At 47.0% G+C, this 72,089-nt stretch overlaps 1 long non-coding RNA gene across 1 annotated transcript; it reads right to left on the minus strand.

Annotated features, from left to right (window-relative positions):
• Positions 1–3,936: 3,936 nt before the first annotated feature.
• Positions 3,937–50,882, minus strand: LOC139186212 (uncharacterized). Its single transcript, XR_011569759.1, has 5 exons — positions 48,936–50,882; positions 46,534–46,627; positions 7,421–7,492; positions 6,628–6,772; positions 3,937–4,937 (listed from the first exon to the last, which is right to left on the minus strand). It is a non-coding gene; the product is annotated as an uncharacterized lncRNA (long non-coding RNA).
• Positions 50,883–72,089: the final 21,207 nt, after the last annotated feature.

A 72,089-nucleotide genomic window follows, 5' to 3' on the forward strand; every position in this document is an offset into this window, starting at 1 on the left:
TGGCTGAAATCCCCGAGGTGACCCATCACCCCAGGGCCCAGCAGGGTGAGGTGTTGCCACCGTGGGGCCAGGTTATTACACCCACATAACAGGAAGCAGGCAATGGTCCCAGTCACAGTGGGAGCTCAGACCAACTCACTGCGAAGGGCCAGACACCCAGGACTATGTCCCCAGTGAAGAGATGGACAAGGACCCTTCCACAAGGATACAAATTCTTGTCTGTCTCATCCTGGGCTATGGAAGGCAAACAACAGCAACCACCGAAGACTATAAATCCCAGACAACAAAACATGGGTGTGTGAGGTTTTAAAATGGCCCACCAACATACTCTAGGAATCCTGTAAACAACAGGACCACCTTCAGTAATTCTCACAAAAACAGGCATAAAATTATTCTGGGAAAGGCCCACCAACCTCAGACCCAACAGGATCTCAACAGCTAAAGTTCTGCTAAAGATGATCTCACAGCCCTAAAATACAAAACACGTGAAGAAAGAATCGCGGCAATAGGAGTCGAAACAAAGAGCACACAGACAAGTGGAACGCCTAGAACAGCAGGTAACAGGACACTTTACAGAGACCATCACACGGGGATACTTAAACAAACAAGATGTCCAAGAATGTCTTATAACCTTATAAAGAATGTGCAGTACTTACAGGAGCCAACGAAAACTTCCACAAGTAAAAACAATGATTAGAATACAAAATTCAATAGGTCCAGTTGAAGATTACCCACAGGTTAATGAAAAAGTATTAAGTTAGAAGGTTTGAGGAAATTATCAATAATGAATCATACAGAGATATAAAGATGGAATTTATGAAAAAGAATGAAATAAATAGATCCAATTTATATTAGAAGCTTAAAGAACTTCTTGAACTTAAAGAACTAGCAATCATTCCCTAACGTGTTATTCTCTATTCCAAGTACTTCTTTTGTCTGTATTTTCAGCAAGATCTAAACATAAGTTCCAGAAAGAACTTGAACATGAGTTATAGTCCTAAATGTGAGACACAAAAAACTTGACAAATGCATAAGAGCTTATCTTTATGATACTGCAGCATGGAAAACTTACTTAAAACAAAAAAATCATAAAAAGATGAACACATTTGATGGTATTAAAATTAAAACCTCTGGGAGACTTCCCTGGCCATCCAGTGTTAAGACTCTGCACTTCCAAAGCAGGGGGGCATGGGTTTGATCCTTGGTCGGAAACTAAGGTACCACACGGGGTATGGTGTGGCCAAAGATAAATTTTAAAAGAAATAAAAACCAATTTAAAAATAAAAGTAAATTAAATTAAAACTTCTTCATGACAAAAGATACTACAATCAAAGTGAAGAGCTAATCCACAAGAGAGAGATATTTACAATTCAAACCATGTAACTCACAAAAGATTTTTTATCCAGGATATATAAGAATACAACCAATCAATATGAAATTAACTCAGCAATAAGCAAATTATATAAAATCAGAATTTCAGAGATGATGAAAGCCCAATAAATGCCGCAGAAGTAAATATTTCAAGCCCTCTCTAGTAATCTAGGAAGCCTGGTGTGCTGCAGTCCATGGGGTCACAAAGAGTCAGACATGACCAAGCAACTGAACTGAACTGAACTACTAATCGGGGAATGCATGCTACAGGAAAGAGAATACCTACCTCTGCCTGATTGACAAAACTTAGTGGGTCTCACCCCACACAGTGCTGCAGGGACAGGAAGACAGGCTGGCTCCCAGGCCTTCTGCCAGAGTGCCACTGGTTCAAATTCTTAGCGATTTGGCTGGGTCAGCATTAAAGATGACCATGTACTTCCCAGTGCAATTTCCCTCTGGTTACCAACCCTCACCACACTCATACTCAAATCCTATCAGAAAACCACAGGAACGCTCTGCAATGTGGACAGCAATAGCAAAACCATCTGTCCATTGGAAGGAAATGGATAAAAGTTGCTGATTAATATTAGGGAATATTATAGAGCACTTAAAATAAATGGATTATGTTTATATATATCTATCTCAAAAAATATCACATAAAGTGAAAATAAGTAGCCAAATCATATAGTATCAATTAAGCACATTTTAAAGCATATCAATAACATATTTATGTGGATATAAACTTAGGGGAAAGTCCCAAAAGATGTATAGAAAGTAATCAATGCCAGGATGTCTCTGGTGATTTCAGGATGGTTTTCCTCTGTGAAAGGCAAGAGGAAGAAGGATGAGAAAGAAAGTGGCTTTAAATAAATCTTTATATCTTATTTATTTTTAGTGAGAAATTATAAGTTAACAACTCTTTTATCTTGGTGGTGCCTTCCCAGGTGACTCAGTGAATAAAGTATCTGCCTACAATGCAGGAGAGACAAGAGACATGAGTTTGATCCCTGGGTCGGGAAGATCCCCTGGAGGGCATGGCAACCCACTCCAGTATTCTTGCCTGGAGAATCCCATGGACAGAGGAGCCTGGAGGGCTACAGTCCATGGGATTACAAAGAGTTGGACAGGACTGAAGCAACTAAATTCACACATGGGCCATCTATTAAAATATTTACATTTCATGATTGAAATGCTTTATCATTCAAAATGATTTTAAAACCTAAATGATTACAGATAAAAGGAATAAGGAACTCAGCTCCATGTAGAAACCCATGCTAAGGAGAGGAGCTGGTCCTCCAAAGATAAAAAGTGGGCAAGCGCCAGTCAGATGAAATAATCACTGACTTTATGTATAATGCTCCTCTTATTTGTCTCACATCTGACCTTAAAGCAACTCTGAAGCATTTAACAACAAATGACCCTCTTATAACTGACCTGTCAAAGAATTATAAAAGAACCAGACTATGAATGATGATGTTGTGACAGAGGACCCAGGCTGAAGGAGGTTCAGGCACTGTTATGAGCCCAGGACTTGGGATAGGCTGCTAGGATCTGAACATGGGCTCCAACACTAACTAGCTGTCACCCACACAAGACAACTGCCTCAGTGACCCTCAGCTCTATCGCCTGCTGAATAGGGATTGTGCTGGTCTTACCACAGGGCAGTAATAAGGCTTAAATGACAGAATTATGTAAAGTGTTTCCTTAGTACCTTGGAAGAAGCCTAGTAAGTACTCAATAAATCTTAACTATTGTAACTATTATTTTTGTTACAGAAGTTGAGCATATAGCTTCTAAGTTACAAACTTAACTCTCAGTTTTCCGTCAGTTAGGCTAAGCAAAAAAGTAAGTCAACCAGTAACATATATTCCATAACTTCAGATGGATGGATGGGAGGATGGATGGGTGGATAGATGAAGGATAGATGGATAGATGATGGATGGATGGAAAGATGAATGGATGGATGGACAGATGGATGGATGGGAGGATGGATGGACAGATGGATGAATGAATGGGTGGATGGATGGATGGACAGATGGATGGATGGATGGACAGATGGGTGGATGGATGGACAGATGGATGGATGGGAGGATGGATGGATAGATGGATGGATGGATGGACAGATGGATAGACAGATAGATGAACAAATGGATGGATGGGAGGAAAGTAATATCTTACTAGTGTGAAGGTTTTAATATATTTTCCAGTCTGAATTCTAAAAGGGTTTTGCATGGTTCTCCACAAAATGTACGCGAATCAATAAAGAAGGTATCCAATTCAATACAGAGAAACTCCAACTTCCTATCCCACTGAACTTGGCCCTGATCAACGCTCCAAAGCCCTGATGCACTGAGAGAGTCTCTGAGGTGCACACACTGATCAGCCACGACAGACATTTTACTGGAGGTTCTGGAAGGCGGGGTAGCTGAGTACGAGCATGAACAGGTGGACTAAAGCTTCTCTCCTTGTCCCTAGTGTGTTTCCATCACTAGAAAATGGTTTTCAGTGAGTAGCAAAATTGCAAGAGAATAAAACTTAAAAGATCACTGCCTTTCCAGCCTCCTCCCCAGAAAGTATCAAATCTTGGAATTTTATTCTTCCAAAGTTTTTCCATTGGCTTCATCACTCTAGCATTACATACAAGAAAAAATTCCTTTGAACAGGTGCCCTATTTAAGAAGACATTTATAGCTGCCATAAAAAAATACAGGAAATTTATTATTCCTCCTCCTTTTTTCATTTTTTTTCCCAAAAAGTTAGAACAGTAAATTGGGTCTGAATCACAAGACTTGCTGTATTTACTGTCCCTAAATCTTCACATGTACAGAAAACAAAGTTCATATTTCTTTTCCTTCCTTCATTCCCCCAGCAATTCTGACATACTTTCCCGGGGTTAACTCCAATTCTGAATTTGTAACGAGTCCTTGAAATGGCCAAAAATAATAATGAAATGCTCTCTTCAGGAAGCCCTGTGCTCAGTTTCACACGTATAAGTTACTGCTGCTGGCCGTAGAAGACTGAGTAATCAGGTGTTATCTTTACACTGAAAAGCACTGTACTCAAGACCTTAAAAGCCATCATTACGGGGACGGCCTCGTGAACTTGACAGTTACTTTCTTCATAATTACCTCTATCTCATAAAATCACAAGGACTTGATGACATTATTATATTTAAGGCTCTATTTGTGCTATGGTAGGGAGTTTTAAAAATTCCCAGATGTTCTACAAGCCATAGAAAAGGATGGGGAAAAGCAAACGTACTTGACTCATCTTGTTATTAAAGCAAACTTCTGTCTCCCCTTGGGCACGGCCATACACCAACCCTGTGGGAAGTGGACACTCGGAGAAGACCTGACTGGTGTTGAAGAGTGAGTCCCAAACTGCCTCCAGGCCACACGTCTGCAACATGCAGTGTGGTATCCCCATGGTCTGATTCCCAGTCATTTCTTCTTGTGTTTGGACTTGGCGACGGAGGCTGCAACCCAGAGAACAAGCAAACTTCCTTTCTTCTCAGAAGACGGCTTGGAAAGGGCCAGAGTCAAGACACTGTTTTAAGAGGTGAATTATCTGTGGAAGAAAGAGGGGCGGTGGTGGGTTTGGGGTTTCTGCATTGAGAATTCCACAGCACACTCAGGCGATTCCTCCCCACTGTCCTCCTCCCAGGAAGCCCAGCATGTCAGAACAGAGCCTGGGTCTCGTCTAGAAGAGCTCAAAGGCAGCCGGCCCACAGACAAATAATCCGAAATAAATATTACAAACGAGAGGGTGAGACATGACACCTTGGCTAAGCCTGGGCCAGGGAGAAAGGCCGAGAGGCTATGTGAGTGAGGCGCGCACCAGCTGGGAAGCAGGGCTCGGGCGGAGGGCCTGACCCCAGGCTCAGAGCAGGCAGGCAGGGCAAGGATGTGCTCTGTTTTGTAACCTTATTTTATGGCTATCTGCTGGTGGGCCGCTTCGCCTGGTTCTGGTCTATTTCAACATCCATTTATGCTCTGCAGCCAGTTCCTAATAAACACATTCTTTCGTCTACCTTGCCAAGCAGGAGTCCTCAGACCTGGACCCACCCCCGTAACTGGAGAAGGTCTCTTCTCTTGGCTGGGGGAGCGAGCGCCCCTCCCCACCGAGAGCTCCCTCCCCCTCCCAGGGCAGACCCGGACCCCAGCAACTTGGAGAACTTCGCCCAGTGGAATGCACGGGATGTGATCTAGTGCTGAAAGAATCCACCTTGACTCTCAGAGCCGAAAATGAAATCAACTAATGTTACTGGCAATTCCTATTCAATATTTTGTTCCTGATCTAAATCACAAAATAACTTAAGACACAGAAGAAAAGAATACTGCTCAGAGAGGACAGTTCACAAAGAACAGCTAACTCCAACAAACGATGCCACTCAAACATCATGGTGCCTCCTTGATGGAGCTTGGGGGGCCATCTGGTATGAGGCAGTGGCCCCAGTGTCAGAGCAGGGAACCTACACAGGTGACCGACAAGCTCTACGAAATGAAGTGGCTGGGGCTTCAAGTCTAGGAGATTGCTTATGGACTTGCCTCGGCCAGGAATAGAAGTTCTGACATCTAGGGTGAATAGGTGGTTTAACAAATGATATCATCTAGTATCTTTCCTCCATAAACAGGATTTTTGTGAAAATCATTGTTCCAGAAAAGAGGTACCTAAGAGGTTGTTAGGTTTAATGGGCACTGGACATACCAGGCTCTCGCCAAGAGACAAACACACTGAAAGAAGGACAAGGATGTAGTGGCAGAGACAGAGAAACAGATGTCAGAAACAGCCATAAAAACAAAGGAGTTACGGGAACACAGTTCAGAAAATGAAGGCCGCCTCCCCACGTATCACGGGCCCTGCCCTCCCTGGCCAGCGCTGATCTGCAAGGCCACACTATGACCACGCCGGAGCATAACAAAGGGGACTGGAGAAGACTTCACACCGTTATGAGTGGGCACAGATGTCATTCCCCTCTACTGGCTGAGCTAATGAACTACACCACTCACTCTCACGTAATTGCATGAAAAAAACAAGTCTGAGACCAAAAAACAGGAAAAGAAGCAGCAAGAATAGAAAAATGCAGTTCATTTCTGGGAATTCAATGTTACTTTCTGTTACCAAGTTCTCTTAACCTAACTGGTTTCAAAAGGAGAACAAAATAAAAATGAAGCCATGGAGGCATGGTTCATGCCCCTACCCACCACCTGGCTCACTCCCCAAGTTCCTTTCCATTTACCATTTTAGTTCTTCCTACCTCCATAGTTGATGTGTTTGGTTTCAGTTGAGCCGCAAGATACCTTTGAATTTTTTTCTTCCACATCACATTTACAGCAAAACATGGGTTCCTTACAATTTAATCCAGAAATCAGATGACTTCCAAGTACCATGTTTTCAAGGACCTGTATTGAAAACAAAGTGTTTTGTCCTGAAAGGTGGGTACACCAGCTAGAGAGTCTGTGGCACCAACACGCCCACACTGAAATCACGGCTCCAAGATGGCGATCCCAAATGGCTCAGAACTGACCGCTCCACCGAGGTCTCACCAAGGGCACGAGTCAACTCAACAGGGCAAGATGCTAACCCTCCCTCACAGCAGTTACAGTGAATCCGTTTTCTCTTCAGTGCTCATTTTCTCCATAGCATTAGAGCCATGTTATGTGTGTGTGTGTGTGTGTGTGTGTGTGCATGCGCTAAGTCACTTCAGTCGTGTCTGACTCTTTGTGACCCCATGGACTGTAGCCCACCAGGCTGCTCTGTCCATGGGATTCTCCAAACAAGAATACTGGAGTGGGTTGCCATGCTCTCTTCCAGGGGATATTCCTGACTTAGGGATCAAACTCACATCTCAGTCTCCTGCATTGGCAGGCCACTACTACCACCTGAGAAGTCCATGTGATTTATATTCTCAATCATTTTTTTTTAATTCCTTGATTTTATTTTACACAGCGATTTACTAGAACGTAATATAAACTCAGAAAAGTAATGAGAAGGTAGAGTAGAATACTGTAATTGTAAAGAAAGTGGCTGAAAGAGGGAACCATACAGACCTGGACCACTTTATGCGTCTCCACAACGACACAGAGCTGCTCGTATCTGAGATGGTATCAGAGCGCTTCATTCTAGTAAAGAAAGCAAGACATGGTTGACACTTTAGTCTGAGTCCCTCTTTGGGAGCAGAGGGATCACCACACAAAAACTACACACAATTAATACTTAAGTAAGATAAAAAATATTAGTATAGGAGGCAAATCTGTGATTGAAGACACTAAGACAAAGTCAACTGACATGTCTAAATGTGTGATGTGTCCCAGTACCACTAACAATCAGATGAGTGCAATGTTCTCAAGGCTCCCTGGCTCCACAGGCACACGAGGTGATCATGTCTACCCAGATCTCTCTGAGGCCAAAGGCGAGCAAAGGACAGCTCTTTGAACTTCTGGTGGACTCAGAAACAAGGTGACATGTGGACAAGCCATCAGTCGCCTCAGAATCTCAAAGAGTAGAGCAAGACTTTGAAGCAGTTGAACACATAATGATTCGTTATGATGAAAAAACGTGGGCCCCTTTATCACTCACTGGTGGAGAAATTGTACAAATTTCTCAAATCCCTTTCACAAAGACCTGCAGCCCGTGACAGATCCACTGCAGAAAAGTTAGGCACTCCCTGTGGGACAAACTCGTTGGTTCTTTACGATCTGCCCAGATTCTAGCTTTGAGGCACATGGACACTTGAATCTGCAACAATTCACCAGCTACACCCGTGAAATCCAGATCTGGGCACACAACACACTTCCATGTTCACAGCACACATCCTGTCAGCCAGCATCAGGCATCAAGTCTTAAAATCCCTACCAGGAACGGTAAAAATATTTAAACCTCATTTACATGGGATCACTCAGTCATACAGTCATTCAACAAACAGTCACAGAATATTTTGTCCCCTAGAAACTATAGAAGGGACAAAGATGAATCCGACACAGACCTTGTCTCTAAAGAGCTGGCATTAAATGCAGAATAAACCACAAGGCAGAAAGTCACAAAGCCTCTGGAGAGGACCCCGGAGAGGCAATGGGGTCTCAGGGGAGAAGGGCCTCCTGCTGCCGGGCATTGTGTCAGCCGGCATTATACAAAGGCCACCTCCTCTAACTCTAAACCTCACAGTGGGACAGTTTTTCTCATCTGACAGCCAAGGACACTGACTAAGTTGTGTGATGCGGCCAAGGTCACCAGGCAGGGAGAAGAAAGGGCCAACCCTGAACCTTGGCCACCGCCGTGGTGACAGCCCGTGGCCCCATCCACCCAGGCCGCTCCCATGGCCACCTCTCCCCAAAGCCCTGCTCAGCTCCAGACCCATACACCCACCTAGATATTTGGATAAAATCTGTAGCCTCTAGGCAGCCTGTCAGTTTTATTTGCTTTTTTTTTTCAGTTACAGAAATCATCAAAGATTGGATTCGTAGTTGCTGCTCTCAGAGTTAGCAACAAACAGACTAAACAAACACCACATTTGATCAAACTCAATGTGTTCAAAAAACTCTTTCCTTCTCTTATACAAGCTTCACCATTCATTACTAAAGATGGACAAGGTGAAGAAATTCACATATTCAGGTCCAGTCTGGTCAGGGTTATTTATTACACGTATACACCATGATCTGCACAGGAAAAGTAACTTCAGGAGATAAACATGGTAGACTAGGATTTAATCCAAATAGTTAAACCAGTGACAGCAGAAACCAGGGGCCTTTCTTCAGTCAATGCAACAGAAAATGAAAGAGAGAGGGGTCTGGAACACGAAAATCAAGGTTTGAAGGTCGCTCTACTGAGGCAGAAAGACAAGGAATTCTGTAAGCAGTTTCACAGACAGACTAGATAATATTCTTCAGAAATAATGCAAGTACTTGGAGTGTTTAAGACAACAGGTATTTAGAGAATGGTGCGATTGGTACACCCATAAAGCACAGTGATAAAGAACTGATGGAGACCAAAAGATCATGCATCTGGTCCCACCACTTCATGACAAATAGATGGGGAAACAATGGAAACAGTGAGAGACTTTATATTCTTGGGCTCCAAAATCACTGCAGATGAGGACTGCAAACATGAAATTAAAAGACACTTGCTCCTCAGAGAAAAGCTATGACAAACCTAGACAGCATAAGAGACATTACTTTGTCAACAAAGGTCGATATAGTCAAAGCTATGGTTTTTCTAGTAGCCATGTAGGGATGTAAGAGCTGGACCATAAAGGCTGAGATACAAAGAATTGATTTTTTCAAATTGTGGTGTTGGGAAAGACTCTTGAGAGTCCCTTGGACTGCAAGGAGATCAAACCAGTCAGTCCTAAAGGAAATCAACCCTGAATATTCATGGGAAGGACTCATGCTGAAGAAGAAGCTCCAATACTCTGGCCACCTGATTCAAAGAGCCAACTCACTGAAAAAGACCCTGATGCTGGGAAAGATCAAGGGCAGGAGGAGAAGGGGGCGACAAAGGATGAGATAGTTGGATGGCATCACTGACTTAGTGGACATGAGTTTGAGCAAGGAGATGGTGAAAGACAGGGAAGCCTTGTGTGCTGTAGTCCATGGGGTCATAAAGAGTTGGACATGACTGAGCGACTGAACAACAGTTATGTGCTCAGAAGACCATCGAGGAAGAGAATTGTGGATATTTTCACACAAATACAAAATGTTAAAAATCCATTTTTGTTGAATAGTTTAAAACTTGTTTCCAAAATCCTGAAGTAAAACTCTTCTGGTGACAGGCTCCTCTGTCCATGGGACTCTCCAGGCAAGAATACTAGAGTGGGTTGCCATGCCCTTCTCCAGGAGATCCTCCCAACCCAGGTCTGCATTGCAGGAATTGACCTGGGGATGCATTGCAGGCAGATTCTTTACCATCTGAGCCACCTGGGAAGCCAGTCTTCTGGTACCAAATACACCAATTCAGGCAAAGCCAAAGTATTTGGGAAGCATTTTTGAGGAGGGTTTCTGTTTTCCTTTTCCTGGCCAAAGGTAGGGTTGGATTGCGGTGGGGGATGGGAGTTTGGGTTTTATGTTATATTGTTTTTTTAATCTTTACATCTACAAAACAAAGGGACAGACAGCTAGTAAACCTCTGAAATGATACATTATTCCCTGCTGGTAAACCTCGGGATAGCTGGATAACTATATGGAGGCTGGGCACACACATCCTGACTTCCCGCATCCGAACACCCTCAGGAGGAGGACCTGTGGACAGACAGCACGGCCCAGGCTTCTTCCCACTCTGGCATCACGACTGATCTCTCCTCACAGTGTACATACTTTAACAGGAACTTTCTTTCAGAGACAAGCAGCCATGCAACAACCTTCCAGACGTTCCACAGAAGCAAGAGATCCATAGAATAGACACACAGTCCCACGGACAGAAAGTCCTAAACTGGTAGGCTGCTTTCCTATCATGTATCCTACTAGATATTATATTATACTTTTTGCCTTAATTCCTTTTCATCAATAGTTTGACAAAGTTATTCATTTATGCAACAACTCGCATGTTCAAACACATGTATTTGTTTCAACACAAGGCGGAGCCCAAAGTCCCACCACCCTCTCCCTTCTATGGGCAGGACGCTGGTTTGTGTAACAACCCCCCCCACCTCCGCCCACCTTCTCCACTGGCCCTGCTGCAGCGACAAGGGGCCCCTGCAGGTATGTGTTCCCACCCACCAGAGCTCCTGGAAGGTTGGGAGCAAGACCCACACAGCACCCAACACCTCCCGGGCCCTTCATGAGGGTTTAGGATGAGGACCTGCCCTGATGCGAGTCCCCAGGGGTCCCAACCAGTCAGAGGAGAATGGAGACCGCGGGGTTGGTGGGAGGAGGGGCTGGCGCTCAGAGGAGAATATGGAAGGATGAGGGCTCTGGAGAAATCCCAAGCAGAAGCAGTGTTGTTGTCACTGCGAAGGCCCAGGTTCAAAGTTTCAGCATCACGGAAACACACCCCTGCGCCAGGAGGACACCACTGAGAGCTGCTGGCAAAACCCAAGGCCAGAGAAAGTCACCACACCCTCAAGACAGGCATCTTCAGAGAGGCACTGTCCCAGCTGAGTGGACAGCAGGCTGCATTCACAAGAAATCACAAGAAATCAACCAGCAAACAGGAGCTGGGAGATATCTGTGTTCCATAAACTGCATGGTTAGTTGACAAAACTGTGGACACCGCCTTCCCCATAAAGGGCACAGGTAAAACATCTAAACAGCATCTAAATTAACACAATACAGATAAAAAGGAGGAAATAATCATTAGCATCCAAAACAAAGCCATCTCGCTGTCTCCAAAATCAAGACAGTCGCATTAAAGAGCTGTTTCATATAAGATGACCTCACAGAGGCTCCACCTCTCTGCTAGAGAGACAAGCCCTAACGCAGCCTCCCTCACAACGCGGCCTCCCTCACCACGTGACCTCGAGACTCAGAGCATAAATTTATCCACATAAAGGGCTCGTGTGCCATTTTTTCCCCTGGTGAATGCCACAATTTTGGCAAAAATGAAATTCATAGCACCAACTATTTTTGTTATGCAAACACACTAAAAAGAATTCTGGCTATTTTTCATATTGAATCAAAGCATGTTTTCCATCTTGGCATGGCTCTATAACTGAATTCACTTTCTCTTCTCAAACCCGACTAAGCCATTGTGAATTCACTTTCTCTTCTCAAACCCAACTAAGCCATTGAAACCTGTTTTTTAATAACATGTGAAAAACTAGTACAAGGCAAGCTTAAGTACCAGCCCTCTGAGACGCTAACCTGACCAGGCTGCTTGTGAGTCCGTAGGCGTGCTGAGACGTTCTGCTGTGAGTGAAAGCGCTCAGATATATTCTAAACTGCCTGCAGTATTCTGAAGGACACCTTCCCATCAGCCTCAAATTATCTTAGATTTAGAAGTTTAGAAGCACTGACCTGGCCATTTACAGTGGAGGTCTTACCAACTTTCGTGTTATGAAATAAGATTTTTGCCAACTTAACTAGCAAGGCATTCACTTAAGGTCACTCCTCATAATAATTTTATGAGAAACTTGCACTGTAGCTAGTCTCAGAAAACATGATTTGGCCCTTAGAAGATTCATATTTGTGTTGTGTAGCTGTGCTACATAAAGCTAAACAATAATTTTTAAGGTGGAAATTGAATAGGTTTTTTCCAGATTCTCCACCACTTTAGTCATTTACAGTGAGATGGTTCTATGTTTCAAGCTGTTGTTTCCTTTTCACAATTAGGACATTATAACTTCATAATTTTATGCAAAAAAAAAAATAAAACCTATGCTGAAGGAGTGAAAGGCATGAACATTTTAACTAACTAAATCTTGAAAAACCTCTGCTTGTGCAAAGGAAGAAGCGGAACAAATCATCTGCTATTACGTGGTGAAGAGAGACACTGTTCTTCCAAATGTGTGTAATCCTCATCTGAAGACTTCTCAACATCCAGGGTCACTTCTGTACATAGATACCGTAACATGTGCACTTCGTAAATATTGGCGTCATTCCCTGACACCTATCAATATCCTTAGGTGGAAAACGCTGTACAAAATGAGAAACGCAGTGTGCGCCAGGAACCAACATGGTTCTGCATCTGCTGCCGGCGTACCACGCCTGCCCACCCGCAGAGACACCCAGCAGGCGGACTCTTGCCCGGTAATCCTGGCCCACGAGGACATCCCCTCTTGCCGGGCTGGACCACTCTCCCCCCACCACGGTCGTGGACCCTGGCTCTCCGAACAAGAGAGAGGCAAGCGGCACCTAAACATCAGAACAGGAATTTCTGAAATGACTTGACAGCTGTTATTGTTTAAAGCTTAGGAGAAATGATGAAGAGAAATCAGAATTTTGTTGTGTTCAGGTTTACAAGTGCTTTCTTTCATCCTGATGTACACGTTGCTGCCCAAAGGGGGTCATTGAGACTCCCTCCTCACCACCGAGGAGCTCTGGGGCCAGCCCTGTGTCCCCTGTCAAGTGCCATCCTGGGCCCTAGAAACCAAGAGCCCACGAACCTCCACAGCGAGCTCCCATGTTTGTTCAAAAGATATGGATGGAAAATTCCATTTATCTTAGCTGAAAATCTTAACAGCTTACTTATTGAACAAAAATAGGACTAAAATTATAATATTCATTCATTTTGAATATACCACCATTTTTTAAATTCATTTATTTAAGTATTTCCTATTAAACTTAGAGTCTGCACTGTACTGAAACAGCAAAGAGTCTAAGAGACACTTTGAGCCATCAGGTGCATGAAGGGTATCACTTCCTACCAGTTGGAAGTGACCTACACACGCTCATACAAGCACACACACGTGCCAAAGAGACAGCAAACATGGTCGGAATATGTTGCCATGATCTCTCCTAAAGCCTCGCAGATTAAAAATGGATAACACACAAAAATCCAAAGTTTGGGGACCACGGTGACTTCTTCAATTTCCTTCAGCTTTTTTTTTTTTTAAGCCAGTGTCAAAGTAACTGAGATATTGAATAAACAATCAAAATAAAGAAGCATTAGCACTTAAGCTCAAAAAACACATTCCTTCTCACAGACAGGGAAACGAAGCCCACAGAACCAAAGTAACTTGCTGGAAGTTGTATATAAATCAGAGACAAGAACTTGGAGGAACTGTTACATTTCCATCGTAATTACAATTTTTGAAACTTTAACATCTCTCTTAATCATAAAGTACAGTACTTCTTTCACTAACATGTTTTTATAAGTTCAGAGAGCTGAAGTAACTGTGAACTCCTTGGATTCCATTCCCTGTGATAGAATTGGAATGGGCCTTTTACAACGTGTTACAAATTCCAAAGGCAGGAAGGAGGGACGGTCGGACATCTCAGCTGGAAGGGGGAAGAGAGGTCTCCTGAGAGCGCCCTGCAGTCAACATGTCACTTAGATAAATTAATACTTCACTCCCCAAAGCTCAGCCAGATATTTTTATTTTGTTGGGGGGTGGTAATTTCTGATTTATGGAGAGTCTCAAGAATTCGTTGCTTAATTCTACTTTGGTAATAAAAATCTTTGGATATCCCTGTTTTGAAATCCCTCAGACAGTCCATCATGGAAAGCCCTCACCTCCTGAAAGGCACTCGGCCACCTCCTACTGCCTGCCTTCTCACTGACGGTCCCTCGAGAAGATGTCTGAACTGTAAACAGTCGGGATTTAAGGCCGTCACCATCAGGGAAACGTCTGTGTGCAGCACACCCACCCAGACCCTGAGCTCTCGTGTGCTGGCGTGGTTCTCTTGATGACTGTGCTATTGAAAGATGTGTGCTGTGGGGTCTCCAGGGGCTGGCAGCTTACTTTTGCACAGCACTCTGGATACACAGACTTGACTCTATACCTTCCAAACTCAACATGGTAGGCACTTCACTCGACACAGGAGACCAAACGGTGCAGCCAGACCTGGGGTGCCAGAGTTGGGGGGTGGGGGAGGCTCCTAAACAGTCCATGGAATTCTCCAGGCCATAGTACTGGAGGGGGTGGCCTTTCCCTTCTCCAAGGGATCTTCCCAACCCAGGAAGCGAACCAGGGTCTCCTGCATTGCAGGCAGATTCTTTACCAGCTGAGTTATCAGGGAAGCCCCAAAGGTCGTTAAATATGTAGTTAACTAGAGATTTCTGCAACCAAGTGGCACACACAAAGGGTGCTATTTTGATTAACCTAAGTGATCTGGGCTCCCCACATGGCATGGAAGCTACCAAAGAGACTGCCTGCGTGTGACGTACATTTCTAGTGAAGCATGTTGTTTGAGCTGAACACAAATGAAGACAGCAAACGATTACTTTCAGAAGTGAACACATACACAGCAGAGAAAATCCTCCGTGAGCTTCCTCTTCTGATAAATGTGAGCAGACGCTCTAATAGGAATCTCTGTTTTCATAACCTGAATAGGAAAATTACCTGAAACTGACACAAGAGAACTCAACATTATTTTGTTTTCAGAATGTGTAACTTTTGGGGGCTTGTCAAGTTTGGATGTTTCCACAAAACAGGAGACTTTTCAACAGTGTGCACCTCCCTCTGTGACCTCCTGACTCCACACCTGCCACAATTCTGCTTCCATTCACCTGCTCCACCTCAACTATTCCTTCCCAGAGGTCTCGTGCTGGAGACCCTGCACAGTGAGGACTGAGAAAGCCAAATGCAGGTGGGAAAGGTCCCCAGAAGCAGAAGGGCTGGCTCCCAATAGCTGGACACGAAGGCTGGGAGCAATGGACGAAGTGGCTGGACTTTCAGCACCTTGGACTGATGGTGGCTTGACTTCCACCAAAATGGTGAGGAGATGACCATTCGAATAGAATATGACCCCTTAAAAATGATAAAGGGTTTCTCAGATAGCTCAGTTGGTAAAGAATCCACCTGCAATGCAGAAGACCCCGGTTCGATTCCTGGGTTGGGAAGATCTCCTGGAAAAGGGAAAGGCTACCCACTCCAGTATTCTGGCCTGGAGAGTCTCATGGACTGTATAGACCATACAGTTGCAAAGAGTCCAACATGATTGAACGACTTTCACTTCAAAAATGATAAAACAAAGCCTAAATTTTAAATTAATATTATAACTCAAGGATGGGAAAAAAGTGATAGATTAGTATCTTTTTAATTGTACTAATGTGTTAAGGAAAGAAACACACACCTGAACAGGTGCTCCCCAATAAGCCGGTGAGCCAAGGTCCAGAGGCTGGTTTACATGCAGAAGGCTGACTGGAAAACGGAGGCACTTGGCCTGGAAATGACCTCAGACACCTCACTGCCAGGCGAGCACCAGCTCCAGACACATGGGAGACAGCACCCCAGCCCTGCCCTCTCACAAGATGGGATTCTGAAGGAGAAGGATCGTAAGAATTGGTCCCTGGGCTCTGGGAACCACGCGCTCCAGAGGGGAAAGCCTGGTGCAGCCCCTGCCCTTCAGAGGTCAGCTTATCCCCAGGTCCCGTCCAGTCTGGGCGGCAGGATGCCGTCCTCAGCAACATCCTCTCAGTTTCAGGGTGGACATGTTTGCTCCGCTAAAATACCATGTCAACCAAGAAAGGGGGCCCGCAGGGAATGAGAGCATCAGCCAGCCTTCTGCCTCCCGCGCACGGAGCTTCAGCAGAGGCCAAGGTCCATGGGTGGCCGAGGGGAAGGAGAGGCAGAGACCACCTTCCCCAAACCCCAGGTCCCAGAGGCCCCTCTGCGTAGGGCCAACCACCCCCTCTCTTGTGATCACACCCATCTTCCTGATTTTTTCTCCATCTCATCCTCTTATTTTGACATGGAATTCAGAGTGCTCCCAGTTCATTCCCGGTCCCTTCTCTTCATTTCTGTGGTGGCATGTGTCACTCACCTGGCCTCTACCCGATCCCCGCCCACTGCCCAAGGCTGTAGAGCCAACACTTGAGGGCACAGGGATTTGCTTCTCATGAAATGAGGTGAGAGGAGACCCTAACGGTATCACCGTCGGCGGCTATAGGACTCCTCATGGACTAGTCCCCATCTGACCCTCCCCCACCCCACGCATGCTCCACAGGTGAGACATCAATCTTATTACTACAGTCAACATTTATGATCTTCTTTTATTCTATCTGACATCCCAAAAAGGGACTTTTTTCAGGTACAAGTATCCAATTTTAAGTATAGGTTCTCCTGAGTTTTAACCTGTAATTGTTGTGTTTTCCACTTTGCCCCTGGTTTAAGGACGAAGGCACTAATAAAGAAGGTGAGGCTGTAAATCACTCTGAATCAAAGTGGCATTCTTCATCTATATAAAAACCATTAAGTATAGGCATTCATATAAGCAAAGAATGAGGTTACATAAGACTGAGCAGAGAGATGATTTTATGGTGATATTTTATGATGATACTTCTTATGACTGCCAGCAACTTGGAGGCACATGACTGGAACCATATTATAATCATTTTGGTGAATTTTTTGAGGTCACAGATCCAGATTTTATAAGGGAAAATATTATTTAAACGTTGAGAACATATTTAATGAGAATATTCTTACTGGAAATGAACATGTACATTATTGTTAATGAAAAGAAGCTGGTTTTAAAAGTAAAGTTTGCGTTTTAAGGTATTATCAGAAATTCAGGGGGAACTAATTTATTTTTTGAAGTTAAAAAAAAACTATAGGAAAACAAAAAAAAATAAAATAATACATAATTGAGGCAATGGAAATATTTAAAAATTACAAGGGATCCACCCCTTAATGGTCTTCATGGGCTTACCAGTCTAGTAAGCAGAGTCCATGTGCAATTTAACTTTCATTCCATCATCTAATACATGTTTATTAAGAGCAGTTGTGGAAACAGTGATAAATAAAGCAGGCATGTTTCTGAGCCCTCAAGGAAGAGGGTCTCAACAATGAAAGGGCAAAATAAAAATGCTTCAGGGAATTAAAAATCAAAATGAACAACAACGGTAAGAGATATAACCCGCCGATTTAAATGAATTCAAGTCTCTAGGTCTAAGTGGATTGCACTCAAAACGCTAAAAGAATGTGCAAATATGATGACAGAATCATTGTATTTCAACTTCAGAGAGAACAGACGAGGTGCAAAACATTTAGAAACAGGCAAGTGCCCTGACTTCCCAACAAAGGAAAAGATCGAGAAAAATGGCTAAAAATGGTCATTTAAGAGCTTATGTCAGCCTCCAGAAAAATTCTTGAGTACGTTATTAAATAGAGGGTAGAAAAACACTTTCATAAGTGAGGAGGTAGTCACTGGAAGCAGCACTGTTGCACCAGAAGTGAGACTCGACAAAGGAGGCCCATTATGACTCACTGGCCAAGGTACCAGGGCGGGACGGAAGGGAAGGCTGCAGACACCTGCGAACTTCCTCTCAGTCAGGTGTTTAGCCAAGTCTCCTGTGATATATTGTACGGGTGGGGATAAAAATTTAAAGATACAAATAAAGCCTTGTAGATTTCTAGCTTATTGAACTGCCAAAGATTGTTAATCAACAGAGCGAGGTCAATCTGAACTGCCAACAATAGGCTAAACTGTTGAATTGCCAACGGTATGCTAAATAGCAACAATATGTTAAGTCAGTTCATGGGCCTGACTTGGTGGACGCTTCAGGTTAAAAAAAAAATGCAGAAAACACAATATTTGAGCCAACGGGTGACCTTATACAATATGTTGCATAACAGGATCAAGATTCAGAAGGTCTCAATAGACTGGGACAAACAGCCAAAACCGACATCAGATACACTACAGGATAATCATAAAGTACTTCCATCAGACTCAAAAATAAACTGCCCAGCTTCCTCAGAGGCACCAAATACATAGCTACACGTGGAGTAATTTCTTTGAGGGAAATCCAGAATGTGCCCACACACAATGAGTGAGAAGATAACCCCACGGAACAGGACAGGAAATGCTGTCGTACTCACAGCATGAGTCCCAGCCCACAGGACACCGTGAGAGCCAGAGAGATCTCCAACATCCAGCCTGGCCCCAAGGAGGTGCTCCGCCATGCATCCCAGCTTTGAAGGCTCCCACCCAGCAGCTGGGCCACCAAGATATCCTGCTCTGAAAGCCAACGGGGGCTTCATCCTCGAGTCCTGAACAGGCACACGTGTGCTCTCCACAGCTGTCCCCAGGCTCAGCGAAGAGGGAACAGACAAAAACACCCATCTCTGCGGCTTTCCCTGGAAGGGGTTTGACCACATCATTTATAGGTGTCTGAGGGCCCAGCACCTAGTCAGAACAGGAGCTGACATTCCTGGGAATTTTTTTTAGTAAATTTCTGGGACATGGATAACTAATAAGAGAAATTTTTATTCATTCAAAATATATATTGTGACAGACACTGTATTTAAGGATGGAGACAAAACAGAGACAATGACATGAGTGGCATGCTCCGCGTCCTCCAGGGACTTGGTCCAGCAAGCGAGATAGATGTGTGAAGTGAGCGCTGCAGGACAGCATGGTAAGACCCCAGTGGGGAAATCCACCTGGTGCAGCTGACAGGAGAGGGACCACTGAGCCCACTGGAGGAGTCCTGGTGGAGGGAGAAACTGGGGTGGGTCTGGAGAATGAGTATCATATCCCAGATGGAAGACAGGAGCCAAAGGTACCCCCACCCAGGGGAACAACATGTGCCAGTGAGGGAAGAGTGGACACCTGGGAGGCTGCGGAAGCCAGAAGCGGAAGGGGGCTCTGCCAAGAGTGTGACAGGAGGGCTCAGGCCCTCGGCGGAGAGGAAGGCAGACCCTGCTCTAGGTACTGGATCCCAGGACCAGAGACTCAGGGCCCAACACCTGCTCTCATGGAGCTCCTAGTCCTCAGGAGTTCACAGATCACTATGCAGTCACACAAATGACAGTCAAGGTGTGGGGCTGGGGAAAACAGGTAAAGGTCAAAAGATACAAACTTTCAGCTATGAGATAAATGAGCCCTGGGGTGTGATGTACAGCATGGCAACTACAGTTAACAATTCTGTCTGCATATTTGAGAGTTGCTAAGATCTGGAAAGTTCTGAGAGAAAACAAATTATGTAACTACGCATGCTGACGGACGGTTAACTAGATTTACTGTAAGCATTGCACAGTGTGTACAAATACTGGGTCACTACGCCATACACCTGAAACTAATATAATGTCGTGCGTCAATTATACCTCAATAAAAAAATAAAAAGACAGTTGTGACTGCTGCTAGAAAGGGCAGGACCAGGATTAAGGATGCTGATGAGGCACTGAGCTATAGCCTCCCCAGAGATGTCATAGGAGGCGCTCCTGAACAAGCAGTGTTTGACCTGAGGTCTTCAGGGAGGAGGACCCTCCAGGAGGCAGGCGTTCTTGGCAAGTCCCCGAGGCAGGCAGGCTCATGGCACCCAGGAGCCTCAAGGAAGACCCGATTCCCCACCAGTACTCTCTTCACTCTCAACTGAAGTAAACGAAACTCTGTGAATACAAACTCTTTATACCATCCAGTATCCAGGGCGCTTTCACACACAGAAATTAATAAGTAGTGATTATTTCAGAAGCCCATCAACATCTGAATCTTCATGTCATCACTTGGTCTTCCTCCAAATTCTATCCACTTTTCATGCACCTGTTCAGGTGGCAGCCCTGCCTAGCAGCCTGTGAACAGAGAGCAGAGACTCTGCTCTCGGCAGCCAGGCTCGGAGCGTCTGTCCTGCACTGGTGTTCCATGCGCCATCTTGCCCGATGGGACAGCAGTGGGAGGGCCCGAACAATGTCTCCGCTGTTCCTGTTCCCCCACGGTAAGTACACGTTTAACAGAGACTGACATCTGATTTATTTCTCACCTCATGGAACTTAGGCTTACAGAGCTTATAATCAAATCACAGAAAACACAGAAAAGCAGACATGCGATAGGTTTGGAAGGCAAATAGTATATTCACTGGGTTAAAAAAAAGTTCCTCATTCCAACATTATCTCTGTGTACTTTCTACAGAAGTATAGCATAGCTGTCCTTGAAACGCAGGGGCTCTATCTCGCAAATGAAAAATGAATCTTCAGGCTAAGGATATAAAAACCTCAGGTAGGCCTTTCCAAATTGGTGTGGGAGTGAAGGGTTTGGAGGCAGTCCAGTCTAAGCACACAGAGACATTTATCACAGCTGCCCAAGTTCATCTTCACTGCTATGTTAATACGAAATGTTCAGCAGTTATTTGGGTTGAGTTAGATTTATTACTACTTTTAATTTAAAAGAAAACAATCAAGGAGAAGAGGGTCCTTTCTTCTCTCCCATTGAAACATTTGTATTCCAAAGACAGAGCGTTTAACGTGGGAGAAATCACGGCTACAATTCATTAGCGAGAGGGAAAACCCATTCTCATCACATGCAGTTATTACAGAAGGACAGTTCTCTCCATCCATGGACAGAACACCGTGAGACATTCAAAACCCAGGGCAGGTGATCTGCTAAGAGCACATGGGGCTCCTGCCCACAGCTTGTGGGTCTTGACCACGCCAGGGCTCAGGGCCCCAAGTTACTCAGAAGACCCTTGGAGACACCTCCTGAGGAAAGCTTCATCTGGGCTTCACTCTGCAGACTGCTCACCAAGTATTCTCAGGGCAGCAAAAGGCTTGTTCACATCGCCAAGAAAGAGAGAGATTTTTGAAAGCACAGCAAAACTGTCAGGCATGTTTCCAAATACAACCAAAGATAAAATTAGATGCTACCCGAAAAGCGTGTTTGTGCAAACTCTAAGCAACATGTGAGTGACCGTAACTGTGATGTAAGTGCGGAGGACTGGCCCAGTGGACGTGTAGAAATGCATACTGCTCAGCACTTGGTGTTCTTAGTGAGACTTTCTGCCTTGAAAGTCTCTAACCCTGACAATCTGGACATCCATCGGTCATGCCTTGCACATTACAAACAACACCCCACTTTCTGGAAAGGTGTCAAAGGGCCCAGCCAAACAGCTACTTTTCCCAAGTACAACTGATAGCAGATGACAATGTCCAGCTCTTCTCAAGATCCTGACAACTATGTAACAACAAATAAAAAACATCCCAGTGATTTACTGTTCTAATTCTACACTGTTGAGCTCTGTGTTTCTTTAAGGAAGGTGCAAGTGTATGTGTGAGAGTCGTGAAACACGGTGGTTGCCATGGTGATTATCTGTGTTTAGAGAGCACATGAAGTAAAGGTCCATGTTGCGGTGGAAGAAGAGTGCATGCTAGCCATGGCTTTCACAAGTCTAAATCACGTTAAGTCCTCAGTTTCAAAGAAATGCTGAAAAAAGGGAATGTAAGTTTTATCTGGAAAGGCCCTAAGTGCCAAAGTGTGTTTTTGTTCCAGGGGCAACTTTCTTCGCAGTACTTAGATGAGCTCTGAGAACTGAGGAGAGGACCAGAGGGCTGGTACACCATGGAGAGGGGATTTTCTGATCAGAGAGCTTGCCATGCTGCTTTGTGGGGGCATCCACTGGCCCCCCTGGCTTCCTACAATCTGCTTTGCAGCCCTGTAACACTGATTGGTAAAGCCCAAGTAACCAGTCTACCAGAAAATACCAAGTCCTTTTACCTGGCGCTGCCATCAGAACAGAACTTAGTACCTGTCTGAGACCACACTGCACTCACAAAGGTTAGGAGATGCGGGGTGGCAAACTGATGGAGTTGCTCTCACGCTCTCACGTCCAAAACAGCAACTAACAACAACAACCTGATTCCAAAATGGGCAAAGGACGTATTCAGAAGAAGATATGCAAATGGACAGTAAGCTCATGAAAAGATGTTCAACCTCGCTGCTCTTTCAGTTCAGTTCAGTTCAGTCACTCAGTCGTGTCTGACTCTTTGCAACCCCAAAAATCGCAGCACGCTAGGCCTTCCCATTCATCACCAACTCCCAGAGTTCACTCAAACTCATGTCCATCAAGTCGGTGATGCCATCCAGCCATCTCAACCTCTGTCGTCCCTTTCTCCTCCTGCCCCCAATCTCTTCCAGCATCTCGGTCTTTTCCAATGAGTCAACTCTTCACATGAGGTGGCCAAGTATTGGAATTTCAGCTTTAGCATCAGTCCTTCCAACAAACACCCAGGACTGATCTCCTTTAAGATGGACTGGTTGGACCTCCTTGCCATCCAAGGGACTCTCAAGAGTCTTCTCCAACACCACAGTTCAAAAGCATCAATTCTTCAGTGCTCAGCTTTCTTCACAGTCCAACTTTCACATCCATAATGATCACTGGAAAAACCATAGCCTTGACTAGATGGACCTTTGTTGGCAAAGTAATGTCTCTGCTTTTGAATATGCTATCTAGGTTGGAAATAACTTTCCTTCTAAGGATTAAGTGTCTTTTAATTTCATGGCTGCAATCACCATCTGCAGTGATTTTGGAGCCCCCCAAAATAAAGTGTGACACTGTTTCCACTATTTCCCCCTCTATTTCCCATGAAGTGATGGGACTGGATGCCATGATCTTCATTTTCTGAATGTTGAGCTTTAAGCCAACTTTTTCACTCTCCTCTTTCACTTTCATCAAGAGGCTTTTTAGTTCCTCTTCACTTTCTGCCATAAGGGTGGTGTCATCTGCATATCTGAGGTTATTGATATTTCTCCTGGCAATCTTGATCCCAACTTGTGCTTCCTCCAGCCTAGCGTTTCTCATGATGTACTCTGCATATAAGTTAAATAAGCAGGGTGACAATATACAGCCTTGATGACTCCTTTTCCTATTTGGAACCAATCTGTTGTTCCATGTCCAGTTCTAACTGTTGCTTCCTGACCTGCATATAGGTTTCTCAAGAGGCAGGTCGGATGGTCTGGTATTCCCATCTCTTGAAGAATTTTCCACAGTTTATTGTGATCCACACGGTCAAAGGCTTTGGCATAGTCAATAAAGCAGAAATAGATGTTTTCCTGGAACTCTCTTGCTTTTTCAATGATCCAGCAGATGTTGGCAATTTGATCTCTGGTTCCTCTGCCTTTTCAAAAACCAGCTTGAACATCTGGAAGTTCATGGTTCACGTACTGCTGAAGCCTAGCTTAGAGAATTTTGAGCATTATTTTACTAGCGTGTGAGATGAGTGCAATTGTGCAATAGTTTGAGCATTCTTTGGCATTGCCTTTCTTTGGGATTGGAATGAAAGCTGACCTCTTCCAGTCCTGTGGCCACTGCTGAGTTCTCCAAATTTGCTGACATATTGAGTGCAGCACTTTTACAGCATCATCTTTCAGGATTTGAAATAGCTCCACTGGAATTCCATCATCTCCACTAGCTTTTTTCGTAGTGATGCTTTCTAAGGCCCACTTGACTTCACATTCCAGGATGTCTGGCTCTAGGTGAGTGATCACACCATCATGACTATCTGGGTCGTGAAGATCTTTTCTGTACAGTTCTCCTGTGTATTCTTTCCACCTCTTCTTAATATCTTCTGCTTTATCGAGCCCATCTTTGCATGAAATGTTCCCTTGGTATCTCTAATTTTCTTGAAGAGGTCTCGAGTCTTTTCCATTCCTTTGTTTTCCTCTATTTCTTTGCATTGATCACTGAGGAAGGCTTTCATATCTCTCCTTGCTATTCTTTGGAACTCTGCACTCAGATACTTATATCTTTCCTTTTCTCTTTTGCTTTTCACTTGTCTTCTTTTCACAGTTATTTGTAAGGCCTCCTCAGACAGCCATTTTGCTTTTCTGCATTTCTTTGCCATGGGGATGGTCTCGATCCGTCTCCTGTACCATGTCATGAACCTCTGTGCATAGTTCATCAGGCACTCTGTCTATCAGATCTAGTCTCTTAAATCTATTTCTCACTTCCACTATATAATCATAAGGGATTTGATTTAGGTCATACCTGAATAGTCTAGTGGTTTTCCCTACTTTCTTCGATTTAACTCTGAATTTGGCAATAAGGAGTTCATGATCTGAGCCACAGTCAGCTCCCAGTCTTGTTTTTGCTGCCTGTATAGAGCTTCTCCATCTTTGGCTGCAAAGAATATAATCAGTCTGATTTCAGTGTTGACCATCTGGTGATGTCCATGTGTAGAGTCTTCTCTTGTGTTGTTGGAAGAGGGTGTTTTCTATGACCAGTGCGTTCTCTTGGGAAAACTCTATTAGCCTGCTTCATTCCGTACTCCAAAGCCAAATTTGCCTATTACTCCAGGTGTTTCTTGACTTCCTACTTTTGCATTCCAGTCACCTATAATGAAAAGGACATCTTTTGGGGGTGTTAGTTCTAAAAGGTCTTGTAGGTCTTCATAGAACCGTTCAACTTCAGCTTCTTCAGCATTATTGGTTGGGGCATAGACTTGGATTGCTGTGATATTGAATGGTTTGCCTTGGAAACGAACAGAGATCATTCTGTCGTTTTTGAGAATTGCATCCAAGTACTGCATTTTGGACTCTTGTTGACCATGATGGCTACTCCATTTCTTCTAAGGGATTCCTGCTCACAGTAGTAGATATAATGGTCATCTGAGTTAAATTCACCCATTCCAGTCCATTTTAGTTCGCTGATCCCTAGAATGTCGACATTCACTCTTGCCATCTCCTATTTGACCACTTCCAATTTGCCTTGATTCATGGACCTGACATTCCAGGTTCCTATGCAATATTGCTCTTTACAGCATCAGACCTAGCTTCTATCACCAGTCACATCCACAACTGGGCATTGTTTTTGCTTTGGCTCCATCCCTTCATTCTTTCTGGAATTATTTCTCCACTGATCTCCAGTAGCATATTGGACACCTACCGACCCAGGGAGTTCCTCTTTCAGTATCCTATCATTTTGCCTTTTCATACTGACATGGGGTTCTCAAGGCAAGAATACTGAAGTGGTTTACCATTCCCTTCTCCAGTGGACCACATTCTTTCAGACCTCTCCACCATGACTCGCCCGTCCTGGGTGGTGTACACGGCATGGCTTAGTTTCATCGAGTTAGACAAGGCTGTGGTCCATGTGATCAGATTGGCTAGTTTTCTGTGATTATGGTTTCACTGTGTCTGCCCTCTGATGCCCTCTCACAACATCTACCATCTTACTTGGGTTTCTCTTACCTTAGATGTGGGGTATCTCTTCATGGCTGCTCCAGCAAAGCACAGCCACTGCTCCTTAACTTGGATGAGGAGTATCTCCTCACAGTTGCCCCTCCTGACCTTGAACGTGAAGTAGCACCTCTCAGCCCTCCTGCGCCCGTGCAGCCACCACTCCTTGGATGTGGGGTTGTTCCTCTCAGCCACCGCTCCTGACCTTGGGCATGTGGTAGCTCCTCCATTGGTCTTTAGGGAAATGCAAATCAAAACCACAATGAGATACAACTTTACACTCACTAGGATGGCTACTATTAAAGAAAAAAACGCAAAAAACAACAAGAGTAATTAAGAATGTGAAGAGATTGGAACCCTTGTGCACTGCTGGTGGGAATATAAAATGGTATAGCCCTGTAGAAAACAATATGGAGGTTCCTCAAAAATAGAATAGAATTACTGTATAATCCAGAAAACCTACCTTTGGGTGTATATTAAAAAGAAGTGAAAGCAGAGATTCAAACAAATACCTGCACAAACAAGTTCACAGCAGCATTATTCACAAAAGCCAAACAGTAGAAGCAACACAAGTGCCCACTGGCCAACGAACAGACAGTCACGATGCGATATAAACACAGGGTGGAATGCTGCTCAACCCTAGAGAGACAGGGACAACCCTGACACAGGCCACACCAGGGACAAGCCTTGAAGACAAGCTGCATGGAATGAGCCAGTCACAAAAGATGAATACTGGGTGATTCCACATGGATGCAACACCTGAAAGTCAAATTCATACAGACAGAGAGTAGGACAGCGGTCACCATGGGCAGGAGGGTGGAGTGGATAGAGAGGTGGTGTTCAGTGGAGACAGAGGTTCTCGTGAGAAAGATGAAAGTGTTCTGGAGACGAGGGTGGGGATGGGTGCACGACGATGTGCATGTGCTCAACGCCACTGACTATACACTTCAGAATGGTTAAAATGGTAAATTTCATGCTATGTACAATTTCATGTTTATACTACAATTTTTAAAAAGGAGCCCCAGGTGCAAACAGCCTTTGGGTGAACGTTTGCACGGCGTTATTACTAACAAGCAATGGAACGTCGATGTAGCTGGAGTCATCCTGTTTGTCTAACAGTAAAATGGTGACATTCCCCAGCTAATGGCTTTCATTATAAATGCCCCAAACAAAAACTTTTGCAGCTGAGCGATATTTACAAAACTAAGATCATGGCATCTGGTCCCATCACCTCATGGCAAATAGATGGGGTAACAATGGAAACAGTGAGAGACTTTATTTTGGGAGGGCTCCAAAATCACTGCAGATGGTGACTTCAGTTCAGTGCAGTTCAGTTCGGGCTTCCCTGGTGGCTCAGAGATTAAAGCGTCTGCTTGGAATGCGGGGGACCTGGGTTGGATCCCTGGGTCTGGAAGATCCCCTGGAGAAGGCAATGGCAGCCCACTCCAGTATTCTTGCCTGGAGAATCCCAGGGACGGGGAAGCCCAGTGGGCTTCTGTCTATGGGGTCGCACAGAGTTGGACACGACTGAAGCAACTTACCAGCAGCAGCAGCAGGCTACAGTCCATGGGGTCGCAAAGAGTTGGACATGACTGAGCGACTTCACTTTCACTTTCAGTTCAGTTCAGTCACTCAGTCGTGTCCGATTCTTTGCGACCCCATGAACCCCAGGCTTCCCTGTCCAACACTAACTCCCAGAGTTCACCCAAACCCATGTCCATTGAGTCAGTGATGCCATCCAACCATCTCATCCTCTGTCTTCCCCTTCTCCTCCTGCTCCCAATCTTTCCCAGCATCAGGGTCTTTTCAAATGAGTCAGCTCTTCACATCAGGTGTCCAAAGTATTGGAGTTTCAGCTTCAGCATCAGTCCTTCCAATGAATATTCAGGACTGATCTCCTTTAGGATGGACTGGTTGGATCTCCTTGCAGTCCAAGGAACTCTCAAGAGTCTTCTCCAACACCACAGTTCAAAAGCATCAATTCTTCACCGCTCAGCTTTCTTTATAGTCCAACTCTCACATCCATACATGACCACTGGAAAAACCATAGCCTTGACTAGACGGACTGCAGCCATGAAATTAAAAGATGCTTGCTCCTTGGAAGAAAGTGAAAGTGAAGTCGTGTCTGACTCTTTGTGACCCCATGGACTGTAGCCTACAAAGCTTTTCCATCCATGGGGTTTTCCAGGCAAGAATACTGGAGTGGGTTGCCATTTCCTTCTCCAGGGGATCTTCCTCACCCAGGGATGGAACCCAGGTCTCTAGCATTGCATGCAGATGCTCTACTCTCTGAGCCACCAGAGAAGCTATGACAAACCTAGGCAGAATATTTGCAGACATTACTTTACCGACAAAGGTCCATCTAGTCAGAGCTATGGTTTTTCCAGTATGGATGTGAGAGTTGGACTATAAAGAAAGCTGAGTGCCAAAGAATTGATGCTTCTGAACCATGGTATTGGAGAAGATTCTTGAGAGTCCTTTGGACCGCAAGGAGATAAAACCAGTCCATCCTAAAGGAAATCAGTCCTGAATATTCACTGGAAGGACTGAATCTGAAGCTGAAACTCCAATACCTTTGGTCACCTGATGGGAAGAACTGAGTCATTGGGAGAAGGGGATAACAGGGGATGAGATGGTTTGATGGCATCACTGACTCGATGGACATGAGTTTGAGCAAGCTCCAGGAGTGGTGATGGACATGCAGGCCTGGTGTGCATGGGGTCGCAAAGAGTCGGACATGACTGAGCAACTGAGCTGAACTGAACTGATATTTACAAAAAAAAATTCCTCCTTCCAGGTCCTCAGACCAAGTGGCCAGTCAGACAACAATGGGGCCTCCCCATGGGGCCGCTCTGAAGGCAGGCAGGAACCCTCCCCTCGCTGCACTGACTCAGCTTCAGGAAAAGGCTGCCCTGAAGCTTCCTCAATTGTCTCATGAGGTCTGAGAAAGTTATTCCTAAGAATCTACAAGCTGGGACAATGAAGATCACAAACTGATTTTGAAAATATAGTCATTCAAAGGATAAGTGGGTGGAGGTGCAACAGACACCTCCAAAGGAAGCAAGCAGCTCTCTGTGGTCTGAGGTCAGGAGACCTGTGCATCCCTGACAGCCAGCAAGCCCGGGGTTTAGGTCAGCAGCACAGGGCTGTCTTTCCTTCAGGGGAGGGGAGAGTCATGGCATGGGAAGGAGTTGGAACATTGCTGTAAGAAGCTGAGTTTGAAGTATGAGCCGGAAGCGCAGAAAACTAAAGAGACACAAAATAACCAGGACACGGTGACATGTGACTGCATATTCATGCAGGTAAGTGTGTTCACAGATTCCTTTCACCAGAGCCAAATAGCGCCCCCCAGAGAGTGCTGTCCACGTGAGGGGGCACTTCACTCCAGAGCACCTGACTCATCCAGGTTCAGTCCCAGGACAAGAATCCAACATCTGACTGTCAGGAGGTCCATCGGTAAGAAACTCGCCATTGTGTATTAACCCTTCAACATTGTGATCTTCATGCCACTGAGCTTCGTTCACAAGAATTTATTTTAGGGGTTGGAAAAGTTCACACTGCATCTGGTAGTGGTTCCATCTCACTGACTTCAGAAAACATTCAAGGGTGTACCCCACGGGGACTCCCTTGGGAATGAAACGGAACTGAACCAGCCAGATCTTCTTAAAGATGAAGGTATCAATACTTGGTAAACACAATTTCTGGAATCAAAGCACATTTAAGCCTCAGCCTGTACTGAAGAGAAAGACCTTTTTAAAAAGAGTGAGGGGAAGTGGGCTGTTCCTTTTTTTCCCCTCATTTGGTTAAAGAATAAGACAGCATATGGTACATAGTGGGTGGCTGCTCTGAGCTTAACATGGATGTGTTTAATCCAAAACGGTTTTTGTTGCATTCTCTACATAGAACCAGCTGTTAAAACTGATCGGTGGCTGAAAAAGTAGGAGGAAAAGAGTTCAACATCCTGGGATTCCCCAAAGCAATGTTCACCAGTTGCCCTTCGCTCTCAACACCACCTTATCGTGCACTTGTGGGCGCAGCCCAGCTGACTGAGTGTGGACGGCATGCCAGGCACTGTGCTCCTGCCTCACGTAGACCTTGCACCATACCTGTGAAAGAACATAGTCTCCATCACCCGGAGGAGGAAACCAAGACCGCTGCTAACTTGCTGAAGCCATTCAGTTGCTAAGCTGCTCCTGAACCGCAGAAGCCAGCCCCTGGCCCGACTGGCCCTCTGCATCCAGGGGAAGGAGACAGCCGGGGAGCTCCCTACCAAGCACTTCTCCACCCTCAGCTGAACTTAGCACGCTCCTCCCACGTGAATCTCTTTTCACAAATGGACCAGCATTTCTAGGCGATAATTGAGTAAAAGTGCTTTAGGAAGTGATTCTTCCACTTCACCCCAGGGCGTCTGGTTAAAGTGCAAGTTCTGGTTGAGCCCGTCTGGGAGGGCGAGCGGCTCCAAGAAGCTCCCGGGAGACACTGCGGGAGTGAGTACAGGCTGAATACAGGGAATCGGCCATCACTGGGACAGGTCCCAGACCAGCACGATGTCAGGCAAGACACAAGACTGTTCTCAGCACCTCAGAAAGCTTTCAGAGGGCACCCAGTCTACAGCCCTCCCCCCACGGCACCCCCCACCATGCCCTCATCACCCTGAGCCCCCACCCTGCCCTATCACTCCAACCCTCCATGTGCCCCCATCATTCCAACCCTCCATGTCCCCCATCACCCCAACCCTCCAGTCCCTCCATTGCCCAAAGCTTCCACGTCCCCCATCACCCCAACCCTCCAAGTGCCCCCATCATCCCAAGCCTCCACATCCCCCATCACCCCAACCTTCCATGACCCCCCATCACCCCAACCCTCCATGACCCCCCATCACCCCAGCCCTCCAGTCCCTCCATCACCCCAACCCTCCAGTCCCTCCATCACCTCAACCTTCCATGACCCCCCATCACCCCAACCCTCCATGACCCCCCATCACCCCAGCCCTCCAGTCCCTTCATCACCCCAACCCTCCAGTCCCTCCATCACCTCAACCCTCCATGACCCCCCATCACCCCAACACCTCCACATCCCCCCACCCCACCTCACCCCAGAAGAGACAGCAGTCATTCTAGGAAGTAGACAGGCAGTGGTCTGTCCTCTCCAAGAGCTTTGGGGCCAAATCCAAATAAGCATTCTGGACAGGGGATTCACAATGTTCACAACTTGTACAAAAGTGGTGCGTTAATTAAATAGTGATTCTAGTATTCGAGGACTAGACAGCCAATGACACAGTAAAAGAATATTTCACATGAAAAGCTATTCACAGTAAGTGGGAAGATGTGGTTATAATGTAATTATACATAAGATAAAGAAATAGTAGAAGATCCCACATCAAAACTTCAATGGCAGCCAGCAAGGGCTAGGATGTTAAGATGCTTTTATTTCTTTTGCTTATGTGTATGTTGTAAACCTTTTAATTGTCTCAATTCTGAATAAGAAGAACCATAACTTTGACGGCATATCTGAAAGATGACTCGGAGCCCACCGTGACCCTCAGCAGCAGTGAGCTGGATGAGCAGGTGTCGGGGCTCCGGGCACAGGCGAGCAGAGCACCTGGGATGCATTCCTGCCACACACGGTGAGCCTGAAGGCAACTGGCCCTCCAGAGCCAACCTCCACCTGCAGGGAACACGGCCATGAGAGGGCGAGTTCAAGGGCTGAACATGGAGCCAGAGGACAAGGTCAGAACAGGGGACACTGTGGAGCAGCCCAGGTTCTGCGGGAGTTCGTGAGGGGCATGGTCTGCTCTGTGTGCAAAGACTCAAGGGACGTCATGAACAAGTGCCGTGTGTGAGAGGGTGTGGGTGCTCCGCGCTGGACGTCTATGTCCCCACCGCGTTCACGAGCTGAACCCCAACCCCCAGCATCACAGCATTTGGAGGCGGATCTTCAGTAGGCAGCTGGGTTTAGATGAGATGATGAGGGCAGGGCCCCATGATGGCACTGGTGCCCTTATAAGACGAGCTGGGGACCAGAGCCCTCTGTCACGTGAGGCCACGGCAAGAAGGCGGCCGTCTGCCAGCCAAGGGAATGGTCTCACCAGATCCCTAATCAGTCAGCACCTTGACTGTGGACCTTTCAGCCTCCAGAGCGGTGAGAAGTGGCTGTCTGCCGTTCACGCCAGCCCAGCTCTCATGTTTTGTCACAGCCTGCTGAGCGGAGACCCGCAGCCCCATGGGAACAACCAAGCATCGGGGAACAATTTTAAGCCAATCAGGGTAATTTAGTTATGTAAGTAGATCAGTGTTACTAATTCTAACACTGGCCTCATGTCACCTAAGAAATGTCCATAGTTCTTAGAGATGCAGTCTGAAGCAAGCAGGAGTAAAACGGAATATTGCTCCAGGTATTTCTTTACCTGTATAAAAGGAGAGCGTGGGCAAAGCAGCAGAGCATAGTCGCTGTGGAGTCGGTTGACGGATTCACCAGTGCTCACACTCCTCTTCACTCCTCGGCTCTGTGTCTTAGGTTTTCCATGATGAAGTATTTTAATGTGGTCAGGGATTCCAATCTTTCTCCACTCAAGCACAATCCCAAGGTGAGCTAGGACACAGAGCCACCTGAAATACATGGGTGCCTTTACACTGAAAAAAGAGCTTCTGTGCAAAGTGACCTTCAGACATCTCACATACACTCACCTGAGCATGGAGACGGCTGCAGGAAATCTAGGTTTGCAGAGCTCTGAGGAGGGAACTATGTCGTAATGAAGCTGTCGTAATGACTGGATTCTGAGTTCAGAAGCAGTTTGCCCAGAAACACAGAGACAACAATGGGGGTAAGAGCCGGTATTCATGCCATGCTTTACGGCTTGTGTTTCTTCATACGTCATTTTATCTCAATCCTTTCTCATTTAATCCCTTACTTCAATTCTAAGATGTAAGATTACTCTCTACCTTTGACAGACATTCCTGCAGAGTCGCTCAGAGCAGGGAATGTGAGACAGACATGGCCTCGGATCTGTCTGCTTGGCACCTCTGTGCCTGGCAGATGCAGACCTGACACATCACTTCCCAACCTAAAGTCCCTCAACCCGCAGCAGCCAGGTGGTGGGAGCAACCATGCGTCCACAGAGACGAAGGTGGAACATCACTCAGTCTCAGAAAGGGAGGGGACTCTGCCAGTGACTACAACATGCACGAACATGGAGACATCACGCCGTGTGAACTGAGTCAGACACAAAATGACACACATGGTATGATTCCACTTTACACGAGGCCCCTAGAGCAGTCAGGCGCGTAGAACTGGCATGCCAAGGGCTGGGGAGGGGCACGTGGTGAACTCCTGTCTCATGGGGTCAGAGTGCCACTTTGGGAAGGGATAGAGGTTCTGGAGGTGGGGGCAGTGATGGGAGCACAGAGTGGAGGCGCTCCATGCTGAGTGCTGCGCTGTGAAGTGTGAAATGTCACGTTCTGTCTGTTTAACCTCTGTGCTCAAAATCCTTCCACAGCCATCACCCAGAGGAGCCGTGCTCTCCCCAAGGCCTGATGTCAGGAGCCCACCCTGGGCCGTCCTGCAAAAGCCCTGTGAAGAGGCCACCCTGGAGGCAGACGTGTCCAGCATCCTCACCCCGGGCTGCACACGGACCATTCCTTCCTCCTGGGGTGCGCCCCTTCCCCGGTGAGCACCCCACTCTGAGCCGCACCACCTGCCTGTCACCCCTGCTCTGCCCTCACTACACACCAGCCATATAAGTCGCCACCTTGCAGGCCTCAGCTTCCTCACTGCAAAGCGGTGTGACACACCTGCTGGTGTGGCGATTAAGTGAGCAGGCACATGTACAGCCCTTAGAACAGGGCCCGGCACAGGGTGAACACTTGTCGCCCGGAGACTATCCTCAGACAGGGCTGCGACCCGTGGTCTCAGCAAGAGGCGGTGCCCCCTTCCTCTGCTCCCCACGCAGCATCTACACACGCTTCTTTTTCTTTTGTTAAAGAAGTAAATAGTGGCATTGTGTGTGTAAACGTGTGGAAGCCGTTGGCCTGTGGGCCCTGGAGGTGAGACACGGTCTGTCACTTCCTCGCCCAGCACAGCAGCCCGGGCCCACCCCCCACCCATCCAGCTGCTGCAAGACTCCGTGGAGGCTGGGAGACCAGGGCCTCGGCATGTGCACCTCAGGACGAGGAAAGCAGGGCTCGCCTAGCCAGGCGCAGCACCGCCAACCTCACCAGGAAGGTTCACAGCCTTAAATAATTCAGACGTCTAAGCCCCACACAAGTTAAACCACTGCTATGAGGCAGTGAGCAAGCACCGCACTGGCTGTGTGGGCGCCGGGGTGCCCTGGGGCAGCAGATCGGGGCCTGCCTCTGGGCCCTGCCCCTCTTGCCCGTCCCTGGGTCTCGCCTCCTGAGCAGAGCTGCCCTGTCAGAGTCTCAGGGCGGGGGACAGGTGGGGGCCAGTTTGGGATCCGAGTGCCCCAGTGAGGCGGCTGTCACTACCCACGACACGTGTCAAAGGGTTTCTGCACTGCTCACCAAAAGCAGCGGCTCTGACTTTACCTTGAACCATAGGTAGAGCCAAGGTTTCCACTTACCCCACTCCCCCACCCCGCCCTCCTCACAGGATATGTTAAGCCCAGGAAGAATGCCTTAGTAAACATCGTTTTCTGTTTAAACATGTTAATAATTGTCAAATTTGGTTTGAGGGAATGTTTTATTATAATGGCTGTTAACAGGAAGGTCTCCAGCTGTCAAATCACCTCACATGCTTCACAGAGAAAACTTGAGGAGTCCCAAGGGTGGTCCAGGACCTCGGCGTGGATTAGCAACCGAGGAGATGGAGTTGGGGGGTGTGTGGAGAACACTCAGGACAGAACAAAGAGAGACTCAGACTCTCCACTCAGGGGTGCCTGCTTGTTCCCAGGCCCTGTCCTGACACGTCCCCAGAGGTCCAGTCAAAAGGCAGAACCAGCTGTCTGGGGGCAGGGGCTGGCAGGCGAGGCCAGAGACCCTCCCAGGCCAGGGGCTGCTCAGTGACCACCCTGAACAGCCAGGTTCTGCCACCAGCAAACCTTCCCGGATGCACTAATAAGCACTGATTCTTTCATCCTTTTAGAAAAACAATCATCACCTTCAACCAATTTGGGAGCAGTTTTGAAGAACGTTTGAGGAGAACATTTTCAACATCTATTTCCTCCATGAAGCCCTATGGAGGCCTCTAGAGTTGGTCCTACATCTTGAATCTTGAGGGAGCGCTGAGAGAGGAAATACTGAATTGGGAACAGGTGCAAGGGGCTGTGCCCAGGAAAGAGTTGAGTTTTGTGTTAAAACCTGATTAGCAAACCCATCGGAGAAGGCAATGGCACCCCACTCCAGTACTCTTGCCTGGCAAATCCCATGGACGGAGGACCCTGGTAGGCTGCAGTCCATGGGGTCGCGAAGAGTCGGACACGACTGAGCAACTTCACTTTCACTTTTCACTTTCATGTATTGGAGAAGGAAATGGCAACCCACTCCAGTGTTCTTGCCTTGAGAATCCCAGGGACGGTGGAGCCTGGTGGGCTGCCGTCCATGGGGTCACACAGAGTCGGACACGACTGAAGTGACTTAGCAGCAGCAGCAGCAAACCCATCCCTTTATCCACTTTGAGAGCTTCTCCCAGGGACCCTGGCCAGAAGAAGGGAGGCCTTGCTTTCTAAATGAGATGAACACCTTAAAAGCTGTAAGTTAAACACCTTCTTAGGTTTCACAGCCTTTGAGAAAGACTTTTTCTTAGAAGATTCCTGTTGTAAATACTTTTGTTAAATAAACAGTGTTCTTAATCATGTAAATCTGAGTTGCCCTGAGTTGGATGATTTTGAATGAAAAATCACTCTTATTTTTCCCACCAAATATTCAAGACCTTTTGACTCTCTCGAACCTAAGACTCCACTAAATCCAGACACACGTTCCCCCAAGAATTTGGCTGGTGTCCCAGGAGCCCTGCAGCCTTCCACAGCCTGGCCCTCGTTTCAGCCGCCCCCACGGGAACATTAAACACAGGACAGCACACGGCACGCACAGAGCCTCGCTCCACAAGACATGAAGCCATGGCCGGGCCCCAGCCCAAATGCGGCTGGCCACCAGTGCGGGGTGGGAGGCTGTCTCTGCACACACCCCTGTGACCCCGCAGGTCAGGGGCCAGGACAGCAAGACGGGCGCCCAGGGCCTTCTCCTGGACCCGGGTCACTGCTGGCCAGCCCGTGGGCCGAGCAGCACCTCCTCCCCTGACTCCGATCCTAGCTGCACCATTTGGCCTGGAGGACCCCCACCCCAAGAGTGTTCAAGCAGGCTCCCCAGAGGCAGGGGAGCGCGCCTGGGCCCCCAGTCCCCACCCCAGGGCTTTCACCAGCTAATTAGCCCTGGAGCCACTTGCCTTTGTTCCCTGCAGTCCTGGAGGAACCTGATGCCAAGCTGTGAGCCCACCAGGCAGAGCGCACATTCCAGAACCTGGGCTGCCTGCCAACCCGCCTGCCGGAGGTCCCCACCCCCGAAACCCAAGCCCAGGGCGTCAGCCCAGCAGTCCCGGTGGGTCCCACTCTGGCACCGCAGCCCAGGGAGGGCTCCTGGCCCCGCCCCCACCCCAGTTACCACTGCCACAGAGCAAAGGTGGAGCAGCCCTCACCTCTGTTACCAGTGGCCCAGCTGTGGCTGGGGCAGGGCTCTGCTGACTCGGGGGCTTTCTCCTCTCATTGTTTCCAGTACCTGAGCCCTGACCCCAGATGGTGCTGAGCCCAGCCCTGTCCATCTGGGCAAAGTTGAGGCTACCTCTAAACCTCATCAAGTCTGCTTTTGGTGAGGAATACCCGAGTGGAGGCCTTCATCACCACCTGGGACACTGGGACCCCAAGATGTCAGGAGACAGTACCAAGAGGACAAAGCATTCTCCTGAAGCTTCCAACACCTGCCTTTGCTCATGGCTCACGTGCTGGTTTCCTCTCTCCTCTCTTGGGTCTCCTTGAATTTCAGTGACCCCACCTCTAAAAGGAAAAAGACCATTTGGGACCCTTTGGGGGTCTCATCTTCTCTGAACCCCAAGACGCTTGGAGGCAGCACCTGACTCCATCGAGAGTCCCCCTTCTCCCCACACCTTCACCCTGCCCCTCCCACTCTGCCCTCACCCCACTGAGCCCCAACATGCCTTGCACACAGACACCCCGGGCTTCCCTCCAGACTGACTGTCCTCCCAGACCACCCTGTGACAATCTGGGCCGGAGGCAGCGTGTCTGAGGCCAGGTTCATCCTCTAACAAAACTGGCTCCTTCTCTGACCGTCTGCTCTCTGTCAGCACCACCACCTCCTCAGGCAGCCGGGCTTACAATCCCACCCTGGTCACCCCCCTTCCTGCCACCCCCACATCCACCGTCTCTGAGCACCCACCAGCCCAACCTCCCTCCTGTCCAGCCCCAGCAGTGCAGACTCTGGGCTGCTGGCGTGGACAGCTGGACGGACCCCTGAGTGGACCACTGAACGGACCCCCCAAGTGGACCACTGTCGTCTGGAATCCGGAAGCACTAGAGCAGAGCTGGGCCAGGGAAGGCCCATCTCCCCCTGACCCTGGGTCCCACCTGAGGCCTCAGTAGGGTGGGTGTCAGGCTCTGGACTGGGTACTGACTGTTAGGATATCAGAGCCGAGACTCTCGTGCACGGCGACAACCAGATGCCAGCCCACCCGTGAGCACGGCCAGTCCCTCCTGTCCCCATGGGCTTCCTTTCACCCCCTTCCCTGGACTCGCTCTTCCCAGGGCCCCCACTCCCCTTCCTGCACAGCCGGCTCCGCCCCCTAAGAAGCCCCTCCTCCAGGAAGCCCACCACGCCCTCCGGCTCCTGAACAAACATTTTCTCGACCTCCACCAGGACACATTCCCCTTCAGAACCACTCTCTGTCCTGCTTGAAACTGTGGACTGTCGGCTCCTCTTCCATCCTTCATAGAACCTTTCATCCTGAATAAGGAATAGAGAAGCCAAGTGGCATTGCGTGGCTCCTGCTATGTGTGTAAAAACACAGAAGCTGGGGGCAGTCCCCAGCCATGGTCTCCCCCAGCTCCACCCCAACTGGGAGTGACCCAGGAGCGAAGGAGCAGAGAGGTAAACCCCCAGACAATGAACGCAGGCCGCTGTCCTAATGGACAGCCATGCACGCCAAGGAGCCTGGGCAGCGGGTGGTAGGGTGAGGGGGGACTTACCCAGGCTCCAGGATGCAGGCTGGCTGCCCCCGGCTCCTGGGTCAGAGGCCAGGCCTGCCCCTGTCAGCCTGTGGGTGACTACAGGCCCACCCCGCACCCAATCGTCCTCCCCACTACAGAAAGACTCACACACATTCATCAGAAAGGACTTCGCTCACTCTGCTGAGTTGATATTGTAGGTTCTGTTGTCCTAGAGCACCAACACTGAACAACAGGAGGAAGCATTTTCATGAGAAAACAGAGAGGCAACCTCAAACTCCTGCCAGGCTCACATGGCCAAAGGTAGGTGCTGCTGGATGGGGACACCCCCAAGCAGCAGACCAGCACGGCCACACAGAAGGTGTCCCCTCTTAAGGCCCTGTCACCACGGGTGCACCCCTCTGGCTCCTGTCTGTCACAGGTCTGAGCCCAGTCCCTTGGGCCATTTCTCCAGAAGCCGATGGTGGGGGTGGGGGAGTTCAGGGGCGGGATGCGGCTGCTTCAGAGGAGGCGCACCCCCTCTGCTGACGCACTGAGAGGCAGAAGAGCTGGCTCTCCACTAGCACAGGCTCCCAGCCCCCAAGCTATTTCTACAGAAATACAACGTACCCCTGGGTAGAAATAGCACTCGTGGCGACCAGGAATTTTCTTTTCTTTTCTTTTCTCTGTCCCTCTACAGAAGCTAAAGATACTCGCACCATAGGAAGAAAGATGAGCGGAGAATAATTTAAGATACCTCTGAAGCGCCTGCTTGGGCTATTTTTACTGTTTCTCATTCCATTGAGACAGAAGGCTCTAAAAACGGACGAGGAGAAGCCAAGTGTTGCTACAGCCATCTGGTGAGTCCCTCGAGTGCAGACGCCCGCTGCATTCCTGGGTCCCCACAGGTGACACAGACGGGACAGTGCAGGGATGCGGGGTGGGGAGGCGGGGAACGGGGTGACCCCCCAGAAACAAAGGCTGAGGTGGACCAGAGGGAGCTAATTGTTCACAAAAGAAGAGACCGCCTTTAAAATCAGCTAACAGAAGGAAGGTGGAGGAGCCCTTTTAAAGCAGAATTCCAGACAGAAACGCTCCTCAGGCCTGAGGTACGGCCCAGCTCTCCTGGGGTTTGCAGTCTGCACCCTGCCCAGCTCCACCTCCTTCCCAGGACGGCACCTCCCACACCCAGGGCCCTGCATCCTGGGTCAGGGGCCTCCTGAGGGCACTAGCACAGCCCCTCCTCTCATCCTTGGACCACCCTGCGGTACAGCGCCTGCCACCGCCTTACAGAGAAGGGAGCCAGGCCCAAATGGGACAGTCCACCACCCAGTCACAGAGCAAGGAAGTGGGGAGCCAGGCCCAAGGGGAGTCCGTGTGTTCTGGCCCCTGGGACCAGGGCTTCTCTAGAGAAACTGGCCCCCACCCTCTCCCCCGCCCCCTCTCCCGTTTCTCCTCTCCCTCTCCCCCCAGATCCCTGGGCAATTCCCCGCATCCACCTCCACACCTGCTTATACCCTTCTCCCACCCAGGACACCCTCTCCCATCCTCCAGGTTGCTCTTTCTGAAAAACTGTCTGAAAAATCAATAAGAAGTTCTTATCTAGGCCGTGGTGGTTGTTTAGTCGCTAAGTCACATGTGACTCTTTGTGACCCCAAGGACTGTACCACACCGGGCCTCCTTGTTCTTCACTAATCTCCCAGAGCTTGCTCAAACTCATGTTCATTGAGTCAGTGATGCCATCCAGCCAGCTCATCCTCTGTTGTCCCCTTCTCCTCCTGCCCTCAATCTTTCCCAGCATCAGGGTCTTTTCTAAAGAGCTGGCCCTTCACATTAGGTGGCCAAAGTACTGGAGCTTCAGCTTCAGCATCAGTCCTTCCAATGAATATTCAGGGTTTATTTCCTTTAGGACTGACTGGTTTGACCTCCTTGCAGTCCAATGGACTCTCAAGAGTCTTCTCCAGCACTACAATCAATTCTTTGGCATTCAGCATTCTTTATGGTCCAACTCTCACATCCATACACGACTACTGAAAAAACCATAGCTTTCACTATATGGACCTCTGTTGGCAAAGTGACGTTTCTGCTTTTTAATACACTGTCTAGGTTTGCCATAGGTTTTCTTCCAAGGGGCAAGTATCTTTTAATTTCATGGTTACAGTCACCATCCACAGTGATTCTGGAGCCCAATAAAAGAAAATCTGCCACTGTTTCCACTTTTTCCCCATCTATTTGCCATCAAGTGATGGGACTGGATGCCATGATCTTAGTTTTTTGAATGCTGAGTTTTAAGCCAACTTTTTCACTCTCCTCTTTTACCCTCATCAAGACACTCTTTAGTTCCTCTTCACTTCCTGCCATTAGAGTGGTATCATCCGCATATCTGAGGTGGTTGATACTTCTCCCCCTCATGGATCACAGTCTTGTCATAGTCAAGGGGCTTGTGTAACTCAATGAAGCTATGAGCCATGGCGTGCAGGGCCACCCAAGACAGACAGGTCATAATGGAGAGTTCTGACAAAACATGTTCCACTGGAGGAGGAAATGGCAAACCAATCCAGCATTCTTGCCTCAAGAATCCTATGAACAGTGTGAAAAGGCAAGGCCTGGCATTACTACTAAGTTTTTTCAACCATCTTTTGCAGAAAGTGCTGAATTCTCTGAAAATGAGGACAATGCTTCACTCTCCCCCAAATGCCTAGAAAAGGGCTAAATGTGAAGTATCAGGTCCACTAAACCGGAAAACCCCAGTTTCCGCAGAAGTGATGGAACCCCGAGGACAGGTGGGCTGTGCCCCTCACATTCAGCATCCAGACAGTTCCTCCAGGTGTGGTGGTTTCTAAATCACTCCTCAGGGCTTGTCCCTGACGCGCTAACCCAGTCACAGCTGTTTGGGAAGCAGCCGAGGACCCGCTCCCGATCCTGTAAGGCGTCTCCTCAGCAAGACCAGCAGAGTCTTCTTGTGCAAAACACCCGAAGGAAAGAGAGTCTAGAAATGGGGAAGGAAAAGCACCTTTCTCTCCTTTCTGGGGAAAACTAAGTTCTCTCAGCCAGCGAGGCAGGCACGTCTTGTGATCCCAGGGCCCCTGCCCCAGGGCTCCTTGGGGGGAGGCAGAGAGGTCACGTGTTCTTCACGAGTAAGGGGTGCTCACTCCCCCACTAACTCTGGCCCTGCCCTGAGCACCTCGTAAGGAGCAGCAGGACGTGTCAGCCAACCAACAGCCCAAGGCTCCACCACAGGAACAGGGACATGGAGCATGTCTAGCAAGCCCTGGTGCTGGAGGAGCAACAGCCTCATGGTTGCAGCCACACAAACCATGACAGCGGTGCCAGGTGGCTTCTGGTCCAGGTCTGACACCAAAGCGGCTGAGGGGAGACGAGAGAAACTCACACTGACGCTCCTACCACGAAGCTCACTGTCACAGCCATGCTACAAGACAGATACTCTCAGCAAAGAGAGGGTATATCTCCAGCTGCTTTTTAGGGCCAAAGGGAAGAAAAGTTAGTGATTTTGTTAATCATTATGATCACAGTCATGCCCCTGACAAAATATAAAAGAATGAGGGTATATCTCCAGCTGCTTTTTAGGGCCAAAGGGAAGAAAATTTAGTGATCTTATTAATCATTATGATCACAGTCATGCCCCTGAAAAAATATAAAGAATCAACAAATTAAAATAATTTCCACTTTGAGTCAAAATAAAACTCATTAATTCAGACTCTACAGAGACAAAGTCATTTTAAGAAAATCAACGTTATCCTTTTATTGTAGAAGACACAAAACTGCAGAGAATGCTAAGACACCCAAGAGGGGAGATGTGGGATATTCTTAGGAACCTCCCCAGAAAGATGAGCTGGGAGCTCTTGACTAACACTGCTGAGCCGGTCACTCGCCTCTCAGTCACTCGGCACATGGGTACTCAGAGTCCTTCAAGTGTGGCCTGATCCAAGACACTGCTGTCCCACAGCAGAGCAGATAGACATGCTGCCGAGCCTGGAACCTGAGACGTGATGACACATTTCATGACGAAAACAAGATCCTACAAGTCAAGTTCATGAACAAAATCAAATATGTGGAAGTATTCTTGAGCACTGAAGGGTTATCCTGATGCTAGCCAACTTCATCCACATAATCCCAGTTGTCTAGTTCTTTAAGCAGCAAAACTTGAGTCGGTTCTCAGATATTCCAGCCGGCAGATATTTCCCTTGATTTGGATAGAACTTTCTCTCCATTTAATTTGTTCTAACTCTGATATGACTGTGTGTCTAGAAGAGATTTGAGGTTCTGGAATCAAAGATATCATTTATCACTTCAGAGATAAGGAAGATGAGGTCCAGGAAAATTAAGTGACCCTCCAAGGTCAAATAGCAAGCTGGCAGCCAAACCAGAACAAAAGCCCAAGTCTCTTGATGAACCTAAAGGTCTTTTTTCCACAAACTGCTTGATTTGTCCTCTAGTAAATCACACAGAGTGAAGATAACTTACAATACAGGTTCAAGAAAGGTTTAGGATGCATAATATATAAATATCCCCTATGAGCAAATAAGAAATCAAGAGAGAAAATAAAAACAGGCAAAGATATCAACAGACAATGCCCAGAAGAAGGAATCTAAATTTTCAGAAAAATATCTGTAATATATATCACATCACTAGTAATCAGGAAAATGAACAATGAAGCAAAACACAACTTCACATTCATAAGATAAGCAAACATCTGAAGTCTGGAAACAGCTCTTGAGGCCTGGAGTGTGGAGCAGGGAGACCCACTCCCCGTGGTGGGGGGCTGGCCAGGAGCTTCCACGGGTGCAACCACACTGAACAGCAGCCAGCAACACCTCAGCAAGTCAGAGGGGGCACCAACCCCAGGCCAGGACACACCCCAGAGGAGTGACGAGCACGCTGCACAGGGGAACACAGACAGCAACGTTCTTTGCATCATTTTACCAGGGAAAATACTGGAAATAATTTAAGATAACAATTTCCTTGATAGAGTGGAAAATCAATTGGGAATGTATAAATAAATTCTGACTCATTCATACAGTGGTACGATGAAGAGCATTTAAAATGAATTAACTAGCTCTACACATATCCATAGGACTAGGTCTCAGACACACAATTATGAGAGGCAAAAAGGTGCAAAACATAAGCTGTACAGTAGGATACTATTTGTATAATTTTTAAATACCCTCCAAAATACCATATATTATTTTAATTTGATACACACTTACATGGTAGAGATGAAAAGAGGAATTTGCTTCGCAGTGAAGGTGCTAAAGCACAGATATAAACAGTACACCCCTGCTTCAGGATAATGATTACCTGGGAGGAAGGTGAGAAATTACAGCCAGAGGCAGGGCTGGCACCATGGAGGGCATTCAACTCTGCCTCTATTTCTATTTTCTTTTTAAAAGTTAGGGCAAAGGATGGAGAGGGCATATGTGTAACTGTGGCTGATTCACATTGATGTATGGCAGAAACCAACACAATATTGTCAAGCAATTAGCCGTAAATTAAAAATAGATAATTTTTTTGAAAAGATAGGGCAAAATGTTGTATTTGTGACTGTACTCTGTATTTTATAATCAATTGAGAAAATAAATTCTTAATAAGAAATACTTAACACAACTTGTCAAATATACTAAAAAGCAATGTCCCAGGCAGAATGTGCATCTAAACAACAGGTGGTGACTGGGGAAACCTGCTCTTTCTGAGCCCCACATATTTCCTGCTGGGATCCATAAAAGGGTCAAACTTAAGCAGAAGTCTTTAAGGAAGACTGGTTCTTCCTGGTTAGGCTGAGACACTTGGACTCCTCAGCCTCAGTGACCTTCTTTTCAGAAGACAATGTTCCTAGAACTCTTACTGGCTGTCCCAAGCTGCTCTTTTATTCTTATTTCATAGACAGATAATAGACAATAGATTTATAGATATAGCTCTATAATAAATGATAAATAATAGGTATATATATATGATAAAGATCAATAATAGATAAAAGATAGATACTGATGATAGATATAGATTAATAATAAATAATAGATAAATGACAGATAATAGATCTAGGTGGACAGATACAGACTGATAATAGATAAAGATGATAGATAGATGATAAATAACAGATAAAATGAGTCACCTATCCCATGAGGCTCTCTCTGATGTTGGCTTTCTCTCCTTCCGATTTATAAGATACTGGAGTTGGGGGGTGGGGGGCTTGGGATACGAAAGGTAATAGAGAGAAAAGGTTGCAACCTAACTCCCCTCTTCTTGAACATGGGCTGGACTTAGTGACCTAATTCCACAGAACAGAGTGCAGAAAGTGGAAATGGTAAGTGTCCAGTGAAAGGGCTGAGCAGACACTCTTAACCAAGCGCACGTTCACCTCCACCAGAGACAGGGGGTAAGTCAGACGTGCCCTCCTCTGATAGAATGGGCTCAGAAGGAGCTTCACACCTGTGGTATTCTGTCCAGAAACCCGCAAACCCAGAGAGTCAGAAACTGCTCCATGACTTTCTATCTGACCTTAAGTGTGACCACGACTCCTGAATGCCATGTCCCCAGAGGTGCTAAATGATATTACCATTGAGTGGAGAGGGGGCCAAAAGGGCTTTTGAGGTTCTCTTTTCAAACCTTGAGACACAAGTCTATACATTTGATGGTTCTCAAAACCAGGGACTGTCTGATACAAAATGCTGCCCTTGTGAGGATTTTAATCATCACACAGAATTCAGATCAAATTTTCTGGGGCCTGGACTGCAACTGTCTTTGGAAATTAACTATTCCATAAACTACTGATGAAACCTCCTGACTGATGCTTGCTTGTCCCCTGGCACTTACTGGACACTGCTGCTCTTGGAGGCTGGCCCCCAAGAGGAGGGCACCAGTGACACAGCACCCCCCACCCCCGCAGGATGCACCCAGCACACCCAGCCACATCCCGCCTCTCCAGCCCCCAAGCCTCCAACCTGCCCCTCACCAGACAGATGCTTTGGTCTCAACACTCATCCCTAACTCAGAAAGCCCTCCCCTGGCTGGTCCTGGCCATGTTCTGGAGCCTCTGGCCCTCCGTGTCTCCACAATCATCACAATTTTCACCTCATGATCACTGTCACACCCCCATAGTCCACCTTCTGCTCTGTCCAGCCTACGAGCCCCAGAGCCACCTGTGCCAGGCACCTGCCCAGCACATCACAGATGTTCACCTGATCACTGCTGAAGGAGATGGTTTACACACTCCAGGCAGAAATCCCCCTGAAAACGAGCAGTCGGAATTGACCATGGAAGCAGGCAGAGCGGTCATTTCAAATGAGAGGCATGGAAAGGTCTGCCAGACTCCAACCTGTTAAAACCTTGCTTTGGGGGGAAGGAGGTAGAAATACAAAGCCCATTTTTGGGAGAATAATTAAGTACACAGGAGCGATGATATGTATGCATTATGACTAGACTCCCTAAGTACATAACTTGAAAAAACAGAATGCAAAGTCAGGGGAAGTCCTCCCCACAACTGTGCTCCCCTTCAGGGCACTCAATCCTCTAAAATACAGTCAAAACCTGGTCCCAAGAGCAGTGCTGCCGGAGGAACTAGAGACATGTCACTATCCGGAAGCCACTGTCCTTGCTTTCTTCTGCCACAGCTTACTGGAACCAGTATAGAAGCCCAGGTTGAATCTCTGCTTTGAAAATTAATTTGAGTAGTGTAAAAGACTTCCTTCCAAACCTCTTGCTTTCTGATACAATTCAATGGAATCGTTCACTCTGAAACAAAAACTGACAAATTCAGCCTTAAGAACCTACCTAACCTGTGCATCTAAAAAAATATTGAAACTCAAATATTTCAGGGTTAAAAAGCATCCTTTTAGGCATATGGTGCAGCACATGGGGCCACAGACCATGAGAGCAGCTGTTGTTGGTCAGAACGTTCCCCTCTCCTTTCTCCGTGGCCACAGTCAGGAGAGAAGGGACCAACTCTCCGTGATTTTCCGCGTGCACGGGGACTGTGAATTCCACAAGTTTCCAGGCCCCGCCCACCGCATCCCACTCCGGCCAGAGAGGGTCGTTAATATTAACCAACTAATGCTCCAACTTCCATCATGTGAGGGAAAGACATTACTTGTTGCCCAAATAGCCACATACCAAATGGATGAATTCACGGTGACTCTTAGAAACAGCACTTGGAGAAATTTCCATGGCTGAGCACAGACTGCACCGTCACCCCTGCCAGACTCCAAGGACACAGCACCACGCTCACCACTGGGGCACCAGAAGGACAGCTGGACCCGCTTCCCCGCTTCCCCGAAGGACTGGACATCCACTCAGGATGCCCTCGGCACCCTAGCAATGCCAGGCTACATAGTAATAGATCTTCCTCACAGATACTTCTCCCCAAGTGTCAAAGTGTACAGAAAGGTTATTCACCTTTTCACTGTTACTTATTACATAATTATCTGTTATGATGTTTCTTATTGCATTGTTACTTATTCTGTTGTTGCTACGATGTTACTTATTTTGTAACAAGCAGTGCCCCTACCTCAGGGTGCTGTGTGGCTCAGAAGTCAGCCTTCCTGGGCTCACATGATGAAAGAATTTTGTTTGTTTGTTTGTTTTTTGGTCTTTGGGTTTCTCTACAAAAAAAAGAAAAAATTAATTAAGAAGAGAATTGGTCTTTGGCCTTCTAATTTACACATCTTAGATTCCCACCCAAGCTGTCAGCCTTGGAGAAGACAGCCAGTGAATCCTGCAAGTCTGATAAACTACAGACTGATCCAGCAGAGCACTTTGCAGTCCTGGGTGATATTGCGCAAGGCCAAGTGAGCAACGATCATCTCTGTCGAGATCCTGGTTAAATGGCCCAAATGTCTCCAGCCTCAGTTTCCGCACCCACTCAAGGTAACCAGCCTTCCTCAGGGACTTCTGTGAGCATTTAAAGTGACACACAGAAGACACCGTACACCCACCACTCCCTTCCCCCCAGCTTCTCAGAAGAACTCCCACCTAGGAGTCAAGAAGATTCCGAGAAACTCCCAACAAACCTCACAACCTAAACGCAAGTCAAGTGAATGCTTTTATACTCACTTTAAATATTTATAAATTCATTTGGATTCTATTAATTCACACGCTGTGATCATTTCATCAAGGACCTTCCTTAGGAAAAGAAATCTGCTTCACAACTAAGACAAGTTACAGTGCCAAGAATATCAGACATAGGATATTCGTAAACCCCAGCAGTGTTTTCCTGTATCCTGATGCAGTTCAGGAACTCAGCTCCCACGTGCTGGTTGTCGGTCCCTCTTATCAACCACCAGTGTAGGTGACGACAGGGAGCGCTGGGTTAATGAGCAGGAGCCAGGATAAGTGCAGAGCAGCAGAAATTCATTTTCGCAACAACATTTATAATTGGAATATTTAATAACTTGGTCTTATTTTCTCTATGAGGACTCCAAATACAGGCTCACACAGACAGCTCAGCCTCCGAAGGAAGGACAAAGAGGCCAAGAGCCACCCTCTTGCCCAGACCAGCACTGCTCGTGTCCAGTCTCCTGGCAGCTGGGAGCTGATGCTGGCATGCCCTCCACACTCCACCTGGGTGCAAATTTGCATGTCACCTTCCCAGTCCTTGACCTACTTGTGCAGCCAGATCACTGCCTTAAACTGTTTACCCGAGATGTGTTTTGACATGCATTTTTCTCTTCGGCAAAACCCTCTGTGATTTATGGGAAACTAAAATCATGTGTTTCTCGTTAGTTTACACTTTTAAACACCAAAAATGTTATTTTGTAGAGCTATTTCAATGTCCACAGAGTTTTTCAAAGACTTTTTTCTTGGAAACAGAGGTCAACATCTTGCCCAGGGAAACAACCCCCAGACTCTAAGGACCAGGTTTGGCTCCAGACCTCCAAGTCTTTGGATATGCAGAAGGCATTCTGTCCAGCAAAGAAATGCCACCAGCAGAAGAGTCCCAGAGTCTGCTCAGTGTACCATGAGGGCAAGTCTGCCATTCCCTCCAGGGTGCCCGAAGAGTTTACATCCACCCTCCTGGGGGACCCTGGGGTGGGAGTCATTTTGCTCACAAAATCAGTAACATAGAGTCCATTTTCCCACTCAAATGCATCTTTTGAGTACTGCCAGACAGCGCTTGAAAAGATGTACTTGAAGAGATGCCTGTTCTGTTTCAAAACTTTAAACTTAATTACAAACTGTCTTCACTTAAGAGTGTTTTGAGGTTCCTATCTAATTCAAATTGGGTGCATTACTGTGAAACCAGGGAAGATCTGCAGACAGGAAAGTGTGCCCCTCAGCACTGTCCAGCCTGCACCCCTGCCTTCCCTCCTCCTCTCCTCTGCAGTCCTGTCTCCCCCCGGCTTCACTCACTGGCCTGCCCTGGCCCGTCTCCAGCAGTGTGACCAAGTCTCCCTAAGTCTGAAGGACGCCATCCCTACCCTGGGAGACCACCCTGAACCACAGGCTCTAACAGTGGGTGAACTTGGCTGCCTCTACTTTAATGCACACTGTAGATACTTTTGCACCATTTGGAGCAACTAATGGCCTGTCAGACACTTGGGAGTTATTCATTTCTAAATACAGATTCATTTTAGATACATAATGTATGGTAGGTTATAAGATGCATCTCAGCATGTTATAGAAGAATGCTCATCTCTTTTCAAAAGCAATTATCTAACAAAATTACTACTATTAGCTGTATATGGAAGTTGTTATAAAATCATGATTTATATTTTTTTTATGAACGCACTAGAACTCCTAGAGTGTCCTTCAGGGAAGCCACAGGAAGCACCAAAGGTGGCTGTAAAAAGCAAAGACACAGAAAGGCTGCCTCAAATGAGGCAGGAGACCAAAGAGGAAACAAGGAGCAACCCCATCTAAGAATGTCCTGCCAGCTCAGAAGCTCCAAGCATCCACCGGGTGTCAACTTACCATTAATGACACTTTTAGAACTGCTCTGTGAAACCAACCCAGGCAAGCACTGTCATCACAAGAATTCACTTATTTATATCCTGTCCTCTCATAGCGGCAGCCATACCTGATTTCATATGTAAGGATTTCAGATGGAGAATGTTGATTAAAGGTCGCCATGGCGACCACACATTTGTGTCTCCATGGTGACACTCACAAATGGGAAAGACCCTTAACTTTAATTTTATTTAAAGTTCCAAAAGATGTTTTCTCCTCAGACTGCATAATATAACAAGGCTAAGTGGATCTTGCTCTCTGCTCCACTTGTTCTTGGGAAAGCAAAGGGAGAAAAAGGTAAAGGGGAGGGAGAGGTGAGAACTCTTTAGAATAGATAAGATGCGGATTCCTGTTTCTTGCCTGGAACACAAATCAATGGCCTTTGATAAAGAATAATAACAGTGTCCGATAATTAAGCATCTCCTCTTTTATAGCTGTCTTCCTACTGAATCTTAATGGCAGAGGTCTGTCCTACTTTACAGATAAGAAGACTGAGAAGCAGGGAACGGGTTGGCCTGAGGGTGTACTGCTGGGAAAGGACGGGACTAGGGAAAGACAAGGCTTTCTGACCCCAAAACTCCTACCACTCACTCAAGGGTCTGAGCCAAGCTGCCACTCACCCAGCTCAACTGAGATGGGAAGAGCCCGGATGAGAAGCAAACCAAGTCCTGAACCTCAGCACCTGATCTCCAGATAGAGATTTCAGCGAGACTCCATCAGTCATACCATTGCAGGGAGATGTAGGCAAATGAACAAAAATTGAGCGGGGGAAAACAATGGTATTGCTCTCAGAATACCCAGCAAGCCAAGAAGGTGACTAGAAGGTGGCATGACAGTGACATATAAGACAGAAAAGCCTAGAACTCTTGGGCAAGGAGAAAAGCCTCTCCAACTTTGTAGACCAAGTGTATGCAGAGAAGCTGAAAACAAAGTTCCTTAAGACAAAACCCAACTTTTCATTAACTTTATGTTTAAAGTATAGCTGCATGTGTGCTAAATCACTTCAGTCCTGTGCAACTCTGTGCAACCCCACAGACTGTACTCTCCAGGTACCTCTATGGGGATTCCCCAGGCAAGGATACTGGAGTGGGTTGCTATTCCCTCTTCCAGGGGATCTTCCCGACCCAGAGATCAAACCTGTGTCTCTTACTTCTCCTTATATCTCCTGCAATGGCAGGCAGGTTCTTTACCACTGAGCCACTTGGGAAGCCCCAAAGTACAGCTTTTTTCCCACATGTCCTTCGCTGTTCAGTGGAAGCCTTGAGGAGCCTCTTCAATCCCTCTGGGTGGAAGGCTGAGCTGAGTCCCAGAGCCCTGCTCTGTGCCCCTGTCTCTAGGAGGGTGGTCAGGCTCATCCAGGAAAGCCCTTCTGACCTGAGTGTCTCCGTGTGACCACTGAATACATCACCTCAGAGCCCCGATGTCCCACTCACGGTCCTGCTCATCTGGTCCCTTCTGACCCTTTTTGTGTGGGTGCTCAAGCCCCTCCCCCAGTCAGCCTTCATTGGGAGGGATGTGTCCCCTCAAGACTTCCTGTCTAGGGAACTATACCTGATGTATGTTCTATCCGACATACTCTGCAAACTTCCTATTTTCTTATAACATATTCATGTAAAAAGAAGGACATCTGGAGAACATGTTCTCATGTTTTCATAATACAAACTTTCATTCTGCAAATCCATCTACTGCATAAACAACCCTCAGGCAAAAAGTAGAAGCAACAAGGAAATAGCCAGTCTTCCTTCCTCACTGCCCCCACTCCCTTGACTGTTCAGTTCAGTTCAGCTCAGTCTCTCAGTCGTGTCCGACTCTTTGCGACTCCATGAATTGCAGCACGCCAGGCCTCCCTGTCCATCACCAACTCCCGGAGTTCACTCAGACTCACGTCCATCGAGTCAGTGATGCCATCCAGCCATCTCAACCTCTGTCATCCCCTTCTCCTCCTGCCCCCAATCCCTCCCAGCATCAGAGTCTTTTCCAATGAGTCAACTCTTCGCATGAGGTGGCCAAAGTACTGGAGTTTCAGCTTCAGCATCATTCCTTCCAAAGAAATCCCAGGGCTGATCTCCTTCAGAATGGACTGGTTGGATCTCCTTGCAGTCCAAGGGACTCTCAAGAGTCTTCTCCAACACCACAGTTCAAAAGCATCAGTTCTTCGGTGCTCAGCCTTCTTCACAGTCCAACTCTCATATCCATACGTGACCACAGGAAAAACCATAGCCTTGACTAGACGGATCTTTGTTGGCAAAGTAATGTCTCTGCTTTTGAATATGCTATCTAGGTTGGACATAACTTTCCTTCCAAGGAGTAAACATCTTTTAATTTCATGGCTGCAGTCACCATCTGCAGTGAGTTTAGGTCACCTATTTTCTGGCCTCTGTAATGGGGCCAAGGAAATGTGAACAGTAAACAGGAAGGCGGTGCTGTGCATGCGGGCAGCCCCCAGAACAACCACTGAGCAGAAGTGACAGAGTGTGGCCGGGGTGCAGGGGACAGCCCAGGGGGGTGGGGGAAGCTCTGTGGTCAGCAGGGGGAGTGAAGACACTGCTGACTCAGCTTTGGAGGTTACTTTTCAGTAACAAGTATTAATGTAACCAACACTGTGAAGAGCACCTTGCTGCTCTCATCAAAGCCGGTGAGGCTGTGAGTCTAGACGTCTGAAACACAGTGTATCGGGGGCCCCAGAGAAGCAGAACAAACAGGAATACAGATACAGACACAGATACATGTGACATAATACTCAGAGACAAGGGAGGGGGTGGTTTCAAGAACTGGCTTGTGCAGTCATGCGTTAATGGGACAAGCCTGGAGTCTGCAGGGCAGCCCGCAGCTCCCGGGAAGGGTAATGCTCTGGTCCAGGGGCCACGGCCCTTCTTCTCCAGGAAACCTCAGCATTTGCTCTTCAGGCCTTCAACTGATGGATGAGGCCGCCCACATTGTCAAGCATAATCTTCACTTAAAGTCAATTAAAGCCAAAGACGTCAGCCATATCTGCAGACTACCTGAACTAGGTTTGTTTGTTTGTTTATGTTAGAATATAGCTGATTAGCAATATTGTGCTAATTTCAGGTGTACAGCAGAGTGACTCAGTTATACATGTACATGTATTTATTCTTTTTCAACTTCTTTGTCCGACCAACCAACTGGGCACCACAGTCTAGCCAAGTTGATACAAACCCAACCATTGCACAGGAAGAAAAATGGTTTTCTTTAAAAGGAAAGTGCCCGAAAGGGCAGGATGTCCCTGGGGCAGGCATGTGCCTGGGGACAGGGGAAGCAGCACAGCAGGTGCGGGGGAGACGTGGGGCTGAAGGGGGTGATCCGCCACAGCCAGTCCAGGGGTCTCCCTGGTAAAGGTCACAGACAGGAAGCCACCAGCATCCAGGAGGTCAGCAGGTGTTTTGAGTGCATTTAATGGACAGTCATTTCAAATGGCCAAAACAAAGCGTCACCAAAGCAAAGCAGTGACTCCCTTGCGGGTTCCCACTACCTATGACTCTCAGTCAAAACTAAGACCTTCAAGCCAGTTTCCTATGCTTCATGACAATGCAGTGGCCTCTAATTTCTCCATCTCTTTCACTTTTTACCACAGTGAACAAGCCTCGAGCACCCAAGGAGCTTGTTTGGTGCAACTGTCAAGGCTGAGAAGGTCGCTGGGAAGATAGGTGGGTGGGGGCAGGCCTGGGAAGATGCACACAAACACATTAACACCTTAAAAACCCTTCTGCAGGAAACTTCATTCAGTTTGGGGTGAATTGAAATAGAAGTGACTAAAATACACAGATTCCTAAGACAAGAGCAGCATCACGGTAAGAATGCCCTTATTATCCCAAATTAGCTGCAAAAATCCCTTCAGAGACTTGACAGAGAGGTAAAAAAGAGACTTCTCACAGCATCACAGAACAGGAAAACCCCAAGATAAGAATACTCATACAATACAACTGTTTCATAACACAGTCACACAGGCTTTTAATACCCAGCAATTACAGCAAAGGAGAATTAAAATTGCTGCGGGAAGTGAGGACGAAACATTGGAAAGAATTCACACTAACAGTGAAAGAGAAAAAGGAACTCTGGTTAAAGTCTTAGGAATCCCAGAGTCAGGAGGGCGACATGAGGAGGGCAGCTTGCGCGGGACCCGTCTTTGCCCCCAGCTCACCCCCTGCCCCACAGGGCCTTAAGTGACCAGGCTGCAGAGCGGACTCAGAGAGCAGCCACGGTCCCTGCCTTCAAACCTCTTAGCATCAAGCCAACGTCCTCTTTTTTCTGAGCAATCTTGTAGTTATGGAGTATTCTATCCTCCCCAGAAAACTGAGTGATTAAAAAATAAAAAAACCGGCAGGAATGACGTCTGTGCAGCCTGATATCAGTCAACTGACCCTGCCGTGTCATGTCCTAAGCAGCACACACTTGGGGTGGCCAGTCCTGCTCACCGTGGGTTGTCCACTGGATTCTCCTCAAGACCCTGGGGTGCAACAGGCAACAGACACTGGAGCAGCCCATGGGGATGGGAGAGAAAGCACGTCCACGCAGCTGAGGACTGCAGATGGCTGGCATGCCAGCGGGCGATGCAGAGGTGCACACAGAGGTACCGTGAGGGCACCAGAGCCCAGGGGAGGAAGGGAACACCTGACTGAGAGCTGGGAGGTTCGCCCGGGGAGAAGAGGAGGAAACCCACCTCAACTGGGGTCTACGACGTGGACCAATGTCGTGCTGCAGGCACTTATGCTGGGACTTAAAGGGGAGCTGAGCTTCAGGCAGAGAAAGAGCGTGTTCCAGGCAAAAGGGCAGGACAAACATAGGCACACACACGGAAGGTAGGGCAGGCAGGATGTCAGCTCCACCTCAGGAGGACCCAGGGGTTCATCCCACAGCCTCCGTTAGCCTCAGTGTCCAGTTCATAGGCAGCAGATTAGGTCAGGACACATCACGTCAAACGATGAGGACTCAAGGAAAAATTCGCACCCCTCCTGACATCCAGCTAGGCTATGTGCTTGCCTAAAAAATTAACAAAGATAAAAAATAAACCACATGACAACCTTACGGATCTTTTAATTAGTTGAATTAGACTCCTCTGGCTCAACTTCATTTCCCTCACTCAGTATCCAATGGGCCCGCTGTTCTCCAGGTATGACATTCAAACCAAGTGCCCGTGGACGTCACTGCGGTTCACACGTTTCCAGATTCACAGCCACCTCCCCTAGGGCCCCACCGTGAAGCTAGTGCACAGATGTCCCAACACAGCCTCCAGACGCTGAAAAGTACTCGTTGTCACCACTGTCTGCTGGGCAGCCAGGAAAGAGGCACAGAGATGCTGTGGTGCCTGCTGACCACTGGGCTCTCCCTAGAGGTAAAGATCTCGCTCCTGAAAAGTACTGACATGCTCCAGCAGAAACCTCTGCGAAGTGTGAACCAGGTCCCTGAGAGCTGAGATGCCTCCCAGGCTGGTGTCCAGACCTACACTTAGGAGGCTACCCCGGGGAGGAGCTGCGGTTCAGCAGGCATAAATCACCACGTAGCTGCTGCAGGAATAACATGACAACTGCTACAGGCATGTGCTGGCAGACTCGCCAATTCCTTCATCTTACACATCACTTCTGCAGTATTTTCCCCAAACCTGGGTGAAAAAACACAAACTTCACTAAATGATCTATTCACATGATTGAATAAAGGTGGATATCAGTCAGCCTGTAAGTGTGTTTTAAAATAATAAGAAGATAAGAGGGCTGATGACCTGAAGAATACTGAGCGGTCTAAAGCCACTTTTTAATTTAAAATTTTTACACTTTCCACTGACTAAGAACAACAATAAAAGCTCCTCTGATCCAACCCAAAGGCAACCACATGCTCATCCTCTCTGAGCTCAGTTAACAGGCTCTGTGTGTGTGAACCATGTCCCTGCAGGAGTTGCCTACATAAAGACGGAAAGATACACACACACAGTTGGGGATTTGTAAACTACAGTTTCCTGTGTAAACCTGCACTGATTTTCCTCTGACTATATGATAAGAGGTGTGATGAGGATGGATGGTGTCCTTGGCATATGCAGATGCCACAGGCAGTTTGAGGACGAGATGGTTGGATGGCATCACTGACTCGATGGACAAGAGTTTGAGTAAGCTCCGGGAGATGGTGAAGGACAGGGAGGCCTGGCGTGCTGCAGTCCATGGGGTCGCAAAGAGCTAGACACGACTGAGCGACTGAACAACAACAATAGCCAACCTTCCTCAAAACATATAGACAGTGTCCTTCTCCTTCAATACCTCACTTAAAGGACAGTAAAGTAATAAAGGGTTGATAAACCAACAATGATGCACAGACGGAGGGGGTGAGAGGTAGGTGAACTTAAAGGCGTGAGAAGCTACAGAGAGGAACTGACAGTACAGGAAGGACACTGGGAGCCCCGGTTCCAGGGGGCTCAGGAGGGCTTTCCTCCAGGTCGACCCCAGAGGCTTGGTGTACCAGGGTATCAGAGCCAGGAAGGACCGCACCGAGGAAACAGTGCAACCAAACCAGAAAAGCAGAGGCAGAGGCAGAGGAGCGGGCTCTGGGCAGGAAAATGAGGAAATAACTGAAAGTTATTATATTGTAGGAAGGTATTGACTCCACATGCATTGATTTCCAACCAGATAAATACCTCCAAGCCAAAACGAAAAAACAAAAAATCTAGAACTTTACCCTAAAACATCTGACCACTACAGAGGAAAGAACTAATCATTCTAGTATACAGAAGTCCCCAGTAAAACATATTGTCACATCTAACACCCTAAATCAAACCCCATCAATTCACAAACACCACTGGTTTTTAGCACCTCACTTCTAAATTAAAAGGTCAGCCAAGAATCACCAACATAAAGCCTTCATCTTAGAAAAAAAGGCCAGGATAAATAGGAAAAAATACAGTGGAGTATTCAGGAATAATTTGAGTGCTTCAATTTGTATAATCATTATAAATGGTATCATATTCATAAAGCAAAGACAATGCAGTAAGTAGAAAAATTAGAGAAAGATGAAACTTTTAGAGCCTAAAACACATGATAAATTAATAAAAAGAGTGAAAGATATATTAGGAAAACCTCTCCAAAATGAGAACTCTGTCTCCTAAGGAGACAAATCTCTATTATCTATTGAGATAACAGACAAGAAGTATATAGAAAATTAGTCTAAGAGGTCCAAGATCTAACCAGTAGAAGTTTGGAAAAGAGAATGGGGAAAAACAAATGGGAAGAAATTATCATTGTATTCAAGAGACTTTTCCAAAGATTAAAAGATACAATCTCCAGGTTTAAAATGCTCCCACATGCCTAGAGTAATAATAGGTGAGACAGGACCTACACCTGTTGTACACCTAGCTACAACATTGTGAAATTCAGAATACCAAGAATGGGAGGACGTTGTCTTAAGGAAGAAAAATCAACCACAGTGTAGAACAAAAGGCATCGGGCAGCTTCCTTGTCAGTAACAGCAGATGCCAGTGACAATAAGAGATCCTCTCCAAACTCTGAGAGTTTCTTTCTACCTAGAGCTCTTTTCATAACTGCAAACTGAGACCGAGAATAAATTGTCAATATCTTCAGAAATGGAAGAAAGAAATCTTCAGAAACTTTTTCCTGCACTCACTACACCAAAAAGGTATTAGAGGAGAGGCTGGCACATTCAAAGGATCAACCAAAGATAAAATCTCAGGATCTAGGAAGCAGTAAAACTAAACCAGGGAAGCAATGAAAGAAAGTCCCAGGACACCAGCCTAGCAGCAGGCCTGGAAAGAGTGATGTCCAGATGGAGGAGGGAGACCCTTTGTCTGGGGCTGGGAAGGTCTCTGGGGACAATTAGATTGAACATCTGATTAGACAGACTGGGCAAAGTTGGTTACAGCTGAGAATATAATAAAGCAAAAGGCCAACACAAAAGTAAAAGCAATTATAAACTCCAGGAAAAGCAAAAGGATGTACAGGAAAGAAAACCTTTGGCTCTGCAATGAATAATATTTGCACAGTCACAACAATAAATTATATATCATTTTCCTACTTAAATATTTAACCCAAAGAGATGAATGGATGAGATATTTATGGTTTCAGAACAAAATTAAAATGTTATAACTCTTGATATTTTAAAAGTAAGAAAAGAAATGACAGAAGTTAAGAGAAGAAGGAGAGCCGAAGGGTAAGGGATCAGTGTCAGGATGTGCCACCCTTACAGCCCCACAGAATCCCCCTCACCACCAGAAGGGCCCCACACATGGAGTAACATGCTTTGTCATCATCGTGATATTCATAATACTTTTTAAACAAGGGGCTCTGCAACTTGTCCTGGGGCAGAGTGCACAGTTAGAAGCTGACAAACTCCCTGTTCTTAATGCAGCAAGAAATCAAGCTCTACTTATGCTCCTTAAAGCACCAAAGTAACCTAGCAATGAAGGGACTCAAAATGTGGATGACTATCTTGAGATACTGGGAGAAATGTTGATGAGGATGTGTAAATCCTCAACTATCCCATCAAAACAGAGAAATAACAGTGTAAATCAATATTTAGGGACTGACAATAACAGAAGAAACAGCTGAAAGAGAAAACAGTCGAGCCTGAGTAAAGGGATGAAGGATGAGGTAGGGTGAACCCAGAGACCACTGCTTCTTTTTGTAGTTCCCAGTGTGATCTACCAGGGGAGAACTAATAGATTCAATGGATTAGATCTGTTAGACAGAGTGCCTGAAGAACTATGGATGGAGGTTCATGACATTATATAGGAGATGGTGACCAAGACCATCCCCAAGAAAAAGAAATGCAAAAAAGGCAAAATGGTTGTCTGAGAAGGCCTTACAAACAGCTGAGAAAAGAAGTGAAGTGAAAGGCAAGGAGAACAGGAAAGAGATATCCATCTGAATGCAGAGTTCCAAAGAATAGCAAGGCGAGCTAAGAAAGCCTTCCTCAGCGATCAATGCAAAGAAATAGAGGGAAACAACAGAATGGGAAAGACTAGAGATCTCTTCAAGAAAAGCAGAGATACCAAGGGAACATTTCATACAAAGTTGGGCACAATAAAGGACAGAAATGGTATGACCCTAACAGAAGCAGAAGATATTAAAAGAGGTGGCACAAATACACAGAAGAACTATACAAAACAGATCTTCATGACCCAGATAACCACAATGGTGTGATCACTCACCTAGAGCCAGACATCCTGGAATACAAAGTCAAGTGGGTCTTAGGAAGCATCACTACGAACAAAGCTAGTGGAGGTGATGGAATTCCAGCTGAGCTGTTTCAAATCCTAAAAGATGATGCTGTGAAAGTGCTGCACTCAATATGCCAGCACAATTGGAAAACTCAGTAGTGACCACAGGACTAGAAAAGGTCAGTTTTCATGCCAATCCCAAAGAAAGGTTATGCCAAAGAATGTTCAAACTACTGCACAATTGTACTCATCTCACACACTAGCAAAGTAATGCTCAAAATTCTCAAAGCTATGCTTCAACGGTACATGAACCAAGAACTTTCAGATTTTCAATCTGGATTTAGAAAAGGCAGAGAAATCAGAGATCAAATTGCCAACATCTGTTGGATCACAGAAAAAGCAAGAGAGTTCCAGAAAACATCTACTTCTGCTTTATTGACTATGTCAAAGCCTTTACTGTGTGGATCACAACAAACTACAGAAAATTCTTCAAGAGAAGGGAATACCAGATCACCTTACCTGCCACCTGAGAAATCAGTATACAGGTCAAGAAGCAACAGTAAGAACCAGACATGGAACAATGGAATGGTTCCAAATCAGGAAAGGAGTACGTCAAGGCTGTATACTGTCACCCTGCTAATTTAACTTATATGCAGAGTACGTCATGCAAAATGCCAGGCTGGATGAAGCACAAGCTGGAATCAATATTTCCAGGAGAAATATCAATAACTTCAGATATGCAGATGACACCACCCTTATGGCAGAAAGGGGAGAAGAACTAAAGAGCCTCTTGATGAAGGTGAGAGAGTGAAAAAGCTGACTTAAAACCCAACATTCAAAGAACAAAGATTATGGCATCCAATCCCATCACTTCACAGGAAGTAGATGGGGAAACAATAGAAACTTTATTTTCTTGGGCTCCAAAATCACTGCAGATGGTGACTGCAGTCATGAAATTAAAAGATGCTTGCTCCTTGGAAGAAAAGCTTCGACAAACCTAGACAGCATATTAAAAAGCAGAGATATTACTTTGCCAACAAAGTTCTGTGTAGTCAAAGCTATGGTTTTTCCAGTAGTCATGTATGGATGTGAGAGTTGGACTACAAAGAAAGCTGAGTGCCAAAGAATTGATGCTTTTGAATTGTGGTGTTGGAAAAGACTCTTGAGAGTCCCTTGGACTGCAAGAAGATACAACCACTCCATCCTAAAAGAAATCAGTCCTGAATATCCATTGGAAGGATTGATGCTAAAGCTGAAGCTCCAATACTCTGGCTACCTGATGCGAAGAACTCACTCATTTGAAAAGACCCTGATGCTGGGAAAGATAGAAAGCAGGAGGAAAAGGGGATGACAGAGGATGAGATGGTTGGATGGCATCACCGACTAATGGACATGAGTTTGAGCAAGCTCCGGGAGTTGGTAATGGACAGGGAGGCATGACATGCTACAATCCATGGGGTCGCAAAGAGTTGGACACGATTGAGCGACTGAACTGAACTGAACTGAATGTGATCTACTTTTTTAACCTTCTATACATATTACTTTCATTTTTAAATCAACTTTTAAAGGATAATTTAAAAATCATAATACAGCAAAGATATAAATGTATTCTAAAAACTAAAAAAAGCAACTAATTCACATTTCTAATTTATCTAATACAAATGTTATATGATTTATATTTTACAACAGGAAATGGCAAGCTCAGAACATGTATGACATAGTTTCTGCCCTCTAGACATTCACTCATGTTGTAAATCATTTCGTCTCAGACAAGGTCAAGGCTATCCAGAGAAAGAAGAAATTATCAAAGCCAAGTGGCTTACAATGCTCATGTTTGCTTTAAGGGGGCTGTTTGACATCCCCCCCTCATTTTTTTTAACCATGACACTGATTTCGAAAGCTAGGCATTTGCAAATACCAACACAACTTTCAGCAAATGGTCCCTATTTTGGTTAAGGACAAAAGAAGCGGAATTCTCTTCGTGGAAAAATAACTACTTAGTTATTAGTGTTCTAAATAAAACAGGGCAGCAGGGGCTTTGAGAAAGCCAGCCGACCCATCAACAGCTTTCCCCCTGCCTAATGCAAACATGAGTACTTCATTTTCAACAAGGCTGGATGAATGATCTTTCACAAGCAGGTTACAACAGCTGCTGCTGCTGTTCAGTCCCTAAATTGTGTCCATCTCTTTTTGACCCCATGGACTGCAGCACTCCAGGCTTCCTTGTCATTCACTATCTCCCAGAGTTTGCTCAAATTCATGTCCAATGAGTCGGTGATGCCATCTGACTATATTATTCTGTTGTCTCCTTCTTCTTCTGGCCTCAATCTTTCCCAGCATCAGGGTTTTGTCCAATGAGTCAGCTCTTCACATCAGGTGGGCAAAGTGCGAGAGCTTCAGCTTTAGCATCAGTCCTTCCAATGAATATTTGGGTTGATTTCCCTTAGAATTGACTGATTCGATCTCCTTGCAGTCCAAGGGATTCCCAAGAGTCTTCTCCAACACCACAGTTAAAAAGCATCAATTCTTTGATGCTCAGCCTTCCTTATGACATAGACACAGAGTAGGAACGCTAAGCGTTTGGTAAGGTGCTGACACCCATGTCATGAACGGAAGTTGCAGAGGGTCCTGCACTGTCATCCCCGCCTTAATGGCAAAAGCAACTCAGGCAACAGCCACACCCCTGCTACCAGATAGTCATTCCACAGTCCAACCAAGTCTTAAAGGCTCAATTTCCCCTTCCCAGCACAAGTTTTGTTTTCTTTTTAAACGACAAGGAAATCCTAGCATGAGAGCAACAAGCGAGGCATAAATCCAAACTTGGCATTTCCTGGGTCTTACTTAGTTACAGTATCTTCGTAAACTGTCCAAATGCCAAGATGATCAAATTCCCTTAATATGAAAGAGTTGTTAATTGTCAATTGTCAATCACATGACAATCTCTCAAAGCTGCTGTAACCGAGTTGACCTCACCTCACAACGACTGAGGAAGGAGGGGCTGCAGATGAGGGCAGAGGGAAATGAGGAGCACAGCCCCACAGCCAAGGGCGTGTGGCTCTGGTGGCCACTGGAGGGTCAAGGTCCTCTGATCACCCAGTGCAGGGACACTTCAAGGAAGACAAAGCCCATGCGAGCAAGAAACCCATCCTGTCCCATCTAAATGATGGTATTTCCTGGGGAAAGAAGGGTCTGTCCCCTCAAGCAGTGGTCAGCAAGAGGTGGACCATGACCTAAAAGGGGGACCACCTGAACGATGCCTACCTCCAGGTGCCCACAGCCTGTGGTGGGAAACACAAGGCAAACGTAAAAGGTGGGGAGCAGGGGCAGGCGGGGTCTTCTAGGGTGCTGCTGGCAGGAGGGAGGGCGCAGAAGCAAGGGGAGCGGGAGGAACAAAGCGCAGGAGGACCACAGGATGAAGCCGGGATGAAGCAGAAGCCGCCACTGCCTGTCTGCAGCTGGGCAGCCCGGCCGCAGGGCACAGCGGCAGGCGGGCTCCAGAGGGACCCACAGAGTGTCAGGAACAGAAGACATGCATGGGGATGTGGGTGTGGCTCTCCCGCCCACCTCCACCCCAAACTGTGGCAGTATTAGCAACTTTTTAAACTTTTCATCTTGAAATAATTTATGAGATGCAAAAAACAGTACAAAAACCTTCCATATACTCTTTATTCAGATTCACAAGTTTAACACTTTATCATCCCCTTTATATTACATATAACACATTTTATGTATTTCATATATAATATATAATCGCATTCTTTCTGAACCTTTTGAGGGTTAGCTGACAATCTCCTGCTTCTTCACTCCCAAATTCTTCATCATGCATTTTTTCAAAGACAAGAACATTCTCCTGCATGATAATAAACAATCAACATTCAGAAAAGCGAGCTTTGATTTGTATTACCTCCATATCAGATTACACCCAGCATCCCAATAATGTCTTTCCAGTCCATTTTACCTGATCCAGAACTCATGTGTGGCACACAGTGGTCCTGTCTCCCGAATCTAATTTATTCTAGAACACTTCTTCCACCTCCCTGGTCTTTTGTGATACTGGCACCTCTGCAGACTTCAGGCCAGTCGCCCCTGGATTTGAATCAGACACAGGTTATGCATCTGAGCAGAGAAGCTCGGTAGGAGGCATTATGGAGGGACCTGCATGCCAGTGAGGCCCATGATCTGTGACAGAAGCTTTGATTCCTTCATTGTTAAATACCCAGGTTTCTTCACTACAGAACTGTCATTTTTACCCTGTGATTAACACTATGGGGAAGACCTTGAGACAATGTAAATATCCCATTCCCCTCAGACTGTCAACCAACGGTCTCAGCATCCATGACCGATTCTGACCTGCTGCTGCTGCTGCTAAGTCGCTTCAGTCGTGTCCGACTCTTAGCGACCCCATGGACTGCAGCCCACCAGGTTCCTCCATCCATGGGATTTTCCAGGCAAGAGTACTGGAGTGGGATGCCATTGCCTTCTCTGATGCCAACCTGAACAGACCTTATTCTGATGGTACACAGTGGGGATTTTCTAACTCTGTTCTTCATGCATTCATCAGATGACATTCTGCTGTAAAGAGAAGTTTTCCTTTATTCTCTGTTTACTTACTTTTTAGCCCCATGAACCTAAGGGTTCCTACATGATTTGGTGACTCACAGCCCATTCCTGTCCTCATCTATTCTGCCACTCAGGTGACCCCTCGCCTGCAGGGAGCGCCCCTGGCCTGTCCATGCTTCTGTGGGCTGTTCTATACCATAAGAACACTTCTTCACCTTCTGACTTACTGAGACAAGTCAGACTCATCTTGGACTTCCTCCCAGCCCTGAGGTCCTCCAAGGAGTGTTGGTTTATTTAGTGGGGCATAATATTTAGAAACGAAGCTCTAAACACACATGTCCTCCGGTGTTAGCAACTTCTTACAGGGAAGCATTCAAGTCAGTCTGAGGAGGCAGTGAGCTTTGCAGAAGGAATTTCTAACTGGTTATATGATATTTAAAGCATGTTTTAGCAAATCCACAAGAGCTGTGACCCACACTGTCCCTGTTTTTATTTTCAGATGTTGTCATGGAGGCTACAGTGCAGCTATTGATCTGAAACTCCAGGTATTGTCTGATGCATGAGCACCTCCAGTCCAGCTGCATGGCTACTTCCTTGACCATTTGTGAAGCCTCTGTATTTGTCAAGAAGAGTAAACTAATCCAAATTGGCTCTTCCTGTACGTCAACTTTTTGGCAAGGACATAGTAACCCAACCAGGGCAGTTGCGTTTATCCTGTAATAAGCACTCATGTAAGCACGGGATCCACCAGAAGCTGTAAGACTTAGGCGGTTGGAAGCACTGTCCCCTCTCGATGACCGAGCCTGCTGTCTGAGCAAATGGTCCATGTCCTCTGAAGACTTCTCCCAGCGCCTCACAGAGGCTTTCGCACCCCTTCTCTGTCAGCCTCCAAGTCCAGCTGCATTCTACCTCCTGCTTTCATTGGCTGAACCTCACCACATAAACCTAAATGTTTGGCGACATGTTATTCTAGCCTACCACAGTAAAATTAATTTGGCGGAAATAAACGAAATAAGTAAAACCTCACGGGAGGAGTTTACTACTGTTCCATGCCAGTTTCAAAGCTGAAAGTGGAAGGATTAGCCCAAATTTCAGCAGCTAGGTGGCACACAAAAAAAGAAAATATTTATTCTACACAGAGAATTTTTTAAGCATTGTAAAAATTTTGCTTCAATAAAGTGTATCTTGGGCCACTTTATTTCTAATATTCTTCACTCAATCGAGGGCAGGAAAAGACACTGCAGAGAGGTTTTCAACGGGAAATGGTCAAAATAAAACCCGTTCTCAAATACCCCTGCCTGTTAACTAAATAGAAACTAGAACACATATTCTCAGCTTGTAATAAGACAAAACATTTTCTGTGTTATATCCATAAAAAGATTTTAGACCAATATGTTAATAATTTTTATCCCTGAATGATGAAATTATTTTCATATTCTCATATCTTTTGCAGCTAAGTTTTCTTCAATGTATATGTATAACCTTTGCCAGAGATTCAAAAGATAATAATAAATAGAAGTTTACAAACAGCGGAAAAAGAGAAGTACCAGTGCCGACAGGGTTAGAAACCTCACAGGAGACAGTACCAGGGTGGTGATGAGGAAAATGGCATTTAATTTCACTCGGTAAGATGTTCCACAGCTAAATTTAAGAAATTACAGAGATGTAAAATTTCTTAGGACAGTAACTCCAGAAAACTCATCAGTTTTTCACTTACCAATTGGTTTTCTGCCAATTCTCAGAAGAAAAGGTTTAGTTGTGAAAGACTGCTTTACCGTGCTGAACCCTAAAACAATATCCGCTTCCTGTGGACTCTGGAGACCTGAGTCTCGCTTTGAATGCAGGGCGGGCGGGACCCAGAGCACAGGGAGAGGCTGCCAACCAAGGGCAGAGCACCCCAGATGGTCCTCTGTGCTGTCCTATTTCAGTATACCAAGGAAACACATTCACTCAACAAACGTTTTCTCAAGACCCGCCACGTGCCAGGAGTTCGGCTGAGCACCAGTAACACAAAAATCAACAAAATATGGTCCCTGTCTTCCTCAAAAGTTCAGCATACTGTAAAGCAATTATCCTTCAATTAAAAAATAAATACACTTAATAAAAAAAATTGTTTTTAAGTTCAGGACAAGGAAAACAGTCTATTGAAAGTGGAGAAGGCTTTCTGAGTGGAAGTTCTCCTAAAGAGAAAGACAGTGAATGAGAAAGGCACAGGAGTGGGGAGGGCGGGAACGGGTGGTGGGGGCGGTGCGGAGGTCTACCCACACAGTGCTCAGCTCCTAAGCACTCTGATAAGCCAACTACTTTAGCCCAAAGCTCTTCAAAGCAGAGAGAAAGCACACTTCTTTGCCTTAATCACTTCTAATATCAAACCACTACTGCTACCCTAATCTCTCCGGTTACCACACCACGTGAAGCGCTTCCTACAACCTCAGAGCTGAGTGCTCCAGGCTGAGAGACGGCACCTCGGCAGGAACCTGTGGGTGGCACCCCAGTTCTGACCATGTGTGAGGAGGGGGACGGCAGAGAGGGTCGGGGCCTACTGACCCCCGGTGCCATCCAGGGGCCTGGCCAGCAGAGTGAGAGGCATCTGCAGCAGAAATGTGGGAGTTCTGCCCCATGTGCTCAGCACTGACCCTTCCCTACAGGCTAGCCAGACTCCCCAGCTGCCAACCTGCAGCCCTGCCCGAAGGAGGATGTTGTCCCTCTCCACCCTTGCTGGGGAGTTCGCCCTTCCCAGGAGTGGCCCTCAACCAACGTAGCAGAGGAATCACTTCTCCGCCCCAGCAGGGTCACTCAGTCACAAGACTGCACTGGCCCCCAAAGATCCTGGGAGGAATAAGGCTGGATGCCCCCAGGGAAACCTGCATGAGTACCTGCTTCCCTCCTGGGGCTCACCCCCTCCCTGGGTCTCCTAGCATCAGCTCCCAGGCAAGCTGCTCGCCCTGGAACTCTTACCTCCAAATCCACCCTGGGATGGCGCCCACCCACTGCAACCCCCTCCCCCACCCCCCAGCTCCAGATAGCCACCAGCTCGCTCACCACATTCTGCCACCATCCCCAAACAGGGTGGCAACCCCGCCAACTGCAGGGAGGCTCACACCATCTCCAAGGCTGCTCCAGACACTCCTCAAGTCACTAGAATCCAGCAACTAGAGTCTGGGAAATCTTTGTTGATTTTATATTTCTAGCACATGGATGGAATACTGTTAAGGATTTTGGTGTGCGCTGATCGTTCAATTTAGTTAATATATCACTTATTTCCAAAATGTTTCTTAAGCACTTGAACTTTTCTCATATTCCAAGCCACAGTGATATATTCTAGACACATTTATCTATTACAAATTATAACATTTTAAAAAGTTATGGGACTTCCTGCGTGGTACAGCAGATAGGAGCCCACCTGTGAATGCAGGGGACACAAGTTCTATCCCTAGTATGGGAATTCCACATGCCACAGAGCAACTAAGCCCGTGAATCACAACTGAAGCCTGTGCACCTAGAACCTGTGCTGTGCAACAAGAGAAGCCACCTCAACGAGAAGCACGCACACTGCAACAAAGAGTAGCCTCCACTCACTGCAACTAGAGAAAGCCCCATGCAACAAGGAAGACCTAGCGTAACCAAAAAAAAGTAAATAAAAATAAATTAAAAGTTACAACATTACCTGAGGCTAATTTAATATTATAATCAACTATTTTTCAATAAAAATTTAAAAATTAAGAAGTTATGTGCAAATCATTTTCTTGTTAATATTTATTATAAGAAAAGAATGCATTGATTTTGCATAAGAAATAAGATCAGCTTTATCCTTTTGTGGAATATACCTCTTTCAACTATGATGTTCCTACATTTTCCCTTAAGAATCTAATGAAAACAATAAATAGAAAAATAAGCATTTACATATATATACATATTTTTGCATTTAATATCTGGGTCTAAAGATTAGGTTCATTTGGGATCTCCAGATTAAGAATCCTGGCCTTAAAATATGCAAGCATTTTAGGGTGAGGCAAATAACATGAGCTGTTTTTCATCATCACTGTGCTAATGAAATACACTGTACCAGACTCAGTCATAAACACAATTCCTCTATTCAGCTGTGTGGCTGCACGTGAGATTACAAATCAGCTCAGTAAATACTGATGGAGTGCCTGCTTTATGGCCCTGAGGGAGGCGACAGGCTCATTGCCACATTCGTATTGAACAGTCCACACGCCCCATTGCTGGCAGCCAGGTCACATGCCACCTGCAGTCACTTCAACAAGAAATGGCCTCCGTCTCAAGACACCCCACCCCTCCCAGACCCGAACCCTCAGCACCAGCTTCTGCTTTGTGCCTCGCCACGAGATTAAGACCATCTGATACCAGAGTACACAACAGTATCTTGCATACGTTTTAATAAACACTTGGTGAAGGAATGAACTAATTCACTGACTTGTGAGATCATCTGGAAAAACAGGTGACAGCAAATGCTACTCTTTCCACAACTCAACCCAGCAACTCTTGACGTCATGCTCCCGTGCCGTCCGTCTTGCAAAACGCACACACACAACAGACTCCTTGCTGACACAAATAAAACTTAAAACATACATTCAAGCAGAGTGACCAGAGAGGGGTGGTTGTTTTACCGAGCAGCGGCGAGCGTCAGCCCTCCTACACTGTGCCAACCCCACGCCAACTGGCCCAGAAGCACGGGAAGCGAGAAGCCATCCTGAGCACCCCACCTCCACCTCCCTCCACACCTGTTGCGGGCCTCAGCCTCCACGTTCCACCCTAGGAGCCTCCAGTTCCCTATGTGAGTCGGGGATAACCCTGACATACCCCCGTTAAAGCAGTACACCCACGGCTGCACGCGGCAGTTGTTCTGGTTTATGGCCCAGCCTATGTGGCACCCTGCCACCCTCCAGCCTCAGAGGCAGCGCACCCGCCTTGAAGTCCTTAACCTCAGCGCCAACCACAGCGTCCTGCAAACGTGATGCAGGAAGAGTCCTCTGACCAACTTACTGTGAGCCTTGACGGTGCAGCAAGCAGCATACTGGGGGCCAGGGTGCAAGGACAGTGGGAAGGATGGTGTGTGGGCTGGTGCTGCCCGAGAAGGGACAGGATGCGGCAGGCTCCAGCAGGCGGGCACAAGGTAGACAGGCCGAGCCAAGCACTGCAGCTGGAACCACGAGTGCACAGGTGGGAAGGGAGGCCAATTTCTGTGTGGTGGGCTTCTATAGCTGTTTCCTGTCCCCAGGGGAGCGGGGGGCGGGGCGCAGAACCAGAGGTGAGAGGTGAGCGGGATGGTCGGGGGCTGAACTGGAATATCTAGTGGCCAGGGAGGGGAAGATTGTCATAAAGTTCAGGATTAAAGCTCTTACTCCAATCCTGAATGTACGCACCATGGCAGAAATCTCAAAGCCACCACGAGAACACGAGCTCCAGACAACAGCAGCAGGGGCTCTCTCCACAGGCGCTCCTGGGGACACGCAGGCAACATGGGTTTAGGAAAGAAGGGGGCCCCAGCCCCTCGTCAGAAGCCAGCTGGGGAGGGCCCCATCCTGCAGGTGACTCCAGTGCATAGACTGTGGTCTGGGTGCTGATATGTTAATACATTCCTCTTTTAAGTAGGATTTTTGCATTTTACAAGAGATGTTTTAGAGACCACGCCCAAACAGAAGTGCAGAGATCTCCTGGTCTAAATTTCAGACTCTGAGGTAGGTCTTTGAGGAGAGAGCCCTACTTCTTGGTCAGGGGCCTGCTTTCCTGGCAACTTCCAAGTCACACTCCATAGGTGGCCTAGTCCCTCCACCCACTCATGTGGACGAAGCGAGAGCTCTGCTGTCTCTCCTCCACTCTCTGCATCCAAGGCCTGGATGGAGTTCAAACTCACCCACTACTAAGTCCCCAAACCACTGCTGACTCTTGAGGTGCTGGCCGTTTATAGAACCTCTGAAAAGACAGAGTGAGGGCCAACTTCAGCAAAAGCTTGAGGTTTTCAGTCAAGTAATAGCCCACTGTTGTGAAGGTCGGTGCTGGCACGAGAACAGCCCCAGGGCCTATAAAGCTGCTTTTCCATAAAACCTACTCAGGCCTTGTAAACACTCTGTCCTCTGTGGATGTAAATGTTCTCAAGGTGTATTAATGAAACTGAATCACTTCCAGTTCGGCGAGTTATTAATAGCTGCTGACTGTTCCCCCCAGTTCTTAGATTCGCAGGGAGAAGGGGGTGGGGCAGGGAATTCTGTTTACCTGCATAGCGAGAGTTACTGCTTAACCAAGCCGTGCTCAGCATATGTGATAAGAGACCAGAAAGTAAGAAACAGTGTTTTTTCCCTTGGAAGTTAGCAATTAACTTATGAAAAGCACAGAGATGTGCTGGGCTGATTTGACAATGGTTTTAGAAGGTGGCATTCACCTTCCACTCACCCCATGTCAGCAACTTGCGACCTTGTAAACAGACCAAGGAAACCCAACTGAAATGATTTAGAGATGGGGTGCACTTAAGTGGAATAAAGCACTTTAGCACCGGGCCTGAGAGGTGTGTGGAAGCCAGAGCACACATGCAGTCGGTCCCTCCTGTGCCCCCAGGCCTGAGGAGGCTGTTCCCTGTCCTAGGGAACCTCATGCTCCCCAGGCCAGGTGGTAAGAGCTGCTGGGACACGCCCCTGACCTGGGGCTGGCCCTGCTGGGAAAGGAAAGCTGAGAGGAAAGAAGACATTGTCCCCTGGGCATTCGTCTTCATGACTTCCTCATACCAGAAATCTGAGGACGCAAGACAGGATATTCTTTTTTAAATTTACCTCTCAGGAAGTAAAAGGGAAAAGTCTTTCCTGGCACATTTTTCTCCTATGCTGCTCTGGAGTCTGCATGCTCACTAGGTACTAGAATGTTGGTGAAGGGCACTGAGAAGGAAGGTTGTAACCACCCCTCTCAAGGATCAGCACTTCTGCTCTCCTGGGCATCCGTGAAGACGTACGTTCTTAGAGATGAGAGCTACTGGCTGGGTTGCAGGTCTCCCCTGACCCACCAGCTCTGTTGACCCTTGGGGGCAGCCAGCTGTTCCTGGCAGGAGGCACCACAGGCCTGACTCTGCTTCAAATATTCATGTATACTTCTCATTCCTCCCATGTTTACAACTGCTTTTTAAATTTGGCTGTGTTATTGCAGAGTTGTGAGCTCTTTAAGTGTCACCACAAGCATTTGATTTGTGCTCTTCACTTAAACTCCTGCATTTTAATATCTAACGTATCCATTGAGAAAACAGCTTTGTCAACCTGTTTACGGCCACTCTGTTGCAGCAGTTGTACTTCTCTGTTGATCTAGGTGTGTTTTTTGTTTACACTTTTTATTTAAAAAAAAAAAAAGGACATTTTGAAATGGTGTTTTACGAGCACGGTGTTGAGTCCGGGAAAGTCCCACAGTTTAACGAAGAATATTATCAATGTGCCACGGATAAAAATCAAGGACAAACAAAGGTCCAGGTGAAAAGGTAATTGAAACATATTACCCGATGATGCTTATCCGATGGAGGACGTTGCCAAGAATCCGTTTCCTGGGTCCTTCTCCTCCAGACGCTTCCTTCACGTCTCACTCTCCTCCTCCTTCTTCCCTCCTGTGGGCCCGGAGGAGAAACCAGGATGTTTGGGGAAATGAGAAAGACACTGTGGCATCTGTCTCAAAGGGCCGTCAAGCCATCATCTCAGAGGAGACCCATCTTCTCAGGGCTGGTGGCTTTCTGCTCGACCTTCGGGTTGAGGGTGGCCACTCGCTTCGCGCGCTAACACACCAGGTAGAAGCGAATCCCCAAGGGCGGTGCCGGGCTCACACCTCAAACCAGTCAGACACTCAACAGCAGGTCAAGGGAACATCCCAAGGCTCCTCCTCAACTGTCACTGCGCCGAGGGGCCGTGTGAAGTCGTGCACACGCAGCACAGCCGCGGTATCCATGGAAGCGAGGCCTGCCAGTGCACAGAGCGAGCCGCATCCCGTGCTGCCCACCCGCGCGCGAGGCCCTTGGCCCTCCTGAAGGGAGACGGGAGCGGGAGCGGCAACGGCGTCCCGCAGGCAGCCCCGGGAGCAGACAGGCCGAGGCCGAGGCGCGAGGCCCCCATGCTCCGGGCAGAACCCAGTGCGGACAGTCCTCTGTGGACAGCCGTCTACCGTCGCCCGTCCAATCTTCGCACCTCGCCTCACAAAAATATATCTCCGCTTCCGGTTCTGGTAGCGGGTCTGCCGCCGTGGACGCGCCCAGATGCACGTGCGCGCGCACACATAGGCAGGCATGGACGCGCAGGCACGGTCGCGCATGCGCACACACCTGGTCCTTCGGGACACCTGCCTGAAGTGCCCGAGCCTGCACCTGCGGCACCTGGGGCGCCTCCAGGACTTGCATCCCCGCACCCGCCCCTCCCGCCCGCAGACCTGGCCTGTCCTCAGGCCATAGGTGAGGCCCGGCCCACGCTCTTCTACTAAATGGATCATTCCTGCCCTTGTCTCTGGTTTGTTCCTGTGCTCCAAGTCCCCGCGCTGTGCGCACACCTGCCATCTCAGATGGGCCCCCGCGGGGATGGGTGCTGGAGAGCAGCCCGACACTTAGGAGACACCGAGAAGCACCAGACCACGCACATGGAGGCTGGCTCATCCTCACTGATTCTGTGTTTCTTTTCTGATTGCATTTTACAGATGAGGGGATCATTGCCCAGAAAGGACAGTTTGCCCCAGTCACACAGCTAACAGGGCTGGTGACAAGGTTTGGATTCACATCTGCTAGACTCCAGATTCCACGCTCTTTCATTTAACTGAAGTCTCCCAGAGATCAAGACATAGCCCAGGAGAAGGAAGCCGTCCAGGGAAACATAGGCCAGGAATAATATTAGGTGAAGGCTAACGGCCACACTGAGCATCAAGGCTGTCCCCCTGGCTGGACCTGCAAGGAGTGAGCATCGTGGTTGGTCTTGTGTTAACACCTCCTACCCGGACAGCCCGTGGCTTTTCTGCTCTAGGACCTTGGCACCTGATCCCATGGCTCAGCATTGGATCATCCGGGATCCAGTGAAGTGGGGAAAGCCCAAAGCCTCTACAGATTCACACAGTGTAAGGAGTGAGCCTGTTTGACTCATGTCAGTGCCTGACCAGAAAGGGGGCTCCAGGTAACTTAAAACCCTCTCCTTTGACAGGATCTAGATGAAGGTCTCACTGGTCCTGCCATCTCGCTTCTGCAAGGACTCTTGGACCACATTCTATCCTGGTGGCTAGAATCCGGCCCCACATCCAAAAGTTTGAACTAAAATACAGTTAGATTTTTCACAGAGTTGATTGGTTCCACCCTAAAGCTGCCTGCTATTCTCTAGTTCTAATGCCTGAACCAGAGTAATAAATAACTGCTTATATGGCAACAA

The sequence above is a fragment of the Bos indicus genome, chromosome 12 (assembly GCF_029378745.1).
Source record: "Bos indicus isolate NIAB-ARS_2022 breed Sahiwal x Tharparkar chromosome 12, NIAB-ARS_B.indTharparkar_mat_pri_1.0, whole genome shotgun sequence".
Taxonomy (NCBI): Eukaryota; Metazoa; Chordata; class Mammalia; order Artiodactyla; family Bovidae; genus Bos; species Bos indicus.